Raw genomic sequence first — 72089 nt, forward strand, 5'->3', positions numbered from 1 at the left:
AAGGCATAGCTTTGGGAATGCATAAAGGCTCCGGGGTTGTCTCCAAGTATAACATCTGACAGGGTAGAACTGCTTGGCTTAGTTTGATTTGTCACACAATTAACTATTGTTTAAAATGAAGCACAGTCAGGTAAACTGAGTGCCTAAACTGTGGTGTGCTGTCACAGTCTCATGTTCAGTAGGCTATTATACTTCTGGTCAGCCTGTACGTGTGTGGAAATACCATTAGTAATTATTAAAAAACAAACGATCCCCTACCATTGTAAGTTACTGAAGTCATTAAAGCATGTTGGATGAATGATTAAATAATAAATAATATAGATAGTATAACAAAAATGTATTTGTAAGAATGACTTACAACAAAAATGAACCTATGGAAAATATTTTAACCCGTGGATAAAGGTCACTTAAACAGGCTGCTGAATCAACCAATCAGCAGTGCCTGTAATAGGAATCCCTCACATTCTGTACCTTACCAGAGTGGTTCCCAACTCCAGTCCTCATGTACCCCCAACAGCACACATTTTTGTTGTAGCCCTGGACAAAAAACACCTGATTCAACTCATTGGAGGGACTGGTGATTAGTTGACGAGTTGAATCAGGTGTGCTTGTCCGGGGCTACAATAAAAATGTGAACTGTTGGGGGTACTCAAGGACTGGAGTTTGGAACCAATGCCTTACCAATGCAGAGAGGAGATTCAGGAATATTTAGAGGACAAATGGAATTTAAAAAAAAGTTTATTTATTGCAAAGAGTAGAACCACTGCCTTACCATGCCAAGCCTAACCCCCAGTAAAGCACAGTGCAGGGCTGACTGGAGCACTTTCCCCGTGTAGGCAGGCAGCTATGTAGGCAGGCTGTCAGCAGGCAGCCGTGCAGGCAGGCTGTCAACAGGCAGCTGTCTCTGTCTCTTCACACTGGCCACAGGCAGAGGCGAGACTACTGGGATTAGATGCAAGTCGCCAGCCTGACACATAAAAACACACAGAGGCTCTTTCAGACCCCTTACCCTCACTGCTGTTTAAAGAATGCATTGCAGAGGGGAAGGGCGAGAGAGTAGATAGATATTATGAATCTGATATGTAGTGAGTATCAGGGTGTTTGTATGAGTGAGATAGGAGACTCAGAGTGTGAGTAAGTGTGAGAGAGAGAGAGAGAGAGAGAGAGAGAGAGAGAGAGAGAGAGAGAGAGAGAGAGAGAGAGAGAGAGAGAGAGAGAGAGAGAGAGAGACAGAGACAGAGACAGAGACAGAGAGACAGATTCCCTGGAGCTGAATGGAAGGCCAAGTAAGCTGCGTGGGAGTAGGGGGTGTCACAGAGTGCTATTTAATTGCCCTCTCCAATTAAGACACCTCTATTAAAAGCAATAATGTGACCTGAAAAAGGAGAGCAGAGTGGTGACTCACAGCTGACTTTAGCTGTCTGTGCCAAGGCCAGAGCCAGTGTGACAGACAGACAGACAGACAGACAGACAGACAGACAGACAGACAGACAGACAGACAGACAGGACGGTGAAACAGCCAATCAAGCTGAAATCCTCTCTGTGTTTACACAACCGTTTTTAGGTTTCATCAGAGTCTACTCAAATATTCCCCACATCAGAGGTTTATTCCACAGCCACCCTGACAGTATTTGTGCATTGTCTTTTGGTCAGCGAGTGAATGTGACTCAATGACAAGGCTACTCTAACCTCACACTAAGATATTCAGAGGTAATCGATTAGGGCTGTGTTCAAGAGCGCAATGATGATATCTTGCTTGCATAAGTAGTTTTGCAGAGTACCCACTGGGCACAGACGTCAGCTCAAAGTTTAGTTTTGATTTACATTTGGTTGAGTTGTCAACTAAAGTGAATTCAACGTGAAATCAACAAAACGTGTCACCATGTCATTGGATTTAGGTTAAAAGTTGTGTGAAAAAAGCCAAAATTCCCTTATTTTTATTACTTTTTTCAAATCAGTTTTCCATGTAGATTTTTTGCAGAGTGGGTAGATGTTGTTCCTGAATGAACTCCAGTATGACCGCTAGAAAACTCAAGTGAATGATCTTGTTGCTTCATGTCATGATCTTTATTTCAAGCATCTGCCATATAGACATCATAGAGATACATCCAAGCAACTGGAGTGAGCAGCTTGCCAATGATCTTGAATAATATTACAAACAGTTCAAAGTAAACTTCCTGTATGTTATGATATCAAATTGAGGTTAAATGTCAATGCAAGCTGGTTATGAGGACTCGTGCATTGCTCATCTCAGAGCTGGTTCTGTGTAAATATAGTGCTGTATCTTGCTGTGGGAACTGGGTGTGTGCTTAGAATGCAGGCCTGGACCGCTTCTTCCCACCAAATACCACTGGAGTTACATAATCACCAGGAACTCACACCATAAACTGTAACAATAATTCATCTCACATCGATTGCTCGTCATCTGGCTCTCCAAGTTTTAACTGCCAAATGAATTATTGGGAACTGTTTATGCAAATACAGCTAAATGTTCTCACAGAATACCAATTAGACCCATAACCATAGAATTGTATTTTAACATAACGAACATGAAAAATTGAAGAGACTCCTTTTTTTTACTGAACCATGTGTAACAACAAACTCTGTGTCTCCCCTGGGGATTGTCTTTCTCTCTCTGTGTGTGTGTGTGTGTGTGTGTGTGTGTGTGTGTGTGTGTGTGTGTGTGTGTGTGTGTGTGTGTGTGTGTGTGTGTGTGTGTGTGTGTGTGTGTGTGTGTGTGTACATGTTTGTGTGTAGTAGGGCTTAAACATTTCATTCCTGGATCCAGGTAAATCCATGCACAGAATGACTGATGATCAATGGAGGTAAAACATAGAGCGCTATTCCCCAATCCCCCTGCCTGGCCCAGAGGGAGACAGGTGGGTCTGCTGGTTCGGATGCAGCTGGGTGCTCCAACTGGTTGTGATGTGGAACAATGGCTGATTGAGAGTTAGCTAGTCTTAACTTGATTAATTTATGGAACACATACCTAAACAAAAGTGAGGCGGCTTTGAATCAAAATAACTACTCAGGTGAATCGATATTGGACGAAGCTGCAAAGAAAAACATGAATCCCGGTAACAAGGATAAATTGTGGAGACCTGAAAAACACTTTCCCTATGCCATTTTACAGATAAGGACAACCAAAGGCGGCAAAATGGCTGCACTGTGAAAGCTATAAACCTCTAGACCTTATCAAACAACAGAGCGGGCCAGTGGACTTGTGTAAATGGCGTGAAATGGCTAGCTAGTTAGCAACGAGTGCTAATAGTGGTTGAATCAGTGATGTCACTCACTCTGAGACGTTTAAGTAGTTGTTTTCCTTGCTCTGCAAGGGCTGAGGCTTTTGCGGAGCAATAGGTAATGGTGCTAAATGGGAGGCAGTTGTTGATTTGTTCAGAGGGTCCCTGGTCGAACCCAGGTTGGTGTAAGGAGAGGGCCAGAAGCAACACTGTTACATTGATGCTATTGACCCAGATCACTCAGTTGGGCTCTGCCCAGCTGCTGGGGTTGCTGCGTAGAAGGAGGAGGTCAAAGGGGGGTGAGTGTAACCGGTGTGAATTGGTGACATCACTCGCTCTGAGAGCTTGAAGTAGTTGTTTCTCTTGCTTTGCAAGGGCTGTGGCTTTTGTGGAGCAATAGGTAATGATGCTTCATGGGAGGCAGTTGTTGATGTGTTCAGAGGGTCCCTGGTTCGATCCCAGGTTTGGGCAAGGAGAGGGACGGAAGCAATACTGTTACACTTGTTCAACCCAGCCAGTGAATAGAATCGATGCCTCCCTTGCTTAAAGCAAAAGCATAAAGCCAAAACATTGTTACTGGACAATAGGAGACTACTTGTAAACCCCTCCGAGACAGGAATCATAAACCATACCACTCCATGCTGTACAGCCAAGACCCACTCATTTCTGTTGGTGGGTGATCTGCTACTGCAGTGAGTCAGTCAGTGGCAGACTTACCATTAGGGAACTAAGGGATGGATCGAAATTTACATAAAGGGTACCTGTAGGAAAATGCGAAGATGAGAAGGAGGACTGGAGGTCAACTTTGATTGCTTGCTACTACTATATTTGATTTGATGAAAAACAATATGTTTCTTGACAATTATGTATTTATCAGCGTTATTGACCTCACAATAAGCCAGATTCGAGTAACTTACATTGTGGTGCTGAAACTTGAAGCAGCAGCTGCAGAGCAATCAATCTGAAATGGACAGCTCATGGTGCTGAAAGTAGGCAAATTCGAGAAGGCATAATGAATTTTAACCGTCTTCATTTGAATTAGATTTGACTAACAACAAGAAAGCTTTGTGTTGGAGCCTATTTCTTCCTATTTAAGAAATAAGAGGTAGGCCTACCTGTTTGACAGATGACATTAGGCTATAGGCAGCTTTTAGGTAAAACACTTGTGACCTTCTGTCATTGTGTTAAGCCACGAAAGAAGAGTAGTCAGCAGTTAAAGCTTACAAGTTTCTGTAGGCCTACTCTGTCTGGCGTGGAAAGGTAGGCCTACTCTGTCTGGGGTGGAAAGGTAGCCCTACTCTGTCTGGGGTGGAAAGGTAGGCCTACTCTGTCTGAGGTGGAAAGGTAGGCCTACTCTGTCTGGGGTGGAAAGGTAGGCCTACTCTGTCTGGGGTGGAAAGGTAGGCCTAACTTTTGAAAGTACCATGCTCAGATTCCTTAATTATTTGCAAGCAGGGACAAACAAGACAAACTATTTTGGCATTGGAGAAATATGATAAAATGAACACATGAACTCTCTGTCCATTCTTAGCCCATAATTTCTGTAATATGTGTGGTATTAAAAAATATGTAAAATTATGTAGAAATGCATGAAATCTTTATAAAAGGCCATTTTTTCTCGGGCCTGCAAATACAATGATAGATTCATGCAATGATTTTACTATAAAGGACATCTTTCCACCCCTACTCTTCTCCATGGTGGTCTGCAAACCCACAACCTTCTGGCCTGCAGCCCTGTGCACCATTCCTGCGTTGCCATGTAATGTTTACAGGATGAAGAACAGTTTCTAAAACTGCATATCTAAGGCTCTGGTCTGTCCAAGAAGTGAGGATAAATGTCGGGCATGTTGTCTGCTATCCACTTTATGTTTTAATTACTGTTATGGATATAGGTGTAACGATCTGAGTGTCGGGAGGTGCGAAGTCAGACGCAGGAACAGCAGAGCTTCAATAGGTTGAGTCTTTAATACCCAACTAACAAATGAAATGTCCAACACGGACGTACTGGGTGTCATACACAACGGTCCAATGACACGCGAAACAAACCCAGTCTACAATAATCATAACCACTCCCGAAATCCCAAAAGCTACAATGAAACAATCCCGCACAAAGAAGCGTACGGGCTGGCTGACTAATAAAGCCACACTAATTAACAATTAACTAAACACAGGTGATACAAATAAACACATAAGGAGGGGGAGGAAAAAGAGTCAGTGGCAGCTAGTAGGCCGGTGACGACGACCGCCGAGCGCCACCCGAACGAGAAGGAGAGCCTGCCTCGGTTGAAGTCGTGACAGTACCCCCCCTCTGACGCGCGGCTCCCGCAGCGCGCCGACACCGGCCTCGAGGTCGACCCGGAGGACGAGGCGCGGGGCGATCCGGATGGAGGCGATGGAAATCCCTTAACATAGATGGATCCAAAATGTCCTCCACCGGTACCCAGCACCTCTCCTCCGAACCGTACCCCTCCCAGTCCACGAGGTACTGCAGGCCCCTCACCCGGCGTCTCGAGTCCAGAATGGCCCGTATCGTGTACGCCGGGGACCCCTCGATGTCCAGGGGGGGGGGGAGGGACCTCCAGCACCTCAACGTCCTGCAGGGGACCAGCTACCACCGGCCTGAGGAGAGACACATGAAACGAGGGGTTAATACGATAATAGGAAGGGAGTTTTAATCGATAACACACCTCGTTTATTCTCCTCAGGACTTTGAAGGGCCCTACACACTGCGGCCTCAGCTTCCGGCAGGGCAAGCGGAGGGGTAGGTTTCGGGTCGAGAGCCAGACCCTTTCCCCCGGTACAAACACGGGAGCCTCACTGCGGTGGCGGTCAGCGCTCCTCTTCTGCCTCCTAGTGGCTTGTTGAAGGGACTCCTGGACAGCCCTCCAGGTCTCTTTGGAGCGCTGTACCCACTCCTCCACCGCAGGAGCCTCGGTCTGGCTCGGATGCCATGGTGCCAGGACCGGCTGGTACCCCAACACACACTGAAAGGGGGACACATTAGTAGAGGAGTGGCGTAGTGAGTTCTGGGCCATCTCGGCCCAGGGAATGTATCTCGCCCACTCCCCTGGCCGGTCCTGGCAATAGGACCGCAGAAACCTACCCACCTCCTGGTTCACTCTCTCCACCTGCCCATTACTCTCGGGGTGAAAACCGGAAGTCAAGCTGACCGTGACCCCCAGACGCTCCATGAACGCCCTCCATACTCGGGACGTGAACTGGGGGCCCCGATCAGAAACGATGTCCTCCGGCACCCCGTAGTGCCGGAAGACGTGAGTGAATAAGGCCTCCGCAGTCTCTAGGGCAGTAGGGATACCGGGCAACGGGAGGAGACGGCAGGACTTAGAAAACCGATCCACAATTACCAGAACCGTAGTGTTTCCCTGAGAAGGGGGAAGATCGGTCAGGAAGTCCACGGACAGATGAGACCATGGCCGTTGTGGAACGGGGAGGGGTTGCAACTTCCCTCTAGGAAGGTGCCTAGGAGCCTTACTCTGAGCGCATACCGAACAGGAGGAGACATAAACCCTAACGTCACGAGCTAAGGTGGGCCACCAATACCTTCCCCGAAGGCTCCCCACTGTCCTCGTCACCCCAGGGTGACCCGAGGAGGGTAGGACATGAGCCCACCGAATCAGTCGGTCCCGAACACCAAGCGGTACGTACTTACGGCCCGCCGGGCACTGAGGAGGCGCGGGTTCCGCCCGTAACGCCCGCTCGATGTCCGAGTCCACCTCCCATACCACTGGCGCTATCAACCTCGAGGCGGGGATGATGGGAGTGGGCTCGGTGGTCCTATCCTCCGTGTCGTAAAGGCGAGACAGTGCGTCAGCCTTTACGTTTTGGGAACCGGGTCTGTAGGACAACGTGAACCTAAAAAAACATGGCCCACCTTGCCTGACGCGGGTTCAATCTCCGAGCTGCCCGAATATACTCCAGATTCTGGTGGTCGGTCCAGATGAGAAAAGGGTGCTTAGCCCCCTCAAGCCAGTGTCTCCACACCTTCAGAGCCCTGACAACCGCTAACAACTCCCGATCCCCCACATCATAGTTACGCTCCGCTGCACTGAGCTTACTAGAGAAGAAAGCGCAGGGGCGGAGTTTTGGTGGCGTACCCGAGCGCTGTGATAGCACGGCACCCACCCCAGCCTCGGACGCGTCCACCTCCACTATGAATGCTAAAGAGGGATCCGGATGCGCCAACACGGGAGCATCCGTGAACAGAGCCTTCAACCTGTTGAAAGCTCCGTCCCCCACCGCTGACCACCGCAACCGCACCGGGCCCCCCTTTAGCAGTGAGGTAATGGGAGCCGCTACCTGACCAAAACCCCGGATAAATCTCCGGTAGTAGTTGGCAAAACCCAAAAACCGCTGCACCTCTTTCACCGTGGTTGGAGTCGGCCAATTACGCACGGCCTTTATGCGGTCACTCTCCACCACCACCCCCGAGGTGGAAATGCGATAACCCAGGAAGGAGACGGCTTGTTTGGAGAACACACACTTCTCAGCCTTGACGTATAGGTCATGCTCCAGCATTCTGCCAAGCACTTTGCGCACCAGAGATACATGCGCGGCTTGAGTAGTTGAGTAGATCAGAATGTCATCGATATACACAACTACCCCCTGCACGTGCAGGTCCCTGAGAATGTCGTCTACAAAGGATTGGAAAACAGCTGGAGCATTCTTTAACCCATACGGCATGACGCAGTACTCATAGTGGCCCGATGTGGTACTAAATGCGGTTTTCCACTCGTCTCCTTTCCGAATACGCACCAGACTGTACGCGCTCCTGAGGTCCAGTTTTGTAAAGAACTGCGCTCCGTGAAATGATTCCACCGCCGAAGCGATGAGAGGTAGTGGGTAACTAAACCCAACTGTGATGGCATTTAGACCTCTATAATCAATACACGGACGCAAACCTCCCTCCTTCTTCTTTACAAAAAAGAAACTCGAGGAGACGGGTGAGATGGAGGGCCGAATGTACCCCTGTCCCAGAGACTCCGCGACATATGTCTCCATAGCCAACGTCTCCTCTTGGGACAAAGGGTACACGTGACTCTTGGGAAGCGCAGCGTTAACCTGGAGATCTATCGCACAATCCCTACCCGGTCGATGTGGTGGTAATTTCGTCGCTTTCTTTTTACAGAAAGCGATTGCCAAATCGGCATACTCGGGGGGAATGCGCACCGTGGAACCCTGGTCTGGACTCTCCACCGACGTGGCACCAATGGAAACTCCCAGACACCTTCCAGAACACTCCTCTGACCACCCCTGGAGAACCCCCTGTCTCCACGAAATATTGGGATTGTGCCGGGCCAGCCAGGGAATACCCAGCACCACTGGAAACGCAGGCGAATCAATAATAAAGAGACTGATACGTTCCCTATGATTCCCCTGCGTCACCATGTCCAGGGGAACTGTGGCCTCCCTGACCACCCCTGACCCTAATGGCCGGCTATCTAGGGAGTGCACGGGAAAGGGAGAATCTATCGGCACAAGCGGAACGCCCAACTCTCGGGCGAGTCCGCGATCCATAAAGTTCCCAGCTGCACCTGAATCGACTAGTGCCCTATGCTGGGAAGAGGGGAAAAAAATCAAGGAAAAAAATTGAGACAAACATGTGACCGACAGGGGGTTCTGAGTGAGTTTGGTGCTGACTCACCTGGGGTGACCGAGAAGCGTTCCGCCTGACATCTCGACTCCCAGACAGACCCCCCCAGCACCGATCGGCCGTGTGTCCTCTCCGACCACAGCTGGTGCAGGGGAGGCCTCCTCCGATACCCCTAGGCGCGGCCCCTCCCAACTCCATCGGGATGGGAGCCGGGGCGCTGGGTGGTGGAACGCACAGGACCCTCTCCGAACGCCCGCGGGCAGCCAGCAGATTGTCCAGTCGGATGGAAATGTCGATAAGCTCATCCAAAGACAGAGCGATGTCCCGACACGCTAGCTCCCTGCGGACGTCCTCCCGGAGACTACACCGGTAGTGGTCAATAAGGGCCCTGTCGTTCCACCCTGATCCCGCGGCCAAGGTCCGGAACTCCAGCGCGAAATCCTGTGCGCTCCTCCTCTCCTGCCTGAGATGGAATAGTCTCTCACCCGCCGCTCGGCCTTCTGGGGGGTGGTCAAACATGGCACGAAAACGACGGGTAAACTCCGGGTAGTGCTCCCTCGCTGAGTCCGGGCAATTCCAGACTGCGTTGGCCCACTCCAGAGCACGACCCGTTAGGCAGGAGACGAGGACACTCACCCTCTCCGCTCCCGAGGGAGTGGGGCGAACAGTGGCCAGGTATAGCTCCAGTTGGAGCAAGAACCCCTGACAACCTGCCGCTGTTCCATCATAATCCCTCGGGAGCGTAAGACGGAGCGCGCTGGAGCCGGGGGATGGAGAGTCCTGAGGGGGGGGAGCCGAAGGTGGAGAGAGGAGCCCACTCCTCTCCCATCGCTCCATTCTCTCCATCATCTGGTCCATGGCTGATCCGATCCGATGGAGGACGGTGGTGTGGTGGAGAACCCGTTCCTCCATCGATGGGAGAGGGTTGGCTGCTGCTCCTGCTGACTCCATTTAGAGGTGCGGGATTCTGTAACGATCTGAGTGTCGGGAGGTGCGAAGTCAGACGCAGGAACAGCAGAGCTTCAATAGGTTGAGTCTTTAATACCCAACTAACAAATGAAATGTCCAACACGGACGTACTGGGTGTCATACACAACGGTCCAATGACACGCGAAACAAACCCAGTCCACAATAATCATAACCACTCCCGAAATCCCAAAAGCTACAATGAAACAATCCCGCACAAAGAAGCGTACGGGCTGGCTGACTAATAAAGCCACACTAATTAACAATTAACTAAACACAGGTGATACAAATAAACACATAAGGAGGGGGAGGAAAAAGAGTCAGTGGCAGCTAGTAGGCCGGTGACGACGACCGCCGAGCGCCACCCGAACGAGAGCCTGCCTCGGTTGAAGTCGTGACAATAGGGGAGGGTCACTTTTTCAATAGTTCAGGGAGGGTTTAGATAAAACATATTTTGCTGAAGAGGGGGCCATACATTTTCATTTCAGAGAGTTCCAGTTATCTTCACATGACCCTTATTATAAATAACATTCACCCCCTAAGGCAATTGCCTGGGGCCTCACATCATCAGAGGGCCTCTTGAAACTTGGCATAATATCCTGTAATAATATATTTGTTCTGTTATTTTGCCTTCCTCCTCCGCTTGAGGCCCTCCTCCGTTTGTGATGCTATAAGCTATTAGCTATTGGTTGGCTATTACCCATGCCTAAAAGCTATTACTCTCAGGGACACATGCGTGCCTCTCTACGATGCTCCCAGGCAGTGCAGGACACGTTAGAAGGGACTGTGACAAAACCTCAAATAAAAACAATGCAGATCTTTTTTTCTACACGCAATTATAACCTTATTATCTTCCCTGATGTTTTCCGGAACTTTCCAATACCTTTCTGATGCATTTCACTAACCTTGTGATGCAAATTTTTAAAAATACACCTTTCCCATATTCAAGTCATCTGACATATTTTCTTATTAGCCTTATTGTAACGGGGTGAGTGACTGGTTGCCGGGAAGTCAGGCGCAGGAGAGCAGAGATGGGTGATAACAGGAGAACTTTAATATACACCCTGGCCCAAAGGCACAGGCGAGGCAGCACAAAGCACAACCACGGTAACATGAACCGGATTAAACTTAACAAACAAGCCTAGGTTTGAAACAAACCTAGCGCAAGCCAGCCTGTAGCGTAACACCCTACACAAAGAACAATTCCACACACAGACATGGGGGAAACAGAGGGTAATATACATTTAGTCTGATGAGGGAATGTGAACCAGGTGTGCGGGAAAACAAGACAAAACAAATGGAAAATGAAAGGTGGAGCGGCGATGGCTAGAAGACCGGTGACGTCGACCGCCGAACGCCGCCCGAACAAGGAGAGGGACCGACTTCGGTGGAAGTCGTGACACTTATGAACATAGAAACTTGCTGTTTGTAACTATGCTAGAATGGTTAAAAACATATACAGTGCATTTGGACTCCTTCTATTCAGACTCCTTCACTTTTTCCACATTCTGTTATGTTAAAGCCTTATTCTTATTCTAAAAAGCGAAAACAGGTTTTTAGACATTTTTGCTTAAAAATGTAAAAGGAAAATACCTTATTTACATAAGTATTCTGACCCTTTGCTATGAGACTCGAAATTGAGCTCAGGTGCATCTTTTTTCCATTGACCATTCTTGAGATGATTTTACAACTTCATTAGATTCCACCTGTGGTAAATTCAATTGATTGGACATGATTTGGAAAGGCACACATCTGTCTATGTAAGGTTCCCAGTTGACAGTACGTCAGAGTAAAAGCCATGAGGTCGAAGCTATTGTCCGTAGAGCTCTGAGACAGGATTGTGTCTTTAAAAAAATAAAAAATACAAGGCAAGTCAGTTAAGAAATAATTATTATTTACAATGACAGCCTACCGGGGAACAGTGAGTTAACTGCCTTGTTCAGGGGCAGAACGTCCAACGTTGTAATCACTAGGCTACCTGCCGCCCCGAAAGAGGCATAGTGTAGAGTCAAAGGTTTGGAGAAGGGTACCAAAACATTTCTTCAGCAGTGAAGGTCCCTAAAGGACTCTCGGACCATGAGAAACAAGATTATCTGGTCTGATGAAACCAAGGTTGAACTCTTTGGCCTGAATGCTAAGCGTCACGTCTGCAGGAAACCAGGAACCACTTATCACGTGGCCAATACCATCCCTATGGTGAAGCATGGTGGTGGCAGTATCATGCTGTTTTTGCCACATGTTTTTCAGTGGCAGGGACTGGGATACTAGTCAGGATCGAGGGAAAGATGAACAGAACAAAGTACAGAGAGATCCTTGAGGAAAACCTGCTCCAGAGAGCTCAGGAACTCAGACTGGGGGTGAAGATTCCCCTTCCAAAAGGACAACGACTCTAAGGACACAGCCAAGAAAACGCAGGAGTGGATTCAGGACAATGGGAGAAACTCCCCAAATACAGGTGTGCCAAGCTTGTGGCGTCATACCCAAGAAGACTCAAGGCTGTAATCGCTGCCAATGGTGCTTCAAGAAAGTAATGAATAAATGGTACGAATACTTATGTAAATGAAATATTTCAGTTTTTTTATACATTTGCAAAAATGTCTAAAACCCTGTTTTTGCTTTGTTATTAAAGGGTATTGCATGTAGATTGATGAAGGGGAAAAAACGATTTAATCAATTTTAGAATAAGGCTGTAACGTAACAAAATGTGGAAAAAGTGAAGGGGTCTGAATACTTTCCGAATGCACTGTATATATCGGTATTGGTCGATGTTGCTGTAAGGGCTGTCGTTCTCCTCATCCTCGGACGAGGAGAGGAGAGAAGGATCAGTAGACCAAAATGCAGCATTAGGGAAATAAGCCATCTCTTTATTCGTAACGACGGCACACGAAAACAAACACTTTTACAAAATTACAAAACAAGAAAACGACGTAGACGAAAACTGAACATGAACTTATATAACTAAACATAAACTTACGTACAGGAAACAGACGACATCGAAACGAAAACGAAACAAACAAACGCTACAGTCCAGTGTGGTACGAACAAACATACTGACACAGGAGACAATCACCCAAAAACAAACAGTGAGAATGCCCTACCTAAATATGACTCTTAATTAGAGGCGAACGCAAACCACCTGCCTCTAATCAAGAGCCATACCAGGCAAACCAAAACCAACATAGAAACAGATAACATAGAATGCCCACCCAACCTCACGTCCTGACCAACTAACACACAAAAACTAACATAAATAGGTCAGGAACGTGACACTCACAGACAGGAACAGACTACATCAAAACGAACGAACAACCAAACAGTCCCGTATGGTGCAAAACATAACACAGATACGGAAGACAATCACCCACAAACAAACAGTGAGAACACCCTACCTAAATATGACTCTTAATTAGAGGAAAACGCAAAACACCTGCCTCTAATTAAGAGCCATACCAGGCAACCAAAACCAACATAGAAACAGATAACATAGACTGCCCACCCAAAACACACGCCCTGACCATAAACACATACAAAAACAACATAAAACAGGTCAGGACCGTTACAGTTGCAAAGAAAATATTAGATGTAGGTATTGGCCCATAATTTACACATCACGATTCCATAACTTGAAAGTGTAAAAACAGATACATATATTTTTTTAAATGTGTAGAAATTATAATGGATGAGACTTTGATCAACCTTCATTCACCCACTCAAAACAAGAGCCAGAAGTTTTTTGAATACAGTACCTGTCACGAATCCCGCTTCCTGAGTATGTTTTTTCCTGTGTTCTGTCCTGGAGTGTTTTTTTCCGGTGTCCTGGAACGCACCCTGTCTGGTTGCCGAGCGACGTAGCTAGTTGGAAGATCTCTGAGTACCTGCACCTGTATCCCATCAGCTATCTGCACACCTGGTCCTGATCATCACCCCTCCACTTCATAAGCACTGACCTGACATCCATTCCCTGCCGGATCGTTAGCCATGAACAGTATGTTGTGCCAGTGTATCAGCCTCCAGTTTGATAGAGTTTGTTTTGTTGTTTTGTACGTCTTGCTTGCCTTGAACTCACCTCCGTTTTTTCTGTCTACAGTCATTCACCCAGAACACTCATCTCATCCCTACCTGGATGTCGGTGACTTCAGTAACTTCATTGGATCTGCCTATTCAATCCCATCAACTCACCTCCGCTGCCCGCTCCGTCACTTGGATTTTTCTATAACTACATTCAAACTTGTAAATAAATACTCACCTTCGTCTTACTCTCCTTGTCCTGGTCTGCTTCTGGGTTCAACTTTAGAAAACCGTGACAGTACCAGTCAAAAGTTTGAACACATCTGCTCATTCAAGGGTTTTTCTTTATTTTTACTATTTTCTACATTGTAGAATAATAGTGAAGACATCAAAACGATTAAATAACACCTATGGAATCATGTAGTAACCAAAAAAGTGTTAAATATATCATAATATATTTTATATTTGAGATTCTTCAAATAGCCACCCTTTGCCTTAACGACAGCTTTGCACAGTCTGGCATTCTCTCAACCAGCTTCACCTGGAATGTTTTTCCAATAGTCTTGAAGGAGTTCCCATATATGTGGAGCACTGTTGGCTGCTTTTCCTTCACTCTGCAGTCTGACTCATCTGAAACCATCTCAATTTGGTTGAGGTCGGGGGATTGTGGAGGCCAGGTCATCTGACGCAGCACTCCATCCCTCTCCTCCTTGGTAAAATAGCCCTTACATAGCCTGGAGGTGTGTTGGGTCATTCCCCTGTTGAAAAACAAACGATAGTCCCACTAAGCACAAACCTGATGGGATGGCTTATCTGCAGTATGCTGTGGTAGCCATGCTGGTTAAGTGTGCCATGAAACGAAATAAATCACAGACAGTGTCACCAGCAAAGCACACTCACACCTCCTCCTCCATGCTTCATGGTGGGAACCACACATGCAGAGATAATCCGTTTACCTACCCGGCGTCTGTGGTGGCTTATTTCTGCTTTACCAAATGAGGAGAGTTACAAACTTCACACACCAGTCAGAGTTATACTTAAACTAAATCTTTAATAATAATAAACTTTGCAACAGCATTCGACTTTCAATGATGCGCTATCTCTAATGAACCATTGAAAGTGACTACAGAAAAGTACAAAGATCTTTTATCCTCTCAACTTACATGACAAACCACAGATCTTAGGAACAGTTCACACAGAAAGACTTTTACTTGAGAGAGAGGAGTATCCCATAGCCAGATAGCATTCGCTATAAATTATCGTTCAGTTTGGTCCCTAAGATGAGGTTCTAATCTCGTTCCTGGTACTTCATAGCACAGAACCATTACATCATCCAATGGCATAACTCAATTGTCAACTCTAGATACTACCATCCCAGGTAAACCCCCTCTTGACCCCTCTCCTGGAAAAACTCACTGAGGGGTGTGACTTGCGCACAGACATTGTGGAGACAAGTAATTGGTTCCCCCTTAATCACGCCATCCCTTCACATGGTTTAACAGATACATTCACATATGAAGACAATGTTCCATCCTGTCCTCTTCCCTTTCTGATATTCTGCATAGCACCAGGGATATGTAAAAGACAAGCCTGACCTCTCCCCTCTCTGGGCACCAAGTGACTGAGCCCCAGCTGAGGGAAGAAATGCAACTGCCAGTTTAAACACACATTTACTTCATGAGTAAAAGGCATATTCACAGTTAAAAGAGCAGTAGTTTCAATGTACAGGATACAGCACCCAACCTCACAGCCCAGGTTTTATGTCTCCAACCTTGGAACTGTATTCACACAACTGATTCAGTTTGAGTTTAAATACATTCTAATTAAAAGTATATCACATAAGAATATTATGCAGATATGACATCTTAATTACTTATGTTACCCAACTAATTATGATTCATCCACCACACATCTCACAAAGACACGTGGTTGGATCCAAAATATCTCAAATTTGAACTCATCAGACTAAACGGACAGATTTCCAACAGTCTAATGTCCATTGCTCGTGTTTCTTGGCACAAGCAAGTCTCTTCTTGTTATTGGTGTCCTTTAGTAGTGGTTTCTTTGCATAAATTCGACCATGAAGGCCTGATTCACACAGTCTCCTCTGAACAGTTGATGTTGAGATGTGTCTGTTACTTGAACTCTGTGAAGCATTTATTTGGGCTGCAATTTCTGAGGTTGGTAATTCTAATGAACTTATCCTCTGCAGCAGAGGTAACTCTGGGTCTTCCATTCCTGTGGCGGTCCTCATGGGAGCCAGTTTCATCATAGCGCTTGATGGTTTTTGCGACTGCACTTGAAGAAACTTCCAAAGTTCTTGACATTTTCCGTATTGACTGACCTTCATGTCTTAAAGTAATGATGGACTGTCGTTTCTCTTTGCTTATTTGAGCTTTTCTCAAATGCATTAAGAAGGAAAGAAATTCCACAAATTAACTTTTAAGAAGGCACATCTATTAATTGAAATGCATTCCAGGTGACTACCTCATGAAGCTGGTTGAGAGAATGCCAAGAGTGTGTAAAGGAATCATCGAGGCAAAGGGTGGCTATTTGAAGAATCTCAAATCCAAAATATATTTGAATTTAACACTTTTTTTCTAAATTATTCCATATGTGTTATTTCATAGTTTTGATGTCTTCACTTTTATTCTACAATGTAGAAAATAGTAAACAAAAAAAGTCAAAAATAAAATTTGACCGGTAGTGTATATATATATATTTGTATTAATACTTTTTTAATTGTGATTTTTCAGCTGAATTGCAGCACTCTCAGAACCCCTACTTCCTACAGCTATGTTGGTTAGAGCAAAGCTGTCTTCCCACATAATAAGGCTAAATGTGTTGCTATAACACATTTCCTATACAACTTGCAGTCCCATTTATTTTGGATGACATTAGCTGCTTTCATGAAAACACCTGGGTAGCTTTGATGTGTAGTCTACACTCTGCTGTGCCAACAGAAGTGGTATTGGTTTGTTTAATCTAACAATCAGCTGAGGTGACAATAACTTGATAATGCTGCCTATACGTGCGACTATAAAGCATGTTTTAGCTCTGAGTGGTGATTTGAGATAGTGCCGACGGCATTCCTATTGGTTTAATGGAAACGTGATGACATGTAAGATTTACTCACGTAGTATAAAGCCTCCCCTCTATAACGGATCCAAGGCATCGTGGACAGGACTTCGTACCAGTGACAACTGTACATCAACTGTATATCAAATACTGGAATCATCCTAGCTGCCACACTACAACACTTAGGAATCATGAGTGAGGTAGGTGTACCTTCTTTATTTCAATTATCGCTATCATAATAGCGGAGGCTAATAAACGAATCTATGGATAGTCTGGTGCTGCTAATTTCAGTATTCAAACGGAGCGCAAACAAATCGTGTCAAAGTAGCCAATTAGGATACAGCGTGAAATAAAATAAATTGTTTGTAGTTTCTGCTATGGCAACGATAGTAAACGTTTCGCTGGAATATAAGCAAGTGTCAGTGAAGTCCAGCCGATCTAAAATTATTTATTATCCAACTCCCGGTAAACCAACCCAAAACGGTCCTCTCTGAACAACCACTCGTAATTTTTGTCCTTACGTGGAATTTTTTGTTTAGTTTATTTATACAATGATGCATGCTTTGGAAATATAGCTTTGGAAATGTAGCCTGCGTGCTTATCTTTGTAGGGTAGACACCTTAAAGTAAACACAATTCCAGACCTGGTCTCATAGACTAGACGTAACATAGGAAACGTAAATCCAGGATGCTCAAAATAGTATAATACAGTATATCACATTTGTTACGGTTACCTAAAACAGAAGGTTACTTTTACCTCTTAAGGAGCTGCCCCTTTAAAAAAAAATGTTGCCTAAAATGACATACCCAAATCGAACTGCATGTAGCTCATGACCTGAAGCAAGGATATCCATATTCTTGGTAACATTTGAAAGGAAAGACTTTGAAGTTTGTGGAAATGTGAAAGGAATGTAGGAGAATATAACACAATGCATCTGGTAAAAGATAATACAAAGAAAACACCAACTGTTCTTTTGTATTTTTTTGTACCATCTTTGAATTGCAAGAGAAAGGCCATAATGTATTATTTTGAGACCAGGTGCAATTTAAATTTTGGCCACTAGATGGCAGCAGTGTATGTGCAAAGTTTGACTGATCCAATGAACCATTGTATTTCTGTTCAAAATGTTGTATCAAAACTCCCCAAATGTGCCTAATTTGTTTTATTAATAACTTTTCATTAAAAAAATTGTGTACTCTCCTGAAACAATAGCATGTTATTCTTTCACTGTAATAGCTACTGTAAATTGGACAGTGCAGTTAGATAAGCAAGAATTTAAGCTTTCTGCCAATATCAGATATGTTTATGTCCTGGGAAATGTTGTTGTTGCTTACAACCTCATGCTAATCGCATTAGCCTACATTAGCTCAATCGTCTTGTGGAAGGGACACCGATCCTGAGTAATTTTTTAAGGCAAAAATGAAAGGAGTGTAGTTGGTCAAGGTGGACAGGTAGGCATATAACACAAAAAAATGTTTATATCACGTTGAAATCACATTAGTTGACAACTCAACCAAATGTAAATCAAATTATACGTTGAACTGACGTCTGAGCCCAGTGGGATATCATACAAATTGTAATTCGTAACAAATAATACGAAATGGATGAAAGATATCCACAAATGAATACATACCATACAAAACCTAACATAGCATACTAAATGGAGGGAAACAGATTTACTTTTACTATGTTACGTCTACCCTCTAGTCCAGGTTGCAGCCCAGCAGCAGCAGCAGCTCCACATTTGTTTTCTGGTGCATTATGATTTTAATGTATTGTTAGAAGACAAAACCATAAATCATCTGACTAACTCTATACTTAAAAGTGAGGACATACTAGGATTATAAACTGTGTCAATTAACCCAATGACAAGAGGAAACATGAATTTATGTGGTTACATAATAACTGAAGACTTTTGTTGAATGGGTACAGTTTCATATGGCCTCTAATCTAGCAGAAATCACCGAAGAACAAACCAGCATTCCGCTCCAGGTGTTCCGCGCGCAAAATACAAATATTCCGGGAAATTGAAAGCGGGTTGTCTAATGGCCGCTGTTGCTGTAAGAGCCATACATAGTCAAAATGTTTTATGCAGTCTTTATTTAACGGTTGTTGTCATACTGTGAAGGCCTACTCAATCATGTCGTCTTCTCATTTAATATTTTGCATTTGAAGTAGGCAGACCTACTTAGAGAGAGAGAGGCCTACATAAGGGAATATTCTACCTGTGTGAGAATCCTTTGATAAACAAGATTGTTGAGCTATGACATGTAAATGAATGCTTAATCCAGCATGAATAGTATATGTGTTAGTTGAAGCGGGAGTGATATTGACCTAGACACAAAGTCTGCCAATCAACCGAATGCATCAGTCAGTTCAGTTAAGCCATAAAACCATGTCTATAACCATCATGTCTCAGCTGAAGGCAAGTGATCTCTGTGCTTATTACACTGCTAGAGAAAACAGAACAAGCCATCCCAGAATCCAGTATATGCAAACACTGCACTGAGCGCTTGAAAAGAGCACATCCTACAGTCACTGAATAATTCAAGGCATACCGCTGACCCATTGCAATAACACATTCTGTTCTGTCACTGCATGCGCAGAGCAGGGGGAAATGGAAATAAGTGAGGCTCCCAATCTGGGACCTTATCACTGTCTCGTTCCCTCAGAACAATGGGCCAATCTTAGAAACAATTGAGCTGCATCTTTTGGGGTCGCTTGCCCGGTGTATAGGCTAGTACAGTTGTCCTCGCACAACACAATTGCTTTCTGTCAATGGAACCCAGCAGCAGTTGGCCGAGAGAGACAGAGAAGAAGAGACAGACAGACAGAGAGAGCCAGACAGGGAGAGAGACAGACAGAGAGAGAGACAGAGAGAGACAGACAGACAGATAGACAGACAGACTGGCTGGCCGCGGTAGTGGCAGATGAGGCTAGTCTTCTTAGCTCTACAGCAGCCCCCCCCCCCCCCCCTCAACAGCTGCCCCCTCCTCTCTCTACAGCTGCCCCCCCTCTCTCCTGGTACACATTCTGCCTGGATAGGTGGTCCAATGGAGAGGCTCGGTCAGTGGCTGCCTCAGTGTGTGTGTGAGGGAAGCCTTCCCAGGCAACCCTACCCAGTGGGATCCCGAGTGGCGCAGCGGTCTAAGACACTGTATCTCAGTGCTCGAGGCATCACTACACTACCTTGGTTCCGTCCCGGGCTGTATCACAACTAGCCTTGATTCGATGTCCCATAGGACGGTGCACAATTGGCCCAGCGTCGTCCGGGTTAGGGGAGGGTTTGGCCGGGGTAGGCCGTCATCGTAAAATAATAATTAGTTCTTAACTGACTTGCCTAGTTAAATAAAATAAAATACAAATAAAACACATTGAGTAGAAAACACATAACACACCTGGGTTTTGGATTGGCTTTCTAGTTGTGTTAGCTACCGGTCTTTAGTGCAACATTAAGTCGACATCAACCAAAATATACTTGTGATGACAATTATGAAAGACATGAATTGTACTTTTGAATTCCGTATAGTCAGTGTGGAAGAGGTGAAAAAAATTATTGTTGTCTATCAACAATGACAAGCCACTGGGGTCTGACAATCTGGATGGAAAATTACTGAGGATAATAGCAGACGATATTGCCACTCCTTTTTGCCACATCTTAATTTTAAGCCTACTAGAGAGCGTGTGCTCTCAGGCCTGGATGGAAGCCAAAGTCATTCCGCTACCCAAGAATAGTAAAGCCCCCTTTAATGGCTCAAATAGCCAACCAATCAGCCTGTTACCAACCCTTAGTAAACTTCTGGAAAAAATGGTGTTTGACCAGATACAATGCTATTTCACAGTAAACTAATTGACAACAGAAGTTCAGTGTGCTTATAGGGAAGGACACTCAACAAGCACAGCACTTATACAAATGACTGATGATTGGCTGAGAGAAATTGATGATAAAGTGATTGTGGGGACTGTCTTGTTAGACTTCAGTGCAACTTTTGACATTATCGATCATAGTCTGCTGCTGGAAAAACTTATGTGTTATGGCTTTACACCCCCTGCTATAATGTGGATAAAGAGTTACTTGTCTAACAGAACACAGAGGGTGTTCTTTAATGGAAGCCTCTCAAATATAATCCAGTTAGAATCAGCAATTCCCCAGGGTAGCTGTTTAGGCCCCTTGCTTTTTTAAATTTTTACTAGCGACATGTCACTGACTTTGAGTAAAGCCAGAGTGTCTTTGTATGTGGATGACTCAACACTATACACGTCAGCTACTACAGCGACTAAAATGACTGCAACACTCAACAAAGAGCTGCAGTTAGTTTCAGAGTGGGTAGCAAGGAAAAGTTAGCCCTAAATATTTCTAAAACTAAAAGCATTGTATTTGGAACAAAACACTCACTAAATTCTAAACCTCAACTAAATCTTGTAAAAAATAATGTGGAAATTGAGCAGGTTGAGATGACTAAACTGCTTGAAGTAACCCTAGATTGTAAACTGTCATGGTCAAAACATATTGATGCAGTAGTAGCTAAGATGGGGAGAAGTCTGTCTATAAGAAGGCAGAGCATCGCTTTATTAACAACACTATCAACAAGACAGGTCCTACATACAGGCCCTAGATTTGTAGCACCTTGACTACTGTTCAGTCGTGTAGTCAAGTGCCACAAATAAGGACTTAGGAAAATTGCAATTGGCTCAGAACAGGGCAGCACGGCTGGCCCTTGGATGTACACAGAGAACTAATATTAATAATATGCATGTCAATCTCTCCTGACTGAAAGTGGAGGATAAATTGACTTCATCATTACTTTTATTTATGAGATGTGTTGACATGTTGAATGCACCGAGCTGTCTGTCTAAACTACTGGCACACAGCTTGGACACCCATGCATACCCCACAAGACATGCCACTAGAGGTCTCTTCACAGTCCCCAAGTCCAGAACAGGCTATGGGAGGCACACAGTACTACATAGAGCCACGACTACATGGAACTCTATTCCACATCAAGTAACTGACGCAAGAAGTAAAATTAGATTTGTAAAACAGATTTTAAAAATTGCTTTATGCAACAGCGAGGACTGTGAAGCAACACAAATATTGGCACAGATATATGCATACACACACACGCACGCACACACACACACACACACACACACACACACACACACACACACACACACACACACACACACACACACACACACACACACACACACACACACACACACACACACACACACGCACACACACAAATCTGTGATTGTATTGTAATTCTTTAAAAAATGTATAAACTTCCTTGACTATGTTGGAACCCAGGAAGAGTAGCTAATGGGGATCCATAATAAATACAAATACAAAATACACTGAGGTATGAGATCATACTGTACGTCGCAGAGCACCCATCTGACAATGATTCCCCCTGCTCATGGTTTATATAGGTTTCTATGGTACTGCATGAACACAGGATCTTATAAATAAGATCACTCTACCCCTACTTATATGTACATATCTACCTCAATTATCTTGTACCCCTGCACATTGACTCAGTACTGGTACGCCGTGTATATAGCTAAGTTATTGTTACTCATTGTGTATTTGTTCCGTGTGTTATTATTGAAAAAATATATCTTTACACTGTTGGGAAGGGCCCGTAAGTAAGCATTTCAATGTTAGTCTACACCTGTTGTTTACGAAGCAAGTGACAAATAAAATGTGATTTAATAAGACATTACAAAGTGAGATCTTGCAGCACACAAGACATTCACTAGCTTCCCATCTCCATGATGGATTTATATGCCCATAAAGAATCAAGGCCAAGGCTTTAGAGGGGCTCTGTGAATACATAATTAAATGGAAATCAATGCCAATAGTCCCCACTAGCTCACCTCCCACCCCACCACCCATTTACTTTCACACAAAGTTTCTACCTATGGGGCTATAAATAGGCCCAAATATACAAATATACTCACCAGTTTGTGCCCAGTATGAAGACACTGGTATGGAATGACGATGTGTTCCAAACAATGTGCAGGTAACCAGTCAAGATGGGGCCCAGTATTGGGTTACTACAGGGTTATATAATCAGACTATGCATGTGTGGAGTAGAAAAGTGGTGGTGCGCACGGTGTATGTGGGAGGGTGGGAGATAATCAGAGAAAGAATCACATGCAATCATAAACCAGTCACACACCCTGCTCCCAGTCTCAGCCAGAGCCTGAAGAATTGCTTGGTCTCAGTGTCTTTTAAACACATCGCAACCGTCCACGCTGCAGCCTCCTGGCTGGGGGCTTTAGGAGCCATCTGTGATCTTGAATAGCAGGTGGGTAATTTCTTAAGTATACGCCTGTGTATTATTTGTAACTGCATCTGTACATGCATTAAGGCCTTGTGTCAGGCCTCTGGCGATAGCATTAGAACCCGGGCCCTAAATCCACATTATCTCCACATTTAGAGACAAGCGACCGTCCTTCTGTCAACAGGCTAGATTGTAATGCTCTCCACAAATACTCAGATATTAAGCAGATTTGTTCAATATCTTTTTGTTGCATGCAGGATTATGTAAATCCGCTCGGGTGGAGATTTGGTTCCGTCTGTGGTGCGGTGTATCTATCCCGTCCTGTCACATTCAGATTTAGACAGGTCAGGCTCATTCAACAGCCATGATATCTGTCGTGTTGATGAGACACTCACTTGTTTCATTTTACAGCCTCTTCGCAATGGCAACAAATCACAACACTGTTTGTTCTATTGCCTTAAAATTTATTTTGGGGTAAAAACAAGCATTTTAGTACGTTGAGCGTGATGTCATTATGAAATTATGAAACACGATGTGATAAAACGCTGCCTCCACAGTGAAGGTGCAGTGTGATTAAGAAGATGGGTAGATGATCCAGAATGTTCTATCCCTGTAGAGACTTGGGGGACCCAACCAACAGACGCTTAACGTGCTGTAAATAAACCTTACCAATGTCTCTGAGTTAGTCGTCGATTGTGATCGGGCAGGCAGATAGATAAAGTAGATGAAGAGAGATGGGAAGGGATGCAGATAGATTGGTAGATATATAGACAGAAAGGCGCAGCACAGCCAGTGTCGCCTCCAGGCTTAAAAACAGGGTGCAGTCAGCCTTGTTTGATTAGCTTTGAGAGCATGGTCCAGTGGTTTGGTGTTTTCCATGTGAGTTGTCAGTGTAGGTTAAGATGACAAGTACTGAAGTATGCCATTCATATGGATTTGTGTACAGTAGATGCAGAATAATAAGGAAATGGTTCATTGATTCAAAAACCATCAATCATGCATGCTATGATCAACTAACAGAGGTATATAACTTGATTTTGCCATATTTTATTACATTGCTATGATATAGAAACTTAAACAATTTCATAACATACTCTATTTGAAAATAGTATTATTTAAATCTTAACCTACTGATGCTCTGTCTAAGTAATGGCAATGCATCAGACAAAGAGTCCAATATGGAACTGCATCCAACAATTTAACATCAAGGAACTGCATGGTGGCCTTGGTGCCTACTTAGCAAAGCCCTCTGTTTCATCATCAGAGGTGGACCACCAGGCCCTCTCTTCACTCTCGCCTTTCTACATCAATGGAAAAGGAGAATGAGAGAAGGTTGCTACCAATTAGTGTAAAAAGGTCAGTGTAGCAGAGGCGAAGGAGGTAGGGATGAATAGTGTCTCTTTGTGTCCTTTTTACCCTCGTTTCTACTGATGAAAGTCAGAAAGAGTGAATTAAATTCAGCTCAGAAGTGCCTGTTCGACAGATTTAGGCACCAATTCAGTCAATGGAAGTCTGAGGAAATTAGCCAAAGTAAATTTTTTGTTGTTTTTGACCTGAACAATATTTTTTAGTTAATCTGTTAGTGGAAATGTCATATTAATTTGTATAATCTCTTCTGAATGACTAACTGGTATCTGACAGAGTGCATAGATATATATTTTTTTAAATCATATGTTTCTCTCAAATTGAAATTGGTCACAGTCCTCAGATCAGTCCATTATGTTGTCCTTATGTAATACTTCACGGTGTACGAAACATGCAACATTACGCTGGTGATACATGGTCCTGGTTCAGAATTATTCAGTGCTCATTGTGAATCACGATGCCACACTCTGACCCTAATCGTCCCTCACAATGAGCAGAGATTATGCTAAAATGATCTGTAATCCAGCTAAATTGTCTGATGTAGGGTCTGATCCCTGTCTGCTGTGCACTCCCCATAACCTGGTCCACAACATAGGGCTAACATCAGAGGTGTGGGATGGGGACAGACACCAGGAGAAGGAGAGGAGGCACATTGAATTTCTAGCAATTATTAAAGGTTACTTCAAGTTTCACTTCGTTGATCTATGTGCATGCATGCAGGTGGGTGGAGTGGGATTTTTGGAGTAGAGGACACCTTTTGGTAACATTATATCGTCGCCGGTCCAACACCCATTGTCAAGGTGGCAATAGCACACAGCCATTCAATCTCCATCGACAAACATTGGCAGTAGAATGGCCTCACTGAAGAGTTCAGTGACTTTCAACATGGCACCGTCATAGGGTGACACCTTTCCAACAAGTCAGTTCGTCAAATGTCTGCCCTGCTAGAGCTGCCCCAGTCAACTGTAAGTGCTATTATTGTGAAGTGGAAACGTCTAGGAGCAACAACGGCTCAGCCGCGAAGTGGCTACCGAGTTCCAAATTGCCTCTGGAAGCAACGCCAGCATAAGAACTGTTCGTCGGGAGCTTCATGAAATGGGTTTCCATGGCCGAGCAGCTGCACACAAGCCTAAGATCACCATGCGCAATGTCTAGCATTGACTGGAGTTGTGTAAAGCTCGCCACCATTGGACTCTGGAGCAGCGGAAACGACGGACGAAATTGGTTTGGCGGATGTCAGGAGAATGCTACCTGCCTGAATGCATAGTGCCAACTGTAAAGTTTGGTGGAGGAGGAATTATGGTCTGGGGCTGTTTTTCATGGTTCGGGCTAGGCCCCTTACTTCCAGTGAAGGGAAATCTTAAGGCTACAGCATACAATGACTTTCAAGACAATTCTGTGCTTCCAACTTTATGGCAACAGTTTGGGGAATGCCCTTTCCTGTTTCAGCATGACAATTCCCCCGTGCATAAAGCGAGGTCCATACAGAAATGGTTTGTCGAGATCGGTGTGGAAGAATTTGACTGGCCTGCACAGAGCCCTGACCTCAACCCCATCGAACACCTTTGGGATGAATTGGAACACCGATTGCGAGCCAGGCCTAATCGCCCACCATCAGTGCCCGACCTCACTAATGCTCTTGTGGCTGAATGGAAGTAGCAATGTTCCAACATCTAGTGGAAAGCCTTCCCAGAAGAGTTGAGGCTTTTATAGCAGCAAAGGGGGGACCAACTCCATATTAATGCCTGTGATTTTGTATTGAGATGTTCGCTAAGCAGGTGTCCACATACTTTTAGTAATTTAGTGTATGCCCTGGTAAATATACTTATACTTGCTAGTGTAACCTAAAATATTATCCCAGTTTGATATGCTGCTTGTGTACAGTCGTGGCCAAAAGTTTTGAGAATGACACAAATATTAATTTTCACAAAGTTTGCTGCTTCAGTGTCTTTAGATATTTTTGTTAGATGTTACTATGGAATACTGAAGTATAACTACAAGCATTTCATAAGTGTCAAAGGCTTTTATTGACAATTACATGAAGTTGATGCAAAGAGTCAATATTTGCAGTGTTGACCCTTCTTTTTCAAGACCTCTGCAATCTGCCCTGGCATGCTGTCAATTAACTTCTGGGCCACATCCTGACTGATGGCATCCCATTCTTGCATAATAAATGCTTGGAGTTTTTCAGAATTTGTGGGTTTTTGTTTGTCCACCCGCCTCTTGAGGATTGACCACAAGTTCTCAATGGGATTAACTTCTTTGGGGTAGGGGGCAGTATTTTCACGTCCGGATGAAATGCATGCCCAGAGTAAACGGCCTGCTACAAAGCCATAAAAGCTAGAATATGCATATTATTAGTAGATTTTGATAGAAAACACTCTGAAGTTTCTAAAACTGTTTGAATGATGTCTGTGAGTATAACAGAACTCATATGGAAGGCAAAAACCTGAGAAGAAATCCAACCAGGAAGTGGAAATCTGAGGTTGGTCGATTTTCAACTCAGCTCCTATTGAAGATACAGTGGGATATTGGTAATGTTGCACTTCCTAAGGCTTCCACTAAATGTCAACAGTGTTTAGAACCTTATCTAATGCTTCTACTGTGAAGTGGGGGCGAATGAGAGTGGAATGAGTCAGAGGTCTGCCAGCAGCCACGAGCTGACCCTGCGCGTTCACATGAGAGTTTGCTCCCGTTACATTTGCTTTTCTGAAGACAAAGGAATTCTCCGGTTGGAACATTATTGAAGAATTTTGTTAAAAACATCCTAAGAATTGATTCAATACATCGTTTGACATGTTTCTACTGACTGTTACGGAACTTTTTGACATTTTGTCTGCTTTTAGTGAACGCGCTTCATGACTTTGGATTTGTTTACCAAACGCGCTAACAAAAGTAACTATTTGGACATAAATGATGGACATTACCGAATAAAACGAACATTTCTTGTGGAAGTGGGAGTCCTGGGAGTGCATTCCGACGAAGATCAGCAAAGGTAAGTGAAGATTTATAATGCTATTTATGATTTTTGTTGACTGCATAATATGGCGGATATATTTGTGTCTTGATTGGCCTCTGAGCGCCGACTCAGATTATTGCATGGTTTGCTTTTTCCGTAAAGCTTTTTTGAAATCTGACACAGCGGTTGCATTAACTTCTCTGCACTATGGATCCCTTTTACGGGATCATTTTCCTAAACAACCGCTGAATATTTCGTTAAATATTACTTATATAACAAAAATACGCCATTTGGTTTGCGCGTTATGTTCAGAAAACCAAAGCCTTGTTCCGTTCTAAAATTCCAAAAAGTATCCGTAATGGACGTAGAAACATGTCAAATGTTTTTTATAATCAATCCTCAGGTTGTTTTTAACAAACATAATCGATAATATTTCAACCGGACCGTAACCTACTCAAGAGAGAAAAAGAAAATGGAGCGCTACCCTCTCGCGCGCAGGAACTAATCTGAGGACACCTAACTAGTTTTGAAAGATCTCGCTAATTTTTCAAAATAAAAGCCTGAAACTTTGTCTAAAGCCTGGTCACAGCCTGAGGAAGCCATTGGAAAAGGAATCTGGTTGATACCCCTTTAAATGGAAGAAAGACGGGCCAGGAAACACAGATTAAAAAATATATATATATCACTTCCGGGTTAGATTTTCTCAGGTTTTCGCCTGCAGAATCAGTTTTGTTATACTCACAGACAATATCACAGACAATACTAATCTGTCAATTATATGCATATTCTACGACCTGGACCTGAGAAATAGTCGTTTACCGTGGGAACGTTATTTAAAAAATAAATAATAATCTGACCCCTAGCGTCAAGAGTTAAGGAGAAGTGCATCTAAAATTCCATGCATAACAGTTGTATCTTTTAGCAATGTTTATTATGAGTATTCCTGTAAATTGATGTGGCTCTCTGCAAAATCAAAGGATGTTTTGGAACTTCTGAACGTAAGGCGCCAATGTAAACTCAGATTTTTGGATATAAATATGAACCTTACAGAACAAAACATATATGTATTGTGTAACATGGAGTCCTATGAGTGTCAGCTGATGAAGATCATCAAAGGTTAGTGATTCATTTTATCTGTATTTCAGCTTTTTGTGAATCCTTTCTTTGGCTGGAAAAATGGCTGTGTTATTCTGTGAATAGGCACTCACCTAACATAATCATTTGGTTTGCTTTCGTCGTAAAGCCTTTTTGAAATCGGACACTGTGGCTGGATTTACAACAAGTGTATCTTTAAAATGGTGTAAAATACATGTATGTTCGAGGAATTTTAATTTGGGGCTTCTGTTGTTTTGAATTTGGCGCCCTGCAGTTTCACTGGCTGTTGAAGAGGTGGGACGCTACCGTCTCACATACCCTAGAGAGGTTAAGGTCTGGGGAGTTTCCTGGCCATGGACCCAAAATATCGTTATTTTGTTTCCCGAGCCACTTATTTATCACTTTTGCCTTATGGCAAGGTGCTCCATCATGCTGGAAAAGGCATTGTTCGTCACCAAACTGTTCCTGGATGGTTGGGAGAAGTTGCTCTCGGAGGATGTGTTGGTACCATTCTTTATTCATGGCTGTGTTCTTAGGCAAAATTGTGAGTGAGCCCACTCCCTTGGCTGAGAAGCAACCCCAAACATGAATGGTCTCAGGATGCTTTACTGTTGGCATGACACAGGACTGATGGTAGCGCTCACCTTGTCTTCTCCGGACAAGCTTTTTTCCGGATGCCCCAAACAATCGGAAAGGGGATTCATCAGAGAAAATGACTTTACCCCAGCACTCAGCAGTCCAATCCCTGTACCTTTTGTAGAATATCAGTCTGTCCCTGATGTTTTTCCTGGAGAGAAGTGGCTTCTTTGCTGCCCTTCTTGACACCAGGCCATCCTCCAAAAGTCTTCGCCGCACTGTGCGTGCAGATGCACTCACACCTGCCTGCTGCCATTCCTGAGCAAGCTCTGTACTGGTGGTGCCCCGATCCCGCAGCTGAATCAACTTCAGGAGACTTTCCTAGCGCTTGCTGGACTTTCTTGGGTGCCCTGAAGCCTTCTTCACAACAATTGAACCGCTCTCCTTGAAGTTCTTGATGATCCGACAAATGGTTGATTTGGGTGCAATCTTACTGGCAGCAGTATCCTTGCCTGTGAAGCCCTTTTTGTGCAAAGCAATGATGACGGCACGTGTTTCCTTGCAGGTAACCATGGTTGACAGAGGAAGAACAATGATTCCAAGCACCACCCACCTTTTGAAGCTTCCAGTCTGTTATTCAAACTCAATCAGCATGACAGAGTGATCTCCAGCCTTGTCCTCGTCAACACTCACACCTGTGTTAACGAGAGAATCACTGACATGATGTTAGCTGGTCCTTTTGTGGCAGGGCTGAAATGCAGTGGAAATGTTTTTGTGGGATTCAGTTCATTTGCATGGCAAAGAGGGACTTTGTAATTGATTGCAATTCATCTGATAACTCTTCATAACATTCTGGAGTATATGCAAATTGCCGTCATACAAACTGAGGCAGCAGACTTTGTGAAAATTATTATTTGTGTCATTCTAAAATCTTTTGGCCATGACTGTATTTATTCCCATATCAGATAAAAATAGAACATCATCATGTTTTGATCCTGGAGAAAAAGCACATGGCTTACTAGCTGGCTACAGCAGGTTCTCCCATTTCACAATAGCCTGTAATCACTATTTATTACCTCTAAACAAAATACCTTTTTGGGTGGATTCTGGATGTTTTGGTTTACAGTTTGAACAGTCGCTGAGATTATATTTGGTTATCAATGCAAAATACGCTACTTTGATGAATAGCCTATATAGCCTTTAGATCAGATAAATCAATCAAGCGACAACACTGCCCCCACAGCTGCGGAAGGAATGATACGGCATGTCTCAATTTTCAGGTAGTAAAAATGTGTTTTGAATGCTGGAGTATTTACAAGAAGATGCCCCTTTTGGTATTAAAAACAACATTGCAACACCCCGAATCTTGCATCTGCGTAGAGCTTGTAGTAAGCTTTACACTGCAAACACATTTAAGCATTGTATTTAAGATCTTTCAAATACTTTGATTGTTAGACTTAGCCTGCCAGGTATGTCAGATGGGACTAAAGTATGCACTTTTGGAACTATTCCATTTGTTCCATTGCGCCAGACCCATATATTTGGCAAACTCAATCAAGCACAGCTAAAGTATTGAAAGAAAACCAGTTATTTGAACCCAGTTTTGCATGTCTCAGAGAGAATCATAAAGAGAGGTTAGCATCTGAGCTCCAGTTTCTCATAACAGTCAGTCTCAGGACATTTGTTTTAGTCTCATTCAGCATTAATCTCAATAAAGTAACATAACAACGCCTAAACATCTAATATCCCATTGTTTTTATGATGCTTTCGTAACACATTCCACGTGATGCCAAAGGATTACACTTACTGTATATGTCCTCGAGCTAGGACTGAGGGACAGGATTGACTGTATGGATCAACTTCTCATTATGATTACTCATCCTAATAGAAATACAGTGTAGACAACAGCCGTCATGTCTTCTGGGCCTGTATTCATTAAACATCTCAGAGTAGGAGTGCTGATCCAGGATCAGGTCCATTCATTAGAATCTAAAAGGCAAAACTGATACTACTGTAAATCAGCGCTCCTACTCTGAGACGCTTGTATATACAGATGTGCTGCTGAAAGATGTTCTGCACGTTGTTGGATGTGTGCTGAGAGAGAGAGCCCTGGAGTCTGTCTAATGCGTGTTAAGGTTTTATGAGGAAACCATGCTGTTGTATCATTAGTTTTGCTCCGGTTTTTCCAGCAGGGAGAAAACTGCTACTTCCTGTCTGTCTGATAATGAGTACTGTAGTTAGTACAACACATAGAGGTCAGTGAGGGAAGGAAGGTTCTGTTAACACATCATGGAGTGGCAGCTAGGGCAGATTGGATGTCAATGGAAGTACCTGAGTTGGAATGAGTGGCCCACTAGAAGCACAGCACTCACATGTCACTAGGTCCCTCTTATATAATTAGAGATTCATGTCTTGCTGGATTGTCTGTCTCTACAAGATTTTCCGTCCTGCAATGTTTACCATGGCAACGCATGGAATGATAATTACCTTTTATACAAAGACAGTAATACAGAATCTGAACATTCCAGAAAGTATGGACGGAAAGACAAACATAAAGAACTTACATTATACTCAGACAGTATCTGGAATTATGATGTTCATACCTAAGTCTGAAGCCTTGTTATTGTCATTGCAAAATTCCACTCTCCTTTGTTATATGAGTCAGTGTGCAGACTGAATGAACATAGGCAACATTCCCAGGTCTAAAGTGAAGTGAAGAGCAGAGGCAGAATCTACTCAATTGACTTCTATGCTGATATTAACAAACAGCTAAATGCAATGCCGGAGAGAATGAACTAAAGTTCAACAACTGTCACTTAACACTGTCACGAAGAGGAGGCCATCTCAAAATAGTCTCTCCCACGGTCACTCCTACCACCAAGGTCGTCCCCTAACTTTCCTTCTCTCAGGGGCACCGCTGACCTTGTCTGTATCTAATAATGACGATGTCAGCTTCAGATTCTGGATAGATGGATGAGTCAAGCCTGTGTGGCTCACTTGGTAGAGCATGGCACTTGCAGCGCCAGTTCGGTTCCCAAGGGTGACCAGTGTGAAAATGTATGCACTCCCTTCTATAAGTTGTTCTAGATAAGAATGTGTGCTGAATGACTTAAATGTAAAGTTGAATGCCTTAACTGTGCCCTCCAACACCAGAGCATTAACGCATGAGAGGAAGACAATTACCATTATGCCATCCCATTCCAACATGGACATCCTCTATCCTCTAAACTTGGCTTCTGTGCGTCTGCTTAACGAGTAGGCATTCTAGCACTACCCTTCAAGGTAGATGGACACTTGACAGGATTCCAGCGATTATTTCAAATCAAATCAAATTTTATTTGTCACATACACATGGTTAGCAGATGTTAATGCGAGTGTAGCGAAATGCTTGTGCTTCTAGTCCGACAATGCAGTAATAACCAACGAGTAATCTAACCTAACAATTCCACAACTACTACCTTATACACACAAGTGTAAAGGGATAAAGAATATGTACATAAAGATATATGAATGAGTGATGGTAAAGAACGGCATAGGCAAGATGCAGTAGATGGTATTGAGTACAGTATATACATATGAGATGAGTAATGTAGGGTATGTAAACATAAAAGTGTATAGTTTAAAGTGGCTAGTGATACATGTATTACATAAAGATGGAAAGATGCAGTAGATGATATAGAGTACAGTATCTACATATACATTATATTAAGTGGCATTGTTTAAAGTGGCTAGTGATACATTTTTGATCAATTTCCATCAATTTCCATTATTAAAGTGAGCTGGAGTTGAGTCAGTATGTTGGCAGCAGCCACTCGATGTTAGTGGTGGCTGTTTAACAGTCTGATGGCCTTGAGATTGAAGCTGTTTTTCAGTCTCTCGGTCCCTGCTTTGATGCACCTGTACTGACCTCGCCTTCTTGATGATAGCGGGGTGAACAGGCATTGGCTCGGGTGGTTGTTGTCCTTGATGATCTTTATGGCCTTCCTGTGACATCGGGTGGTGTAGGTGTCCTGGAGGGCAGGTAGTTTGCCCCCAGTGATGCGTTGTGCATACCTCACTACCCTCTGGAGAGCCTTACGGTTGTGGGCGGAGCAGTTGCCGTACCAGGCGGTGATACAGCCCGACAGGATGCTCTCAATTGTGCATCTGTAGAAGTTTGTGAGTGCTTTTGGTGACAAGCCGAATTTCTTCAGCCTCCTGAGGTTAAAGAGGCGCTGCTGCGCCTTCTTCACAACGCTGTCTGTGTGGGTGGACCAATTCAGTTTGTCCGTGATGTGTACGCCGAGGAACTTAAAACTTACTACCCTCTCCACTACTGTCCCGTCGATGTGGATAGGGGGGTGCTCCCTCTGCTGTTTCCTGAAGTCCACAATCATCTCCTTTGTTTTGTTGACGTTGAGTGTGACGTTATTTTCCTGACACCACACTCCGAGGGCCGTCACCTCCTCCCTGTAGGCCGTCTCGTTGCTGTTGGTAATCATGCCTACCACTGTAGTGTCGTCCGCAAACTTGATGATTGAGTTGGAGGCGTGCATGACCACGCAGTCGTGGGTGAACATGGAGTACAGTAGAGGGCTGAGAACGCACCCTTGTGGGGCCCCAGTGTTGAGGATCAGCGGGGTGGAGATGTTGTTACCTACCCTCACCACCTGGGGGCGGCCCGTCAGGAAGTCCAGTACCCAGTTGCACAGGGCGGGGTCGAGACCCAGGGTCTCGAGCTTGATGATGAGTTTGGAGGGTACTATGGTGTTAAATGCTGAGCTGTAGTCGATGAACAGCATTCTCACATAGGTATTCCTCTTGTCCAGATGGGTTAGGGCAGTGTGCAGTGTGGTCGCGATTGCGTCGTCTGTGGACCTATTGGAGCGGTAAGCAAATTGGAGTGGGTCTAGGGTGTCAGGTAGGGTGGAGGTGATATGGTCCTTGACTAGTCTCTCAAAGCACTTCATGATGACGGAAGTGAGTGCTACGGGGCGGTAGTCGTTTAGCTCAGTTACCTTAGCTTTCTTGGGAACAGGAACAATGGTGGCCCTCTTGAAGCATGTGGGAATAGCAGACTGGGATAAGGATTGATTGAATATGTCCGTAAACACACCAGCCAGCTGGTCTGCGCATGCTCTGAGGACGCGTCTGGGGATGCCGTCTGGGCCTGCAGCCTTGCGAGGGTTAACACGTTTAAATGTTTTACTCACGTCACAGTAGGGCCTGTACATAGATAAGCTTAGGAGAGCGCCCAATGCTTAGGTGGATACAATTTCAGTGTCCATGTATAGTACCAAATCACAATGGGTGCTTTGCAGCAGAAAATCCACTAAGCTTGAGTGCACATTTTTGGTAACAGTTCTGGTGGCTATGAACCATAGATGTCATAGTCCAGTGTCTGAGTCTGAATCACCCTGTCTCAGTAGCCGGTTCCATCCTACCTGAAATCTGCTTCCCTTCAGCTCCCACCTCCCTACTATCCCTCTGAGCCGTGGTAGCCAGTCTTCCACACTGTCATTCCGGCTCCCGAGTCCCATCCCCTGCACACCCCACAACGATAGGGCTGCTGAGAACTGTTGGTTGGGGCTGAGTCGTCAACATTGTCATCTGTGGCCTAGTTTGCCTAGCGTCTCCTCTCCTCCTTGTTGAATAGTTAATAGACACTGACTGCAGTGTGGAGAACCTCTGGAGAGACCAAACTGCCAGAAACACCCAAAATAGCCCCAGAAACGTCAGCGAGGAGACATTTATTTATTTTACTAATTCAACCCCCTAACTACCACACCACCCTTTCATCACATCATTGTGAGATGTGAGGGCGTGCTTTATTAAATAAATTATATCAATGGTTAAACATACATGTTTAACATCAAAGAGGAAGTGATGTTCCGATCTAGGTTTAAACTACAGCAGAAATTTGACTCCGTTTATTCATGAGAGTTGAGATGAATACATTAACTAACAGCAGGAAGGGAATGTCTCTATCTGCCTACTGATGATATTTCATTTCACAACAACACATCGTTGTTAAGGTTACATACTAGCTATGCCATAAAGGCAGCTCTATATCATATATCCAGACCATCAATGTGAGCTTGAGGCAATGCGGTTTGGCTCATATACAGTAACCCAGCTCCCATCTACCTCTAGTAATGGGTTAAGGTGTACAGTGAGAGGAAGCAGTTTGGCATGACTTTGGGTGGCTTTGCCAGGTAGACAGATAGGTTGAAGAGTCAAGCTGAAGGGCTTTGGAGTGCTGAGTGCAGACCTCTGGGTGGCACCAGGTTTAACGCACTGCGCTGTGGTGCGTGCCAAGCTCTGCATGCGAGTATAGGACCAGGCTGGGCTGGGCATGCCCTGGGGATTCACCGATTCACCCGTCAGCAATTTACCTCCTGTGGAAGGGACCGATGATGGCAGGGTCTTATGCTTGCTTACGTCTTTGGGGTGTGTGTGTGTGTGAGAGCGTAAGAAGGAATCACAGCTCTGTGTTATCTACCAACACCTCCCTAAGCTCAGAGCTGTGTGCTCACTATAACTTATGGCTCAACTATGTTAAGAAAAACCAGCCTTATGTGCTGGAAACATAATCATCATTATCACTATCATCATCATCATCACCCTCATCCCATTAGTTAAGCTTGCTCTCCGGCTTTGACATACGGGACTGGGAGCGTGACGTGACAAGCAGCTCCTCAGTGCCTCAGTCCAAACTGTGCCCATGATGCCTGTCTCAACTGGGAACTGACTGAACTGAACTGAATGAACACCATGGACTTGTTATCTCTGCAGTTCCTGCAGTAACTGTGCCCACTCACAGTTTAACTGGCCGTATTACGGCCTGAGTCTCTGTGAAACACTATGTAATAGACTGAGTGGACAATGGCTGCTGTTGTTGTTCCTCTTTCTCCAATCTCCTACTCCTAATCAGTGGCATCTCTGGAAATGGTTGTGCTGTGCTGCTTGGTGGCCCAACATGAGAATCTGTTTTCGTTTTTGCTTGTGTTTATGTTTGTGTATTTTATGCCTTTGCCTGCGTGCAGTGTTTAATGATGAACGTCAAGTTGGCGTGTTCAGTGAGAGTCTGACATAATGTTGCGACAGATGTCTCAATGTATCACCATGATGCTCCTGAATGACTGTCAGCACGACATGGTCGGCAGAGTGACCAGCAACCACAGGCGTTCACCACAGACAGATCCAGCCACTGAGGTCAGAGGCCAACGCAATCTCTTAATCTCTGATCCAGACCCAGATATATGTGTGAAAAATTGGTAAAGATAGCATTTTGGATATAAGCTCTTAAAATAAATGTTGAAAGAAAGATAAATAGGTAGAGTTTTACATGTTTTACTGTATCTACATGTAAAGTTTTTGTGAACTTTTAGCCTCTAAAAAGTGGTGCCTGTTGCATAAGCATGAGCTTGGTATATGTGGTTCTAAAAGTGTGTATATAAACTCAGCAAAAAAAGAAACGTCCTCTCACTGTCAACTGCGTTTATTTTCAGCAAACTTAACATGTGTAAATAGTTGTATGAACATGAAGATTCAACAACTGAGACATAAACTGAACAAGTTCCACAGACATTTGACTAACAGAAATAGAATAATGTGTCCCTGAACAAATGGGGGTCAAAATTAAAAGTAACAGTCAGTATCTGGTGTGGCCACCAGCTGCAGATTTGCCAGTTCTTTCTGTGAGATGTTACCCCACTCTTCTACCAAGGCACCTGCAAGTTCCCGAACATTTCTGGGGGGAATGGCCCTAGCCCTCACCCTCCGATCCAACAGGTCCCAAATGTGCTCAATGGGATTGAGATCCGGGCTCTTCGCTGGCCATGGCAGAACACTGACATTCCTGTCTTGCAGAAAATCACGCACACAACGAGCAGTATGGCTGGTGGCATTGTCATGCTGGAAGGTCAAGTCAGGATGAGCCTGCAGGAAGGGTGCCACATGAGGGAGGAGGATGTCGTCCCTGTAACGCACAGCGTTGAGATTGCCTGCAATGACAACAAGCTCAGTCCGATGATGCTGTTACACACTGCCCCCAGACCATGACGAACCCTCAACCTCCAAATCGATCCCCCTCCAGAGGAGTACAGGCCTCGGTGTAATTCACATTCCTTCGACGATAAATCAAATCCGACCATCACCCCTATTGAGACAAAACCGCGACTCGTCAGAGAAGGGCACTTTTTGCCAGTCTTGTCTGGTCCAGCAGCGGTGGTTTTATGACCATAGGCGACGTTGTTGCCGGTGATGTCTGGTGAGGACCTGCCTTACAACAGGCCTACAAGCCCTCAGTCCAGCCTCTATCAGCCTATTGCATACAGTCTGAGCAGTGATGGAGGGATTGTGCGTTCCTGGTGTAACTTGTGCAGCTGTTGTCGCCATCCTGTACCTGTGCCTCAGGTGTGCTGTTCGGATGTACCGATCCTGTGCAGGTGTTGTTACCCGTGGTCTGCCACTGTGAGGACGATCAGCTGTCCGTCCTGTCTCTCTGTAGCGCTGTCTTAGGCGTCTCACAGTACGGACATTGAAATGTATTGCCCTGGCCACATCTGCAGTCCTCATGCCTCCTTGCAGCATGCCTAAGGCATATTCACACAGATGAGCAGGGACCCTGGGCATCTTTCTTTTGGTGTTTTTCAGAGTCAGTAGAAAGGCCTCTTTTGTGTACGAAGTTTTCAAAACTGTGACCTTAATTGCCTACCGTCTGTAAGCTGTTAGTGTCTTAACGACTGTTCCACAGGTGCATGTTCATTAATTGTTTATGGTTCATTGAACAAGCATGGGAAACAGTGTTTAAACCCTTTACAATGAAGATCTGTGAATTTATTTGGGTTATCTTTGAAAGACAGGGTCCTGAAAAAGGTGTGTGTGTGTGTGTGTGTGTGTGTGTGTGTGTGTGTGTGTGTGTGTGTGTGTGTGTGTGTGTGTGTGTGTGTGTGTGTGTGTGTGTGTGTGTGTGTGTGTGTGTGTGTGTGTGTGTTAAATTTTACTGTTGTCATATTTTGAATTCGTAGCTTTTAGATGTGTATGAAAATGTTTTGTTTTTTTGCTAAGCGCTATAGCAGGGGGTGGCAGGTAGCCTAGCGGTTAGAGCGTTGGTCCAGTAACCGAAAGGTTGCTCGTTTGAATACCCAAGGTGGAAGAAAATCTGTTGATGTGCTTTTGAGCAAGGCACTTAACCCTAATTTCCTCCAGAGGTGCTGTACTACTATGGCTGACCCTGTAAAATAACACATTTCACTGCACCTATCCAGTGTGTGACAATAAAACATGTTTTTTTCTGTGTGTGCAAAGAAAACATGATTAATTGTCTCTCTAAAATGAAACCAAGTTTTTAAATAAATACATGTCTGTCGTTGAACAACCCCAGGCCATGATTAGTGATTTCTGAAAAAATGATATATAGCATTTTGGAATGAAATTTGAGTGTGCAAAAGTTAGGTTGTGTAAAAGCTTTGTTAATCTGTCTCTCATTTCTGTGTTCCTATGTTTTTCACCACAGCACCATTCATTCATTACTCTGATGGAAGATCATCCGGTCATGACTCTTTGTGTGTCCTAGGCTCTCTTGTGTCAGGAACATATCTATCAGTAAAGATGGATTGAGGTGGAGACAAGGTCATCCTTCATGATAGGTCTGTGGGTTAATGAAATTAAGCCCAGTAGAGGAGAGGAGGAGAGCGAAGGAGAGGAGAGCAGATAGGAGGGGAGGAAAGGAGTGGAGGAGAGGCTCAGATGTATTGGGACGAGGTGTGATGGAACCGAGGCATGCCAGCGTGCAACAGACACACACTGGCGCACACACATACCCGCGCACACGTTCACACGCAACTAAATATAAAGATTTGTACATACCCTCACACATCTGAGTTTCAGGTTTTATTTAGGTCTGGCATGAGTTGGACTCACGAGCACACAAACTCACACACCCACACATGCGCACACATACACCCGCTTTCTTGCTCACTTGCGGGCCGCACCAAACAAGTATTCCAACATTGGGAGCCATCTGTTTTGGCATCGCTCAATGGCCAACTGAATGTAGTGTTTTCCATGGCTGCTGTGAAAGCTGCGCTGTCCATGGGCACAACCAGGCTGACCTATGCTGAGCTGAAGCAGGACACACTGTAGTGCAGACCTCCTGGACTGAAGCCTGCCAGGGGACAGTACACATTACCCCCATCTCTAGTTTGGGATATTAGTCACACAATCAGAAATTAAGTGGAGGGTACACTCATAAACACACTTTTTCCTTAGCTCTAAATCTGTGGTTACAATCTACCTCTCATCTGCAGACTCTCTCCTATCAGTAACATACACTGCATTCTACACTGAGTATACCAAACATTAGGAACATCCCCCCTTTTTTCCCTCAGAACAGCCTCAATTCGTTGGGGCACGGACTCTATAGGTTGTCGAAAGCGTTCCACAGGGATGCTGGCCCATGTTGACTCCAATGCTTTCCACAGTTGTGTCAAGATGGCTGGATGTCCTTTGGGTGGTGGACCATTCTTGATACACACGGGAAACTGTTGAGCGTGAAAAACCCATTCGTGTTTGTAATGCCCGGGGTGTAGTGGAGGAAGAAGTCAGACGCAGGAGACAGAGAGTTCAGAGTAGCGCTACTTCTTTATTCACCACACAGGTGAAAATGACGCCACTCAAAACAAATGCCCCAAAATACAGGGGAACTAAACAGTCCCGAAAATAACTCACGTAAACGAACAACCATGACTTACAGGCGTGTACACGAGTACACATAAAACAATCCCGCACACCCAGCAGGCGGGCCGGCTGGATAATAAAGCCCAACTAATTAACCTAACTAAAAACAGGTGTTTACTAATAAACAGACAAGGAGGGGGAGGAAAAGATCAGTGGCAGCTAGTAGGCCGGTGACGACGACCACCGAGCGCCACCCGAACAGGAAGGGGAGCCACCTTCGGTAGGAGTCGTGACAGTGTTGCAGTTCTTTACACAAACCAGTGCACCTGGCACCTACTACCATAACCCATCCAAAGGCACTTAAAACCTTTGTCTTGCCCATTCACCCTCTGAATGGCACACATACACAATCCATTTCTCAATTGTATCAAGGGTTAAAAATCCTTATTAAACCTGTCTCCTCACCTTTATCTACACTTTCCCGGTCAAAAGCAAGCCGGCATCTACCACTCAGATTTATTTTTAAACATGGCTTAAAATGTTTTAACCTAATTAAAACAGTTCTGTAGGAATGAGGTTTGTGGAGTATGCCTAATACATTATCACAGCATATGCCTGACCTGCCAATATTGTTCTTCTCAGACCATATTATATTTCAAAACTTGAGCTTTGATAACAAACTAAATCAGTTGGTGTAGCACTTGCGAGGCACGGCTGAGCATAAATTGAAATACAACAGTTTTCAGCTGTGCTTACATAATTGCAAAAGGGTTTTCTAATGATCAATTAGCCTTTTAAATGATGATCTTGGATTAGCTAACACAACGTGCCATTGGAACACAGGAGTGATGGTTGCTGATAATTGTCCTCTGTACGCATATGTACTGTAGATATTCAATAAAAAATCAGACGTTTCCAGCTACAAAAGTAATTTACAACATTAACAATGTATACACTATTTCTGATCAATTTGATGTTATTTTAATGGACAAAAAAATGTTTTTCTTTCAAAAACATGGACATTTCTAAGTGACCATAAACTTTTGAACGGTAGTGTATATAATCAGAAATAAAGCAGTCAGTTCTGAAGACAGTCCCTGCTCACACTCCACTGCAAAGATAGGAGATTTTCAGGAAGTGGAAGAGAGAGTTAGAGAGCATTTGTGTGAGTGTGTATGTGCGTGCGTGTGTGTGTAGATGCTGAGGTCTTCCAGAGACAGGTTTGCAGGTGCGTGACAAATCTGCTGGTCTCTCCTCAGTGCCAAATTGGCAGTGCACATTGTGTCCCTCATTCATTCATTCATTCATTCAGACATACATATTAATTCAAGCCTTCTTTCATTAGACAAAATGCTAATAACTCTGTTTGTGCAGATCATGTCAATGTCTCCATGTATTGTGGTGGGACTCTTGCCAGTCACAAATTCTTTCGTGTGGGTTTTTTATCTTGGCTACAAAATGCAAAAACTGTTATTTTGCATTAGTTTCACCCAAAAAGACAAGTAAGGCAGTTCACATCTCCCCAAACCCTGAAGCATTGACATCATTCACCAAATATTCATGATCCACTGCTTTATCTCCTCTTTTATGGAAGATGCTTTCTGCTTACACGGCAAGTTCAGTCTGTGTCCACATGCTACTCTATTGGTGGACTAATGATGCCAACCCACAGAGTTACAACAAAGAAACAACAGCAAAAGAGCCTAACGGACCACGTTGTCATGCTAATCAAGATCCTTTACCCTCAAATGTTGCTCCTCTGCATGCTTGAGAGAGAGAGATAGGCAGAGGGCGTGTGAGGATGTTATTGTTGTGCCCGCTCAATCCTCTAAAGTATTCTAGTAAAGTGGCTCAGATAGGGACTGTGCTCCATGTGTAACCCTATTAATTAACAGACTGATACAGCTTCATCACATCACACTCAGCACAGACAACGGCCCACACTTTGTTGCGCCTAATGAACTGTTCAGTGTGGAAAGCCGCCACACCACACTGAGCATGTGACCCATAATTATGTATAATATAGAATACATGATAATGTTTTGAATGGTTTGTTGATGATGTTGCTGGCAGGACTTTGGCAATAGCTGCTAAACTGGCATGAGCGAGCGCGGGAACGATAAGCATCAAGGAGCCAAGCAGAAGTGAGAGGGAACGTGAGAATCAGGCGGCCGTGACAAACGTCTCATTTGGAATTCACTCATGGTTTCTAAAGCCTCATGCAAATGTATAATTTTTGGGAGGCACATTTTATTAGGCGCTGTAAAACAAAGATAGAGCTGAAAGAGGGCGAGATAAAAGACTCATTGGAGAGAAAAAAAGAGCAAAGAGAGAGCAAAGATATGGAAAATGTGCCAGTTTGTTCAGAGTAATCTTCCTGAACGTTATGACCAGCCTGGTTATGTAAGCTCTAACCATATCCAGGCAGAGAGAAGGATCACAGAGAGAGGGAGAGGGAGGAGGAGGAAGAGAAGTGAGAGAGGGAGGAGTGTGTAGAGAGACTGCGGGTGCGTTCACAGAGCTGATGTGACCCTAAATCAGGGATTTTCCTCAAACTGATGAAGACTAGGAGAAACCATCCTTCATGTTGATGCTTTTCATCACAGCTGTTCCCTTTCACATCTGTTGGCCGATGCTTGCGTGTCATTAAAGAGAAAACAACCATTAAACAATTACAGGGTCACCAATGACAACGATCAACAACACAAAGATTAGAGCAGATTAGATAGCGATGACTGTTTCTTCATTAACCTCTGTAACCACTCTATATGTGCTGAGCTTCTCTACTGTATCACAGCAGCACCAGTGGAAAAGCAATAAAGGTATCCTCTCCTTTCCAGTTGGGAAATACCAACTCATAATGTCAACTTTTGAGTTTGTCTGTGTGTGTGTGTGTTGTTGTTTCACTGTAGTTGCCTGTATTACAGTATCTTGCGTGGCAGTCTTTGGAGGTGTTGTCCTATAAATCAAATACATTTTTATAGGATCTCTTGTCCGTTGTGTTGTTTGTATACCTGTTCAGTCGATCCCTATGTTCCTACCTAGTGTTGCCTACGGTACTCCTTGACAGTGTTTCCCTACATAGAGGATAGACTGCAATGTGTAGTGTCTTATGTGTGGCACTGCACTGGAGTGCTGGTCTGGGCTGTAGAAGTTCATTTCATGGCTCTAATGTGGCCTGATATGGAGGAGTGTTATATTCCTTTGAACTTGGATTAGCTTACCATCCCTCCTCTGCTTCTCTTTCTCTCTCTCTCTCTCTCTCTCTCTCTCTCTCTCTCTCTCTCTCTCTCTCTCTCTCTCTCTCTCTCTCTCTCTCTCTCTCGCTCGCTCGCTCTCGCTCTCGCTCTCTTTCTCTCTTCCTTTCTCTCTCTGGGTCCGGAGCCATGGCCCCTGTCTGCTCAGGCGTTGTTTGTTGAGAGCTGCAGGGTGCAGGGAGAGAGGAAGAGAGAAGAAGAAGGTGTGGGAGAGGAAAAGAAAGGTAGAGATGGAGTGAGGGGGAGAGAAAATGAGATAGGGAGGGTGTTAGTAACCTCTGGTGAACCCCAGTATCAACCTCACCCCATGTGACAAAGTATAACACAGACAGATGAGACCTAACAAGGAATGCCATCCCATCACCTCAGTGAATCCTTGGGATTTCTTCCACACTAGTGTTAACAGTGAGACAGATGGCAAAGCTTTGACATTAGTTCCCCTTCCTTCCACTTCTATAGGAGAACTGAGGACACTGCCATTTTTTTGTTGTGATTTCCCTCCTCAGCCGCCTACCTGGCATCAAAGCTCATCTGCTGTGTTTAAATTAATTGAAAGCACTGTATTAATAACTCAGGTAGTGATGTGCAGGATGGGGAGTGTGGGCTTCCTCCACGGAGCAGAAGTCTCAGCAGAAGCTCACACATGTACGCATGTATGTACACAAATGGCCCGAGACCTTCTGGCTACTGGTCTACCTCTTAAGTTTTGCCCCATATGTAAAGTATTGAATATTGGAATATTGATCCCTCTCTATCTCTTCCTTTGCAGAGACAAGGATCCGGAGCCATGAGTGGAAACAGCAAACCTGCTGGACAAGGTGTGTACATGATTTATACAGGAAGAATATGACTAAATACACAACATACATCACGTAGGCCTGCTGTAACTAACTAATATCCTGCTTTTAAAATTCATCTTGTGAAATTCTGAAAACGCCATCCATGTTGGTTCATGTGACCACATTGCTCTGCTCATGGAGTGCAGAATGTCCAAAAACAGAGAATCAGAGATTTCTCATAACTCAACAGATCTTTTGTCTTGACTAACTCTCTTTTGTGTTTTTTTTATGAAAGAAAATATGCCATTATAGAAATAAAGACAGTCTACCTTGGGTACATTCATGCCTGAAATTCACAGAAAGACCTACTTTCCAAGCTGGAGCATGGTATTGTTGTCATGATAATGACATTCAAATCCTCAGAGTTAGAGACGTCAAACTTAGGCTTGCAATACTTTGGAGGATCCTTTGATATCTATAAATGACATTACGTGTAGAATTCAGTCATTCAGGTAAAGTGAATGTGACTACAGGATAAATGTAATTTAAAGTCCTACTTCAAATAGATTCTGGATCAAATAATTGATGATTCTCCAAGATTTTTCCCTGACTTTGGTATTTGATAGTCATATTGTACACTAGAAGGTGAAACCTCCTACTTCCTGTAGTCTGTATGTATCGACAGAGCCAACAATTGATCCTATTAAGTTTTTAAACAATACACAATATAATCAATTGATGTAACATATACTATGTCCTTCCCCCCATCCCTGGAATCTCATCCTAAAACACAATGAAGCCGGCAGGTTAATGATAGCCAATCACTTTTAAAAGGGTTCATTTGGCCATTCAGCACATGAAATCGATCCTTCCTTCAGCCTAACAGGGTGGCCGTGAGCCTCCTCTCCACCCTTCTGGAGCCACTGATGACAGTATAAAGAGTGAGCCCTGGTGTTCATATGGATTTTAGTCTCAACTGGTTGGACGATGAGTTGCATTGTCATTCAGTTTAATCCAAAGGTGAAAGCCACACAAATACCATACTCCTGTCAATTGAATTTGATTGAATGACGTTTATTTGACATTTGCCAATTTCCATTTGATTGTTTTCACCTTTTTATTTTTGTTAGTAACCTAATCAACTTGTATTAGTCCAGTTTGGTCATATTTTATTGCCTAAGTTTAAGTTGATAGAATACATGTACCATAGGGACCTATAATAATGTAAAGACTGACAGGCATCCCATGCCTGTCAGGCATCCCATGCCTGCTCTAGGAACATGACTGAATGATCTATTACCACAATCTCACATTCAGTCCTATAGTTATTTTAAGGCTGACTATTTTCAGTATTATATTGACTATGTTTTATTCTAGACAAATTTGGTGAACTATATACTTGGTAGTGGGGATTTCATGTAGTTTGGATTCCAGCTATTGTAATACCCCTCCATAGGCTACTGAGTGCTCTCACCAAGATGTTCTGAGACTATACCTTCATCAATCACTGTCCCAGTGTCCCTGAGTAGCATACATCAGACAGTCACCAGCTCCAACATGACCTTTTACCATCTCCCCCAGAAATGAAGACATCATCAATTTGGGAGAATTTAGATATTCACACATGCACCTCCTCAAGTCTCAATTCGTGGTTTAGGAGGACTGTGACCTTGTTGTGAAGTGTGCAATATGTATCAGAGGAGGGGGGGGGGCACTCAGTCTGTTTATGAAGAACATAAGATATGTACATGAGAAACATCCCTTTCCTCCAAAAACTATATTAAAAAACAACGCACCCACACTGGCAATAGCCACTGACTTCAATCAATTTAGATGGGTTAGGCCCACAGTGAAATGGGATGTCCCCACACTGTTCCATTACACAAGGAAAGATAGCTTGGAGAGTAATTGTATGGGCTCTGCAATCATGAAATGTACATTCCTCTCCATTGAAAACATTTTGTCTTCAAAGGATGCCAAGGTCGTGAAGAAAATTCATCTAAACCTAAACGTATGTTGTTCATTTTGCTGCATGTGTGCACATTTTATATGTTAGTACACTCTTAGAAGAAAGGGTTCCGAAAGGGTTCTTCGGTTGTCCCCATAGGGGAACCCTTTTTGGTTCCAGGTTGACCACTTTTGGTTTCCATGTAAAATCCTCTGTGGAAAGGGTTCCACATGGAACCCAAAAAGGTTCTACCTAGAACCAAAAGTGTTCTACCTGGAACCAAAAAGGGTACTTCAAAGGGTTATCCAATGGGGACAGCCGAACCCTTTTAGGTTCTAGATAGCTCCTTTTTTTCTAAGAGTGTACATTCACAACTATGTATAATTTAAAATGCATATGGCATGTGTGACATCTTGTAAAGGAATGGATCTTTCAGTATTCAATACACATAGTAGATGCATGTGAATGGAGACTGGCGTATACTATCGCATCCCAATGCTGTTGGAATGAGACCTAGGAATTGAACCTGCATCACAGAAATTGGACCCAGTATTGCTTTTTGGTCATTCACAGTCACTTCACGCATACAATTCTGTATGTTCACTCCTCATATTTAAGCAATCAACCAAAGCTTAATATTCACAGAATGTTCCCTCTTTGGTATCTAGCATTGGCACTGATCTGAACTAATTTAGTCTTTGCTGGCATTTTGGCTGTGATTATCTATGTATTAGGAAACATTTAACCTTACATTTGTAAGTAAATAAAAAAAGAAATATATTCTGATGTATAACTGTACATGTCTTTTGTCTTCTAGATTATTGGGGAAAATGTATGAGTAATGAAAGGGGAGTTAGAAAATGAAATCCTCCTGGATGGAGAGGACATGACAGCATGTAAATGTATGGGAGATTAGAAAGGCTTGCCTTGCTTCATATTTCACATTTTATCTCCTGATTTAAAGTCTTTGAAGATGCAAAGCCCCCTACCCTCTGTATACGCTCGAAAAAGGCTGCTTCTTTAAACATAATCTATTGAATTGAATTCAAATTAAACACATTTCTATGAACTTTGAATCGTTCTATAGCTATTAACAAAGGTTTTTCAGTCAATTCATGAATTGAAAACTGTCCCATTTTTAGGTGACCTTTTCCATTCATGATGGAGGGATGAAATAGAGTGACCCCAACTGTGGTAGAGTCACATACAGTAAGACTCCCCAGTTTTTCTATACTGTCCCACTCTCTCTTCCAGTCTCTCACCGTCTTTATTGCCTCACTACAGATGACTCTAAGAAGGCTGCTCCTGAGGAGGACTTTGCGGACATCGACATGAAGGCTCCGGAGACGGAGAAGGCTGCTGTGGCCATCCAATCACAGTTCCGGAAGTTCCAGAGCAAGAAGAAGCAGGAAGTAAAGTCCTAGAGTGGGCAGGACAGAGCCGGGCAGCTCTGTCTCCCATAGGCCGGGACTGCACCAGTTGGGGGTTTGGTCTTGCATGTCAATCAAACCACACCGTTATGGACTCAACTGAGGGGGAGTTAAGGGGAAGAGGGAAGGCTGGAGGGAAGGGTCAGGGTTCAAGGATCAAGGGGTCACTGATATCTTTGAAATTATTATGTGTAACTTATTAATTGATTGCTGTGTCCATAAATGATGGTTAAGTTCTGGATATATCTTGATCTTTCCTATGATTTTGCTATTTTCATTTTTTATTGATAGTGTAATACTACTACACTCTATATTTTCCAGTTGCTGTAGCAGTACAAACCCTTAGTTGTCCTCTCATGTCTCTCTCATGTCTCTCTCATGTCTCTCTCATGTCGTGTATGCTGCAATATACCCATTTGAACAATAAAAAGCTGCTTGATAAGTAGGTTTCCTCGTAAAGCAATTAAGAAACTGAAACCAGGGTTCTATCACCCTCAGGCGGAACATGTAGCCAAATGTATTGTGAAGATTGATCGTCAGATTCTGCATTCTTTTCAACTGTGGCATCATAAATCTAAAGATTTTTTTTCCTAGTAGGTCTGTTATTAAGGGTGTTTCCCTCTCGTTGTGGAGAGTGTTTCCAGACATTCCAGTTTGTCTTGTTTGATCCCTCCCAGTTAGCGCAGCGCCCAGTGGCTGATGCATTTAGAATTTAATCAATGGCTACAATTTGCTTTCCAATGTCTCCGGTGTCTCAACTTGCCAACTAAATCTAGGGCTTGTTCCATTATTTACATGAGAGTTGTGGATTTCCTTCCTTCCCTTCTTCCCTTTATCATCAACGTCAATGGAAAGTGTTTTATTTTGTTTGTATGACTTTGTTTCGACATTAATTGTTTTTTAATGGGTGTTTCGATTGAATCCCCATTGTTTCCTTTTGTTGTTCAAACCCAAATGAGTGGAATATACTGTACAATATCATCATCCTTCAGTAGAGACACGTTCAAAGAATACTTAATAAATATCCAAGAGGTAAAATTGAGTCAGAAGTTATTTTGTTAACATTGTGTTTGTTTATGGTCCCCACTAGCCCATGTGCCTGTCATCGATGTCTATTTTCTTTCTTTATTTAATAAATCATTTTGACAGTAACCGTCGAAAAGACATTCATAAACTTTTTTATTAATTTACTTGGAAGCTAAGTGTTTGTTTCTGGTGCAATGAGTGGAGGGTTACTCCGGTGTTCAAAAGCACATATCAGACCGAGAGCCTAATGCTTCTTAGGTAGTTCTTTATGAGTTTTAGTTTAGAAAATGAGCTCTCCGCAGAAGCGAGAGTTAAAAACAGCTTGATTGCCGTAGCAACATCAGGGAAACTGGGCAGAAAGGAGTGGTGCTTCAAATACAGCAGTTCTGCAACATCTTTAATTGAGCCTCTCATTCTCCTTCATTTCCGGCCTCAACACGTTATGGAAAGAGATGAACTGTATAGGAAGCTCTGGGGACAGGTCGACTGGATACTGAACAGCCAATAAATTGACAGATGCAAACAGACCATCTTTTACGGACAAAAGGGCTTGGAGAAAAAAGCGGCTAGCGATTTCATTCATATTGGTGAACCAGCGTTTCAGTTGTGTTCTTTTTTTATTTTATTGCAAAAACACAGGTCCACACAGAAAACATGAAATACACAGGCATGAAACACCAGTGCCGAACATGGCAAGCCCAGCTGAACTCTGAAAACAACATGCCAGCATGATTCAAACTAGTCATGAAGCAGCAGCGATCCCCACCAACAAAATACACATCCAGGTCTGAGCAGATTGTGCCAACCATGCCGTCAAAGTCCGTGTTCGCCCTGCAAATGGCCCTGCCCGCTTCCACCTGGAAAAAAATCACATTTCCTCCATGACTATTCCTTCACAATATTACTGCCACGCAACACACCCAGGAGCTGGATTCAATCCGTATCGCAGAAGCATCGGGGGAATTCCACATTACAGCTAGAAATCCAAAGACAATGTTCCATGACACGGATTGAATCCAGCCCCCACCCTGTACACAGCCCCATTAAACCATTCCACTCCACTCTACACCAAACACCAAATCAACACAAGGCCCAAAATTATTTTCTTAGGGCTAGATTCTGTCAGATCTGCTCTAGCCAACAACCGCATTAGAGCTGTCAAATCCACAAGTGGCTCCCGGCATTCTACCTAAAGCGAACATTGCCATTGGCTGCATGGAGACGCATTAAGAGAAATCCCTTGCGGCCTTGTTTACAAGCTTGAACACTTGAATGTGAGATGTAATCTATACCTCAATTAGGCTGATAGAAATTATCATTATTTTGTTGAATGATTTTCAATTTGAGGGTCATTATTTCTATATAGCCTACACTCTCTTTCTGAACTTCTATCGTGAGTGAGGTGGGTGTGGCTTCATGACAACAATCACAGAAGCAGCTGTTCACCGATTTGAAAGCTCCAACACAGTAACACCTCTGACACCGCCAACTCAGACCCGCTGGTTAACGCTTAATCCGATTGAACCTAGGCCTTACTTTGACAATACTAAATCCATTTTATTTGTAAAACGTCATAACTCATATTTATCAATTTCATCACTATGGAGGTTGAACTGGCTCTGAAAGCTAATACTGCTGATATCTTGGAGCTACAATATAATAACCTCCGGAATGTGTCTTAAACACACTTGAAACTATCTTTACTGATTTCCCGTGTACACCGGGAAGTTATCTTTTTTGTCTATGGCAATCCTTTAAAATGCGGTGTTGAAAGATTATAATCAGCACTTGTTTAAAGATTATGGATTGTCTTAGGAGTAATGTCATGAATAAGCCATAACAGGCAACATTGTAGTTCATGCTTGAGTAGTAGTACATTTCTAGTGAGTAGTAGGACAAATGACCTGAGATCATTGGTTTATCAGAGGACCTGATGCAAAGCTATGTGGGGACACTGTGCTTTGTAGCTAGCTGTTTGGACATCTTTCTTTTGCTTTTTGTCATGAGTTTACATAAACTGGATTGAGACCTGAAATAAGTGTCAAAGTGGATAATTGTATTCTAACTGTAGGACGTCCAAATAGGGTTTTCAAAATAAACAGGCATGATATTTTTTTTAAATTAAAAAGCTTATCCATGCTCTAATATTAGATAGCAACACAGAACAGCTAAATTAGATAAACATGTTCAAAATGCAAAAGAAATACATGTTCTTCTCTTGCCTATTGCTTTGAGTTGTGTGTTTGCAATATCAACAGTCCCAGTAACATCTTATAATTTTAATTAATTTAAATATGTACTGCCTTAAAATCCTCATCACATGTCCGCCTACGCCTTGCTTTGGCTTCATTTACAAACCGTTAGCTAGCTCAAGCAGAACGTACGACCAAAGACACTGGTAACCTTTCATCTGTGGTGGGACTGTTAGCTAGCAAGCTACTTACCAGCATGCCCACAAAAACACACTGTGTTGTGAATGGAGGCCATAGCGTAAATTATACTTTGCACTATTTGCAGAAGAATGAAGACATCCGACAGTGGCTGCTGCTTTTCATTTTGGGTGGATAGGCTGCACCGAAAATTACTATTATGTCACACGTGTGCAATGTACATTTTGAGCGAAGTCGCTTTATCAATTGGGGAGAACATTCGATGGGTCTTTCCAGGAAGCTAATCATGAAGACAAATGCTGTACCATTATTGACAGTGGTCAGTGGATCTTGCAAGCACTGACCTAAATGTAAGTATCATGAGTCTGACACGGGAGACAACATGATAGTTCGTTGGTGATGTGGACACCAAGGAACTTGAAACTTTCGACCCGCTCCACTACAGCCCTGTCTATGTTACTGGGGGTCTGTTCGGCCCGCCTTTTCCTGTAGTCCACGATCAGCTCCTTTGTCTTGCTCACATTGAGGGAGAGGTTGTTGTCCTGGCACCACATTGTCAGGGCTCTGACCTCCTCCCTAAAGGGGTCCCAGTGTTGAGGATCAGCGTGTCAGACGTGATGTTTCCTAACCTTACCACCTGGGGGCAGCCCGTCTGGAAGTCCAGGATCCAGTTGCAGAGGGAGGTGTTTAGTTCCAGGGTCCTTAGCTTAGTGATGAGCTTCGTGGACACTATGGTGTTGAACGCTGAGCTGTAGTCAATGAACAGCATTCTCACATAGGTGTTCCTTTTGTCCAGGTGGGAAAGGGCAGTGTGGAGTGCGATTGAGATCGCGTCATCTGTGGCTCTGTTGGGGCAATATGCGAATTGGAGTAGGTCTAGGGTTTCTGGGAGGATGCTGTTGATATGAGCCATGACCAGCCTTTCAAAGCACTTCATGGCTACCAACGTGAGTGCTACGGGTGGTAATCATTTAGGCAGGTTACCTTCGCTTCCTTGGGCACAGGGACTCTGGTGGTTTGCTTGAAACATGTAGGTATTACTGACTCGGTCAGGGAGAGGTTGAAAATGTCAGTGAAGACACTTGCCAGTTGGCCCACGCATGCTTTGAGTACATGTTCTGGTAATCCACCTACCCCCGCGGCTTGAATGTTGTGAATGTTGACCTGTTTAAAGGTCTTGCTCACATCGGCTACCGAGAGCGTTATCACGGAATCATCCAGAACAGCTGGTGCTCTTGTGCATGCTTCAGTGTTATTTGCCTCGAAGCGAGCATAAAAAGCCTTTAGCTCGTCTGGTAGGCTCGCGTCACTGGGTAGCTCGTATCTGGGTTTCCCTTTGTAGTCCATAATAGTTTTCAAGCCCTGCCACATCCGACGAGCGTCAGAGCCTGTGTAGTAGGATTCAATCTTAATCCTGTATTGACGCTTTGCTTGTTTGATGGTTTAAATCATAGTTATTCATTACAAATCTGCATCGATTGAGCATTTCAGGCACACAAAAATTCTAAATGCAAACATTGAAAAGTTTCACAAAAAAGTGCACAACCAAATATTGCATCACTTGCGATACGTTTTTGGAAACATAACGGACGTATTTTTCATATCAGCGACAAATAATAATAAAAATAAATAAAGGTTGAGTGCCTAGAATGAGCAACTTCAAAAATTTGACATTTGGAGAACGTGGATGAACGTTCTGAGCTTGTTGGAAAGATAAGGGGAATATCAGCATCTTTCGGAAAACCATTTGAAAGCGATGATTATTGACGTTTCTAAACATTAAAGCCTCAGAATTATTGTTCAGAAGGAATAAATGTGGACAAATGTAACTGCTGAAACCCCTACATATGGAGAAGAAGGGTTTTCGAGAGCTAGGTGGCCAGGTGCCTATATTGGGTAAGGTGTGTGCATTAACAATGAACCTTTTGAAGCTAAGCATCATTACACTGCTCTAATTATTATTTTTAATGTCAAATGACGTCTCACCATTATTTCTCACCTTTACTTTTCAAGAGTGTTTATGTTGATCAATACTTTGGCTATGCTGGCCTATTGTAAATGATCAAATAAATGTCTGATCAATACATACAATTCTAAACATATAGTTTTTTTTATGCTAATACAGAGGCACCAATAAATTGTCCAGTACACTTATTGTATGCTGTTTGTCACGTTCCTGACCTTGTTTTCCTTTTGTATAGTTGTGTTTAGTGGGTCAGGACGTGAGCTGGGTGGGCAGTCTGTGTTGTTTGTTCTATGTTTAGTGTCAGTGTTAATTGACCTTGTATGGCTCTCAATCAGAGGCAGGTGGTTTACGTTTTCCTCTGATTGAGAACCATATATAGGTAGGTTGTCTTCCGTGTCTGTATGTCTACCACACGGGACTGTTTCGTTTGTCGTTTCGTATATGTAGTCTGTTCCTGTTCGTGCGTTCTTCGTAGTTTGTAAGTTCTCAAGTCAGGTCTGTCTACATCGTTTATTTGTTTTATAGTCTGTTAAAGTGTTTCGTGTTTCGTCTTACGTTAATAAACTTCAGTATGTCATATAACAACGCTGCGCTTTGGTCCAATCCCTACTCCTCCTCTTCGGACGAAGGGGAGGAGAACAACCGTTACACTGTTTTTATGTACATTCCCTTATGTTGAAGCTTAAAAGGTGACTCAGGCCTTACTAATTCTTGTGAAGAAGTGTATCAGTGAACTGTATTCTGTAAATTAGTTACAAAACAATAGAAATACAATTGTGTGTTCCTTCAGTTTGTCTGATATTCAACAGTCCATGATCAGCTCAGAATGACATGCGGCCCATTGTTTACCTTGTTACCTGGCAAAGACCACAAGGGTGTTTCAAAGAGCTCAGTCAAGACGAGCTCAACAATATAAGCTCGCCGCCCACTGAACCTGTTATCGGTGGTGTAAAATACTTAAGCAAAAATACTTTAAAGTACTACTTAAGTCGTTTTATGGGGTATCTGTACTTTACTATTTATATTTTTGACTACTTTTTACGCCATACATTTTCCCTGACACCCAAAAGTCCTAGTTACAATTTGAATGCTAGCAGTACAGGAAAAAGTTTCAATTCACACACTTATCAAGAGAGCGTCCCTGGTCATCCCTACTGCCTCTGATCTGGTGGACTTACTAAACATAAATGCTTCATTTGTAAATGACGTCTGAGTGTTGGAGTGTGCCCCTGGCTGTCAAAAAAAGTAATAAAAAAGGAAATTGCGCAATCTGGTTTACTAAATAAAAGGAATTTGATGTATAGAATTTACTTTTACTTTGTACTTTTACTCAAGTATGACAATTGAGTACTTTTCCACCACTGTACTTAAGTACATTTAAATCTGATACTTTTAGACTTTTACTCAAGTAGTATTCTATTGGGTTACTTTTACTTGAGTCATTTTATATTAAGGTATCTTTACTTTTATTCAAGTACGACAATTGAGTACTTTTCCACCTCTGCCTGTTATTTCATGCTTCCTAATAGTTAGAGATGGGAGAAAGGGTACAATATATTCAATTCTGAGCATTTTAAGAGCAGAAAAATATTATGCATGATGTTTTGGTCATTCAAAGGCAATTTTTACTTGCAAAATAGGATGACTGTGTAGGACCTTTAAAGTACGTACAGTTGAAGTTGGAAGTTTACATACACTTAGGTTGGAGTCATTAAAACTTGTTTTTCAACCACTCCACAAATTTCTTGTTAACAAACTATAGTTTTGGCAAATAGATTAGGACATCTACTTTGTGCATGACAAAAGTATTTTTCCAACAATTGTTAACAGATTATTTCACTTATAACTCACTGTATCAGATTTCCAGTGGGTCAGAATTTTACATACACTAAGTTGACTGTGCCGTTAAACAGCTTGGAAAGTTCCAGAAAATCATGTCATGGCTTTAGAAGCTTCTGATAGGCTAATTGACATCATTTGAGTCATTTGGAGGTGTACCTGTGGATGTATTTCAAGGCCTACCTTCAAACCAAGTGCCTCTTTGCTTGACATCATGGGAAAATCAAAAGCAATAAGCCAAGACCTCAGAAAAGAATTGTAGACCTCCACAAGTCTGGTTCATCCTTGGGAGCAATTTCCAAATGCCTGAAGGTACCACGTTCGTCTGTACAAACAATAGTATGCAAGTATAAACACAATGGGACCACGCGGCCATGGTACCGCTCAGGAAGAAGACACGTTCTGTCTCCTAGAGATGAGTACAATCAGGTACAACGGTATCTATATCCACAGTAAAACGAGTCCTATATCGACATAACCTGAAAGGCCGCTCAGCAAGGAAGAAGCCACTGCTCCAAAACCGCCATAAAAAAGCCAGACTACGTTTTGCAACTGCACATGGGGACAAAGATCGTACTTTTTGGAGAAATGTCCTCTGGTCTGATGAAACAAAAATAGAACTGTTTGGCCATAATGACCATCATTATGTTATGAGGAAAATGGGGGAGACTTGCAAGCCAAAGAACACCATCACAACCGTGAAGCACAGGGGTGGCAGCATCATGTTGTGAGGGTGCTTTGCTGCAGGAGGGACTGCTGCACTTCACAAAATAGAAGGAATCATGAGGGAGGAAAATTATGTGGATATATTGAAGCAACATCTCAAGACATCAGTCAGGAAGTTAAAGCTTGGTCGCAAATGGTTCTTCCAAATGGACAATGACCCCAAGCATACTTCCAAAGTTGTGGCAAAATGGCTTAATGACAACAAAGACAAGGTATTGGAGTGGCCATCACAAAGCCCTGACCTCAATCCTATAGAAAATTTGTGGGCAGAACTGAAAAAGCATGTGTGAGCAAGGAAGCCTACAAACTTGACTCAGTTACACCAGCTCTGTCAGGAGGAATGGGCCAAAATTCAGCCAACTTATTGTGGGAAACTTGTGGAAGGCTACCCGAAACGTTTGACCCAAGTTAAACAATTTAAAGGCAATGCTCCCAAATACTAATTGAGTATATGTAAACGTCTGACCCACTGGGAATGTGATGAAATAAATAAAAGCTGAAATAAATCATTCTCTCTGCTATTATTCTGACATTTCACATTCTTAAAATAAAGTGGTGATCCTAACTGACCTAAGACAGGGAATTTTTACTAGGATTAAATGTCAGGAATTGTGAAAAACTGAGTTTAAATGTATTTGGCTAAGGTGTATGTAAACTTCTGACTTCAACTGTAGGACCTCACATTATTAATTCAAATAACTTTTAAAGGTATCATAAAAGCAAAGGTATGTCATATAGGATTTGAGGTAGGCAGAACGTGTTAAGTCAGCTTGATAGGTAACGTGTTTGCTTGAACCATGAACATTTTGAAGCTAAGCATCATTACACTGTTTGACAGGCTTCTAGGCTCAACAGCTTCATCCTGAGCTTGCACTGTAATCTGAACTTGACTGCATTGATCGATCTAGGTGATTTACTATATGGCTTTAAAGCCAATAATGTTGCAGCAGTCAATTGAGACAATTGTTTAAAATCTTTTTGCACTGAAACCCTGCTGATCAAGTGCCTTTAAACATCCAATGGATACATAATGGGATTCTCAAACTTTCCCATACACCTCAATATCCCTTACATATACAGTATGTTCTATATGCCAAACTTACACCAATAACATGTTAGCAATTACAGTGGATGATTAGAATAGGAATGAGCCCAGCTAGCACATTTGCTTTCCTGGATGTTGTGGGAACGTCCGTTTTTGGTTTCCAATTTGTTCTGGGAACAAAGCTGTACGTTTTATGATTGGTAAAACAGAATGTTTTTTAAACGTTCTTAGAACGGAGGTGAACATTGTCTGTTCTGGGAACTTTATTTGTAGGTTGCAAGGAGGTTTTGAGAACATGTTACTCTGCTTCCTTGAACATTTTCCTGGGAGGGTTTATTAAATTAAATGTTTTATTTTATTTCACCTTTATTTAACGATGTAGGCTAGTTGAGAACAAGTTCTCATTTACAACTGCAACCTGGCCAAGATAAAGCAAAGCAGTTCGACATATACAACAACAAAGAGTTACACATGGAATAAACAAACATAAAGTCAATAATACAGTAGAAAAAGTCTATATACAGTGTTTGTAAATGAGGTAAGATAAGGGAGGTAAAGCAATAAATAGGCCAAGGTGGCAAAGTAATTACAATATAGCAATTTAACACTGGAGTGGTAGATGTGCAGAAGATGAATGTGCAAGTAGAGATAGTGGGGTGCAAAGGAGCAATGTAAATAAATAAATACAGTATGGGGATGAGGTAGTTGGATGGGCTATTTACAGATGGGATATGTACAGGTGCAGTGATCTGTGAGCTGCTCTGACCGCTGGTGCTTAAAGCTAGTGAGGGAGATATGTGTCTCCAGCTTCAGTGATTTTTGCAGTTTGTTCCAGTCATTGGCAGCAGAGAACTGGAAGGAAAGGCAGCCAAATGAGGAATTGGCTTTTGGGGTGACCAGTGAGATATACCTGCTGGAGCGCGTGCTACGGGTGGGTGCTGCTATGGTGACCAGTGAGCTGAGATAAGGCGGGGCTTTACCTAGCAAAGACTTGTAGATGACCTGGAGCCAGAGGGTTTGGCGACGAGTTAAAGACATCCTTCATCGTTTGTCTTAACTTTAATGTTGAAATGCAATATCCCAAGTGTAAATACAGTACACGCACTAAATGGTAAAAAATATTTTTTAGGGCATTCAAGGAGTTGGTCTGCTGGGAATATGTGATTTCATTGGCCTCCCCCTTGCTTAAGGAACAACAGAGCCCCACGGTGGAGGTGTCATAATACCCATTCACCAATAATGTTTCCCATAGGGTATTTTAGAATCACTTAAAACAAGGGCTGTGTTTTGTGTATGCTTACCCTGGCGTGAGATTTTGATAACTATGTAAATCTCTCTCGAACAAGGAAATCTGGAAATCTGTCCTTTAGTCTGATGAGTCCAAATTTTAGATTTTTGGTTCCAACCGCTTTGTCTTTGTGAGACGCAGAGTAGGTAAATGGATGTTCTCCGCATGTGTGGTTCCAACCGTGAAGCGTGGAGGAGGAGGAGTGATGGTGTGGGGGTGCTTTGCTGGTGACACGGTCAGGCACTCTTAACCAGCATGGCTACCACAGCATTCTGCAGTGATACACCATCCCATCTGGTTTTCGCTTAGTGGGACTATCATTTGTTTTTCAACAGAACAATGACTCCAGGCTGTGTAAGAACTATTTGAGGAAACTGATGGAATGCTGCATCAGATGACCTGACTTTTTTGCTAAAAATATTGCTTTGTCTTTATGGGGTATTGTGTGGACATAGTTTTAGAATAAGGCTGTAATGTAACAAAATGTGGAAAAAGGGTAGGGGTCTGAATACTTTCCGAATGCACTGTATACTTGTCTCTGCGAATGACAGCCACCCCACCACCACAGCCATACGGACTGGATTTCTTTAGATAAGAAAAGGCTGGAGAGATAGTGTCATTTAGAGACCTACAATCCTCAGGTTTAAGCCAGGTTTCAGTAAGCATGAAAATATCAATGTCATTGGAAATAATTAAATCATTGTATATCAGTTTATTGCATTCTTACATTCAATATTAAGACACCACCCGACTCATTGGCACCTTGGTTGTAGGAGGCACTCGAGACTGAGATACGGTTTTCCTGGGTTGTCGCCAGGTTGGTTAAACACGTCCTGCTTTTGCTGCAGCTGCACTAGCAACTGGAGAATCTCTTCCCGAAGCTGCTTGATGGTGATGCATGTAGGGCAGACAAACTCCTGTCCATTGATCAATTCCACTTTTTCTCCCTCTTGTGTGGAAATCATCTTGCACCTATCGCATTTTTTGCCCAGCCATGGATAAAAGCACCAGGTGGCTAGCACTACTAACCTGCTCTATTAGCTTGACGGCTAGCAGCTAACCACTAAGCTATTAAGCGGGATCCTGGGACACAAACTTGCGGTCCCAGCAGCTAAAAATACTTTCACTGAGGTTGGGCAAGCCTTAAGTTTTATTCTAATACTACATACAGGAATCTATAACCTGGCTATATATGCGGTAAAGAGGACAATGAAACGCAGACCGTGGGGGACTTAAGAAGGATGCCGGATTGGTGCACATTTAACAAATATGAACTAACAGTGAATATTTGTCTAATTCGTCATGATTGATGTATTGTAACAGGCCCGCGGTGTGGTTACTAAAGTCCAATTTGGATATATTTGGCTATCGCTGCATAACATTAGAAGTTTTCAGGTTTAGAAGAAGTACCTGCTAAATGCTATCTCACGCTGATATAAACTTGTAGCAGAGCTAGCATACCGGTGGTGGTACTGTAGTCAAAGTCGTTTTTAACTGTAATGCAGTTGATTGGTGAAGATGACATTAACATGTATTGGGGTTGACATCTACATGTGTTGTATGGATAGACTATTGATTTGCCACACCATAAGGTTTACTATGGTGGAACTATACAATCCTCTTCAGTCTATGTAGAATGTTTTTAGGGCTGACCCTATCCCAGGAATGTCCTATTCATGCTTTCTACTGACAGCTGCTGAAGCACTTGTGTTTTCAGGCACCAAGAGATCCAGCCTTATGACTCAGTGCTGGTGGTCAATGGAGGGTCTCTGTCAGAGGTGACAGACTCTCAACGCTCTACTATAAATACATTGCCCACGATCAATGGCACTGTCTCTGTCATCGAATTTACACTTTCTCAAAATCTTGCTGTTATGTACTGTATGTAGTTTTTACAAAGGGCATTTGTACATTTTAAGTTACTAACACAGCTAACTAACACCGCTGTTAAGTGGTTTAACCTACAGTAGCGATTTGCCAAGGGGTTAGTGCACCCCAGAATCCATGCAGATGGAACTTCATATTTGCGACGTTGGCGTCAGTGGGATGTGCTGCCTGGCTATTTGAGGTATTCTTTGGACTGAGGCATAAGGAAACATTATGTAGATATGTGAAGTGGTTTCTCTTCCTGAAAGATGCTGCAGCATTGTTTGATGTCAAAGCTGGCAGGAAGCCAGCATACAAACCAGGGATCGGAGTAGGAGTTGAGATAAACCAGTAAACTGAGTAGGATGGTGGTACATTGGATAAATATACTGACTTCAGAGTAAATTGGAGGTCCAAAACTCTGAGCAATTACACCCATGCCATGGATTCCTGAACCCCAGAAGGATGTACGGTACAGCAACTGAACTGTAACACACACCCAGTTCAATAATGCTTAAATCACCTCCATTGAGTCATATGGTCGTAGTTTTAATGAACATCTGAAATGAGGACAGTGAAATTATTAATCTTCCTACTTCCCTGTCATCATGTACCCATATCCCAATATCTTATAAAAAAAACATTATGTTCCATATGTCACACCAGATGCCACACCAACTCCATACCCCCCTCTCCACACACAACACACACCCTTGGCCAACCATGTGATTGCATTTAACACGTTCTAATTAAAGCAAATCAAGCAGCACTCCACATCCATCTATAGATGCAATCAACATACCAGCCCGGCCCAGTGACAGACAGCTCCATATTTCTCCTTCATATCAGAAGGAATTCAGTCCGGCCCGCGCCTTTTATTTATGACAGCAGTTAATAACGGCCAAGTGTGGCGGGCTGAGTAAATCTCTGTCACTACATTTAATTTGTTGTGTACTTCAGAAGAGGATAGCGAATAAAGTTGTCATGCTGAGTAATACTCCTCCTTCCCATTAGCCCCCCAGTCTGTGATATAGGACAGTGGAAGCACTTTTCAGGCCGAGGCGTCGGTTGGGGAGCTCAGGCTGAGTCTCCAGAGTGACAGTCTGGAAGGCTCCCAATCAATAGACCAATTTAGTAAGCGCCTCTTACTCAAAGTCACAGCTACTAGCCTAACACCACACCCACTCACTGGGGGATTGAAATGGAGCTGGTTTCAGAACCTAATGGGTTAAAATGCCAAGTTGTGCTAGCTAGTGGCATATTAGAGAGTTTGTGTTTGAAGGGACTTAATTGTTAGGCCCTGAAATGTGGCCTTTGCATTCCAGCAGCAACTGAGTGTGTTTTTGTTTAGGTTTGTCTATTCACAGAACACACCCGAAGCAGTGCCATGAGAGTTGAATGTAGGCTATTTCTCACTGTTTTTGTACACACACTTCTTTGCAGCAAGAACATAAGGATTGATTGGTTTGATCCATCCTGGCTATTGATCCTGCCAGGTCACATTTTCCCCCCATAACTAAACCTTCTCCTAATAGTCTTGAAGAACACCACACATTGGATCAGTCGATAGGAATATACCGTCTCACATTCTTCACAATACATTGAAGCGTGCAGGATGGCAACCATTACCAAATTTACTAAAAGTTAGCGTTATAAACAGAAATGTGAGATGGTAAGTGTGAAATTTATCTGATATGTTTTGAGGCTACCTAGAGATGATACATTAGATGAAGTGTTATTCAATGAAAATAAGCAGCTTAACTTTGCAACATTGCCACCTGCAGGCAAAGAGTTGTGCACAAGTTATTAATGAGCGCTGGTTAATATCTTTAGCACTGAAAAAACATGCAAGGTCATTGGTAATAACAATATTTTCATTTGGATAATTTTAGTATTGTGAGACTCATGAGTGCTGTAATGAATGTGATGATCATCAATGACTGTTGTTTAAATTCATTTAAAGAGTGGCTGAACTCACCGATTCGCACTAATTTGTCTGCAGCTCATTAAGATAAATTAGATAAACTATTGGAACCAAGACTTAAAAATAAATTATGTTGTCACAAGATGGAGGGAATGTTGGAGCATAACTAATGAAATTACACTTACTTACAATTACACCCAAAAATGTACGCTTAATCCAGTATAAACTAATGTTTACAATTTATTATACAAGAGACAAAATTCACAAATTCCACAGCACAATGGCAGAGTCATGTCTTAAGTGTAAAATGAACAATGACTCAATCATTCATGCTTTCTGGGAATGCTATAAAGTCCAAAAATTATGGGCGGAGCAAGAAAGTTGTCTGTCAGAAGTATTAGAATGTAAACTAACTTTTAATCCATCTGTCTGCATATTTCAAGACATGTCATATGGGGGTGCAGTGAGAGGTACCCAATGGGCTGGATGATTCTCTTCCATCACTCATCTTTAAAAAACATATACTTAAAAACTTGGAAACCAATTAATCTGCCATTATCAACACCATGGAAAAATCGAATGATTAATTATTGGAATAGCATGGGCGACTAAGAAAAACAAATTGGTACAATTTAAGGACATGTGGCAAACAATAATGCAAGTACTAGGGATGGGAGGGTGAGCATGCGGGCCTGGGCAGATGAGATAGTTGTTGTTTGTGTGCATCTGTCATTTGTTGTGTAAGTTTGTATCTGGTGTGGAGAAAAAAAAAGAAAAAAAGAAATATATTTAAAAAAAGATGAATGAGATTTGAGTCTTGGGGGTGTGGTTAGATGTGGGTGTGTTATGTTTGATTTATCGTACCCTGGCAGTTACTGTTATTTGTCCCTCTTAAGGCACAATAGCAACAACAGAGATAAATCAAGAAATCTGTAATTTTCACATTTTTGCCGAGGTCTTAGTCGCACAATTTTACATTTAGCTAAGGTGTTTAGTGCAGTATTTCTCAAGTTATAACATGTGCATGAAAAACGACTTTATTACCAGAGAGTGTGTCTGTCTGGCAGCGTTTCATAGCGAATCATCTTACAAAACAGGTTGCAGCGGGACACAAGATGCTCTAGAAAGGGTTTGGAATTTTGGAATATTGACAAGAGGCAGTTGGGATGAAAGTGCACATTGTCTCAATTCTCATTTTGACCAAAACAGTGGCAGACTTGAGTGATCACTATCAAACACATCAGCAAGTTGTTCACTCCATAAAGGGCTTAGGGGCCAAATGTTCTTTCAACATAACATTGGCGACAAGTTGTTTTATGTAAATAAGTCAGAGTCTGGGGAGTTGCTTAATAGGCAGGTCTGTGTCGCTGTCTGGAGGTTCGCTGCTATGATTAGATAGAGCGCAATCACCGCATTAATTTCTCAGTGCATAACAATTCTCCCTTGGCGATACAATCCCATTTAATGGGCATGATTGTAATCCAACCCCAACCCTCAAGTAAGTCGCGAAGACCTCAGTTACACAAATCTCACAAAACTCTGCTTTGGAATATACTGACTTTATGACCAAAGTTATTCTACTTAAACTTTTTTGTCAATTTTGGCACTGGAATAAATGTTTCTGACGTTTTCAACCAGAGAAGTTGCTTTTTACGTTCAGTTGCCCTTTAAGACGAGTTATCCAAAATCCACCACTACCACCCCACTCACTCAACTCACTCACTCCCCCAGTGACCCACACAGGGAAACCTTCGGAGGCATCCTCCTCTATCAGTGCCTCTAAAAAGACCCATCTCCAGTCATTCATGTCCAAATTTGCAGGATCATTTTGTGAACAGCCTTTTTATTAATCAAATTTGAACGGTGTGTTAATTTCTCTTTATTTCAGTGCCACCATGGTGAACACCATGTTAAAAATAAAAAGCAACATCTTGTTAAAAGGAATATGAAGACAATTAATTAAAACTAATAATAAAAACTGGCATTAATAACCTCACAGCATTCTTATCAAACTCTCCCTCCAGGACTTAAAGAAAGAAGAAATGGGCCAGGGTAGACAACAACAGGACCGTTTTGTTATATCCACACTTTAGATAGATATTTCCCATAGACTTTAGGTTTGGTTTGAAGGGGGTATTCTGTTGGATTGTCTCATTGTTTTTTCCCTGTAGAGGAGCATCACTGCAATGCAGCAACAGTAAATCTACTGAAGAGGAGAGTGAGAGTCTTGAAGACTCTACATAGTGCACTGAGAATAGGGGCTCTGTCTGGACACACTTTTTGGGTGTCATGAAGTGCAAACCGTTCAATCTCTAACCCTCCCTGTTCTAGCTAACTTCATCTACCACCCTGGCAAATTAGCAGTGGTAAACTACACCTGATACATAGCTGGGGTTTGTCCCGCCCTGTAAGTATACTCACAACATAGTCATTATTTTCATTATAGTACAGTATAGAGCAAATAGTATCCATATAATTTTCATAATCTTTTTTCATATTGCACCATCAGAGAATGGAATACAGAGAAAGATCAATAGTGACTCCATTTCCTAATCAAAACGAGATATGTGCAAACATGACTAAGGACTTTATTAACCAAATCAATTCTTCCCTGTAATATCCACAAATAAAAGTGATCTCTTTTTATATATATATTTTATAGTAATAAGAATAATAAATCTTTACATTGGATCATTTCATAGTGTGACAAAATGCTCAACTGGGCTGTCCAGTCGTGATCATAATCCTTATAATAGTCTTTAATTGGTCAGTCCCCATGCATCCATAGGAAATAGATTTATTTTTTCTTCAAAAAGTAACAATTTGAGAGCAGCTGACAAGTTTGGACTGCTGTCGATTGCTTTCATTCCCAGATTTCAGATTTCCCAAGTTTCATTCAGTGTTTAAAAGGAATTTTCCATAGAAAAAAATTATGGGCTCCAAATTATCATCTCACATTCCGGAAAAAAGTTGTCCAGGTTCTTATTAAAACAGTGTAGTAATGGTAATAATTGATCATTTGTAAAAAATAATTAATAATCATTAAAAGTTGACAACTAACAACAAATAATCCATGATTAATAATTATTGATTAAAAATAATAATCAATAATAAATTATGTTCCCTCATAATGTAATTATTTTGGCAAGCTCCGCGTGGAGTCATTTCAGATGAGTGAAATTTCTCACAAGTTTAAAAAACAAAGAAAGCTCCAAAATAAATAAAAGGAGATTAGTAAAAGTTATCGCTCGTTTAAGAAGAAAGGGGACGTTATATACAGGACTGTGTGGTGAGAGTCAGTTTACTGCGCTTGTAAGTGTAATAAGTCCAGTGTTAGTGTGAGTTTTAGTCCAGCCCCATGCCTCTGGTGTTATACCAGCGTATAGGACTTTGCGTAGGGGTTGTTGGTCTGTTTGAGGTGTCCTCGTGAGTCCAGTAGGGACTCCTGGGAGGTGCTGAGCTTGGCGGCCTGGGTCAGCTCTGAGCCCTCTCTGTGGGGCAGGGTGGCGGCTGAGCCGGGCTGCCATTGGGGCACTGGGTCCCTGCTGCTGGCCCTGCTGGTGGCCTGGGGGGCCTCTGTGGGTGTAGGGGGCGCCATACGCGATGGCCGCTTCAGGGAGCGACTCTTCTGGGGTTCCAGACAGGCCTGACCCATGGCCCCCTCCCCCCCGGCACCACCCCTCCCTCCAGTGCCCGTGCATGACATGCCACGGTTCAGCAGGAAGTCCATGCGCAGGTAAGGAGGCAGGTGCACAAGCTCGCCCCCTACAGGACAAAGTAGAGAGAGAGAGGGGAGTTAGTTTTTGGAAAACAACACTATTGAATTAAACATAACATGGCCAAATTATGGAAAAATCTCAGTTCAAAATACTTCATTAGAGAAATTACTGCCCCTGGGGGAAGGATTGGTTGGAAATAGAAATGTCTTTACCCTCTCAGATACAAGCTCATCACATCTGCCACGCAACCAACAAAACTAGCTTATACAGTATGTGAAAGTAATTTACATAAATCTTCTTCAGGCTAGGGTCTACTTTTCTCAATTTCCACCTGACTGACGTGCCAAAAGTAAACTGCCTGTTGCTCAGGCCCTGAAGCCAGGATATGCATATAATTTGTACCATTGGAAAGAAAACACTCTGAAGTTTGTGGAAATGTTAAAATAATGTAGAAGCCTATAACACAATAGATATGGTAGGAGAAAATCCAATGCTCTTCCAATGGAACATATAGGTAAATAATTAATTCTAGCTCCCAGTATGCAATTCCTATGGCTTCCATTGGGTGTCAGTAGGCTTTGTTCAAGGTTTCAGGCTTGTTTCTTCTAAAACGAGGAAGAATAATGAGTTTTAGTACAGGGACACAGACTTGGAAATTCGTGTATGCGTGCGCGACGAAGAGGACCCGCACCCGCTAATACCGTTTTCCTATTGAACATACTTCCTTCCGTATTAAATATTATAGTTTAATTACATTTTATGGTATCTGAGGATTAAATAGAAATGTATTTTGACTTGTTTTAACAAAGTTTAGCGGTAGCTTTTTGGATTCCTTTCTCTGCATGTTGAACGAGTGGATTACTCAAATCGATAGCGCCAACTAAACAGACTTTTTGGGATATAAAGAAGGATTTCATCTAACAGAATTACACTACATGTTGTAGCTGGGACCCTTTGGATGACATATCAAAGGAAGATTTTCAAAAGTAAGTGAATATTTAATCGCTATTTGTGAATTTAACAATATAACCTGTGCCGGTGGAAAAATATTTTGATTTGTGGCACCGTTCTCAAACAATCGCATGGCATGCTTTCGCTGTAAAGCTCACTGTAAATCGGACAGTGCAGTTAGATTAACAATAATTTAAGCTTTTAACCGATATAAGACACCTGTATGTACATGCATGTTTAATTAATATCCATAATGTTTATGATTATTTATTTGAATTGCGCTCCCTCCAGTTTCACTGGAAGTCACCGCTAGCGGGACGCCTAGCCTTAAGAAGATTTATGTATGCAAACTTTGCCTGGTTATTGAGGTTATATGCCAACGAATACTTCAGTGATGAATTATTCTCATACCACCATGCTGCAATCTGTCCTCATGGCTTTGATCAACATTAAATGAATGACAACATTTACAATGTCGTTTAAAGCCCCCCCCCCATATCTCATTATACACATTGGGGTAATGGATGAAGAAGGAGACTGGCTTTTCTACAACCTAAATAAGTAATGTTATAGATTTAAGACACTAGTGCAGTTTATTACACGTTTATCTAAGTAGTCTACAAAGTCGGAGTTTAATAAAATATACTCTACAATGAGCAAAAAATAGAATGAATAGAGATGATGACTTTAATAAAAAAGACTGAATTTATAAGATGAAGTGACCTAATAACAGATCACACACATGAGTGATTCAATGTTAAAGATTGGTCTTCCTGCAATGGAATTTTGTCGCACTAACGTCAATAGAATAAGCTTAATTAATTAATACATTAACCTTAAAACATATGTAATTTATGCAAAGAACTGTCTGCAAAACTCCACATTTGTTGCATCAAGTAGTAGTGGCATTACTACATCATCAAGTGGCATTACTACATCATTATCTTCAGCATATTCAACAGTTGAGTGAATACATCAGCAGTAAATATTTACAAACCCATAGCATTACAGGCCTGATGAAGGTTAGCGAAGGTTAGCAACAGGTTAGCAACAGAGCTCAGGACTCAAGTGTTAGCTATAGCAGAGTTAGCTATGTGTCTACGCAGCCTCACCCGGTCTGTGAGCCTTGGGCACGGCCATGTTCATGACTCGGCTGACGTCCTGAGGCTTGGGCGGGGAGGCGGTGAACCTGCAGATGCCTGACTCGGAGGGCGTGCTGGATGTCAGGCTGTCTGTGTAGTCGTTGGTGCCTGCCGTCATCTGCTCCGATGACGTGTCCGAGATGAAGCATTCTGTGATGGTGAACTTGGCGTGGCGCAGCTGCTCCTCCATTTTGGCGTGCTCGTAGGCCCGCGCCAGCTCCTCATAGGTGGATGACGCGCTCTCTGTAGACACCATGCTGCTCCGCGCTCGGTCTACACCAGGGGTTAGGGTTAGAGGTTGTGCTAGTAAAGCAGTTAGGGGCTAATGCTAGCATTATATTTGTTATTAAGTGTTGGCATTGTTACAAGTTTTATTGTAGGCCTATATATTGTTAATGCAGAGGTGAAAGGTTGTTATAGACATGGTTAAGGGTGATGTTGCAGACATTCTTATATGGGGACGGTTACAGCTGTTGTTACAGACTTGTCTCGTCTTCAGGTGCGTTGTTACCTGTGTCCTGAGATGGGCTGACACTGTAGCTGTCACTCTCCTTATCCACAGATCCGGCCACCCGTGGAGTGGGCAGCCTCCAGTCAGTGCTTAGGGTGTGGGCCGAGACTGGCGGGTGTGGTCGGTTCAGGGTCCACTGGCTAGCGTAGCGGTTGCGTGCGGCAGGGCCTGCTTTGGCTGTGCGGCGGGCTGTGGGGTCTGAGGAGGAAGGACACAGGATGTTACATCACAGTCACACACCAGGGTGTTATGTCACTTAGCAAGGGCTCATCTCGAGTAATGCAATGCTTTGTTTTTTAAGCTGACTGTGTTTTTAAAGGAGTTTTAAAGTTTGTAGCTGGGTATAGCAATGAGGCTGGATACTCTATCCTGACATAAACAAACAAAGAGAAAACCCCCACAATCACAATATCTCTGCACATGGAGTTCATCTCGGGACTTCTTGTTTTCACACAAATACATAGAGCTTACAATAGCAGTGAGAAAATCATCATGGTCAAAGAGAATGTTTGATTGGGTTGACTGCAGTCCTTTGCAAATAGGCTCATTTTTTGTTTGGATACCATACACATACAGTGCCTTCAGAAAGTATTCACAACCCTTGACTTTTTCCTAATTTTGTTGTGTTACAGCCTGAGATGTTTTGTCACTGGGCCACACACAATACCCCATAATGTCAAAGTGGAATTATGTTTTTAGAAATGTTTACAAATTGATTAAAAATGAAAAGCTGAAATGTCTTGAGTCAATTAAGTATTCAACCCCTTTGTTATGACAAGCCTAAATAAGTTCAGGAGTAAAAATGTGCTTAACCAGTCACATAATTTCCCCCCGAGTGGAGCAGCGGTCTAAGGCACTGCATCTCAGTGCGAGAGGCGTCACTAGAGTCCCTGGTTCGAATCCAGAATGTATCACATCTGGCTGTGATTGGGAGTCCCATAGGGTGGCGCAAAATCGTCCCAGCGTCGTCTGGGTTTGGCCGAGCGTAGGCCGCCATTGTAAATAAGAATTAACTGACATCCCTCGTCAAATAAAGGTTAAAAACTAAAATAATTATATTAATAAGTTGCACTGACTCACTCTGTTTGCGATAATAGTGTTTAACATGTTTTTTTAATTACAACCTCATCTCTGTACCCCGCACATACAATTATCTGTAAGGTCCCTCAGCCGAGCAGTGAATTTCAAACACAGATTCAATCACAAAGACCAGGGAGGTTTTCCAACGCCTGGCAAAGAAAGGCACCTATTGGTAGATGTGTAAAAAAAAAAAGTAGACATTGAATATACCTTTGAGCTTGGTGAAGTTATTAATTACACTTTGGATGGTGTATCAATACACCCAGTTACTACAAAGATACATGCATCCTTCCTAACTCAGTTGCCGAAGAGGAAGGAAACCACTCAGGGATTTCACCATGACGCCAATAGTGATTTTAAAAACAGTTACAGAGTTTAATGGCTGTGATAGGAGAAAACTGAGGATGGATCAACACAATACTAACCAAATTGACAGAGTGAAAATAAGGAAGCCTGTATAGAATAAAAATATTCCAAAACATGCATCCTGTTTGCAACAAGGAACTAAAGTAATACTGCAAAAAAATGTGGGGGAAAAAAACTTTATGTCCTACATACAAAGTGTTCTGTTTGGAGAAAATCCATTACAACACATTACTGAGTTTCACTCTCAATATTTTCAAGCATAGTGGTGGCTGCATCATGTTATGGGTATGCTTGTAATCATTAAGGACTGGGGAGTTAAGCACCGGCAAATCATGAAGCACAGGCAAAATCCTAGAGGAAAACCTGGTTCAGTCTGCTTTCCCCCAGACACTGGGAGATTAATTCTCCTACAGCAGGACAATAACCTAAAACACAAGGCCAAAATCTACACTGGAGTTGCTTACCAGGAAGACAGTGAATGTTCCTGAGTGGCCGAGTTACAGTTTTGACTTAAATATACTTGAAAATCTATGGCAAGACGTGAAAATGGTTATCTTAGCAATTATCAACAACCAATTTGACAGAGCTTAAAGAATTTTGAAAAGAATAATGGGCAAATGTTGTACAATCCAGGTGTGGAAAGCTCTCTAAGTCTCTAACTTACCCAGAAAGACTCACAGCTGAAATCACTTATATAAATTAGATATTTCTGCAATTCATTTTCAATACATTTGCTACAGTTTCTAAAAACATGTTTTCACTTTGTCATTGTGAGGTACTGTGAGTAAATGGGTGAGAAACAATATACTGTATATTTAATAAATTTTGAAATCAGGCTGTAACACAACAAAATATGGAATAATTCAAGGGGTATGCATACTTTCTGAAGGCCCTGTACATAATCATTCATGTTCAGATTATGTAAATAATATAACAACAATAGCCATTGTGCTGAAAGGAATTGTTAATCTGTGTGAATAACATCAGTGGAGATGGTAGTGGCACTGATCATAATGCTACTGATGACTCTGAGTACTGGAGCTGAATAAAGTCCATCTGGTTGTCTAGAATACACTCTAGCTGTATCAGTGTCAGCCGTATTAATGCAATCCTGATACCACTTATTCATTTTAGTTTTACCTCTAGTAATGTAAAGAGGATGTTCGTACTGGACTTACTGGTTCCTGGCCTAGCGTCAGATACATCCACTAGAGGTCCGGTGGCCTGTGACAGGGACTGGTAGTGGACAGTGTGGGTAACCGTAGACGACTTCTGTTTCTGGGTCTCCCCAAAGTCATTGTCAGTCAGTAGCACTGTGGACCTGTCATCTGAAAGAGAAAGAGAGCTTTCACAAACATGGTCCCTACAGTACGATGACAATAGCCACAGTAGGCACTACTAACACTTGGAAGGCCACAAATATGTAATATTCACATTTTGTTATCCAATGTTACACAAATGTCCCACTCGTATTTCCTAATTGGAAGCTCATTATGAGTTATGGGGTGTCTGGGAGCTTTCTGTAAGTTTAAGTCACAAGTTGCCGATAATTCAGAGAACACATGAAAGCAGCATAATGTACCAGTGTCCACTCACCGACTGTCTCCATGGTGTCTCTCTCCTCTATGAGCAGCTGGGCTCGGGGGATGTCGATGTGCATTCTCATGGTCTGCTGCTGCTTGTTGATGGTGTCTGCAGGTCGTGTGTTTTTACTGCACGGGGAACACAGGAAGCCATACACAGGTCAATGCAGATCTCATTACACACTACATAAGATATTCAGATAATAGTGATTCTGATATGATTCCATAGAAACAGTATTTAATGTGTTCTTCTTCCAGTAATGCACTAAACAATATTAACTATCTATTAAGTTATGTATCAAACTGCTCATGCTTACCTCATCAGCATCTCGGCTAAACTTTTAGCATCTACAGAGCAAACAAGAACAAAAATCACATTACATGCAGATGATTCTCTTAGTATACTTGAAAATATTTTGACAATAGTTACAGAAATCTTTTACTGAAATCTAACCAATCATGTTGCTGCTGTGACCTCTCACCTCGAAGCCTCTTCAGTCTCTGTTCCCGCCTCCGCCTCCTGAGCACAAGTAGCAGGACGAAGACCAGCACGATGCCCACCAGAACACACGAGATGATGGTCACCATTTTCAGACCCTCGTTACTGGACGTACTGCCCGCACTCACCGTCGGGGCCTTCACCAGGGGAGCGATGGTACCTGGGGACAGGTCATAGAAATGTAATTAGCTGACAAACTGTTATGATATTTGTTATGACAAGACCATGTATGTTTCTTGTACTTAACCACAGGATTGTCAAGTGTGTAAACCAGACCTGGTAGAGAAGACAATGACTGCAAAACACCAGCCAAATACAAATATACACACAGTGAACAAAACATTTCCAAGACTCCAGTCAGCCAAGTCATAAACTGTTCTCTCTGCTACCGCATGACAACTCGATATTAGGAAGGTGTTCCTATCATTTCGTACACTCACTGTCAATTAAGTCTATACAGGGTCTGTCGATGAATACTAAATGACCTTTGTGTTAATGTTTAAAACATGCAGCAAGCGCCTAGCAAAAGGCAAAAGGCAATCCCACTCAATCTACTCCAACAAGCTGTTGTAGCACTGTGTTGCCTGCAATCAGTACCTGACCTTCTGCCGAATTTCCAATAATGCCCAGTTAACTGAAGCACTACTTAAAAGAGGTGAACTCTTCCTTCTTCGCTGAATAGTCAGCTCTTTTATGGCTGGGGCATGTGTGTGTGTGTGTGTGTGTGTGTGTGTGTGTGTGTGTGTGTGTGTGTGTGTGTGTGTGTGTGTGTGTGTGTGTGTGTGTGTGTGTGTGTGTGTGTGTGTGTGTGTGTGTGTGTGTGTGTGTGTGTGTGTGTGTGTGTGTGTGTGTGTGTGTGTGTGTGTAAGGTTTAGGGTTGGGTAAGGTCATTGAATCGC

General features: G+C 42.9%; 2 protein-coding genes across 8 annotated transcripts in view; one reads left to right on the forward strand and one right to left on the reverse strand.

Moving 5' to 3' along the window:
- Nucleotides 1-16970: 16970 nt before the first annotated feature.
- Nucleotides 16971-48307, forward strand: LOC129817355 (calmodulin regulator protein PCP4-like). 2 transcript variants are annotated; one of them, XM_055872501.1, is made up of 4 exons: nt 16972-17105; nt 43882-43930; nt 45864-45902; nt 47124-48307. In XM_055872501.1, exons 1-4 carry the CDS (start codon nt 17097-17099, stop codon nt 47261-47263), a joined length of 237 nt encoding a protein of 78 aa, XP_055728476.1. In that variant the 5' UTR covers nt 16972-17096; the 3' UTR covers nt 47264-48307. The 2 variants fall into 2 exon arrangements, with proteins under 2 accessions (XP_055728486.1, XP_055728476.1); XM_055872511.1 differs by lacking the exon at nt 45864-45902 and having other exon boundaries at nt 16971-17105.
- Nucleotides 48308-61561: 13254 nt separating this feature from the next.
- The window catches only part of LOC129817366 (cell adhesion molecule DSCAM-like), a 140790-nt gene continuing 130262 nt past the window's right edge, over nt 61562-72089 (reverse strand). For 3 of the 6 annotated variants that reach the window (XM_055872563.1, XM_055872524.1, XM_055872536.1), the window contains 7 exons: nt 71174-71350; nt 71009-71039; nt 70705-70820; nt 70278-70436; nt 67663-67860; nt 67122-67424; nt 61562-65104 (listed from right to left, as the gene is read on the reverse strand). In XM_055872563.1, coding sequence (XP_055728538.1) covers nt 64710-65104; nt 67122-67424; nt 67663-67860; nt 70278-70436; nt 70705-70820; nt 71009-71039; nt 71174-71350 — 1379 coding nt within the window. In that variant the 3' untranslated portion in view covers nt 61562-64709. The remainder of the gene's footprint in view (nt 65105-67121; nt 67425-67662; nt 67861-70277; nt 70437-70704; nt 70821-71008; nt 71040-71173; nt 71351-72089) is intronic. The other 3 variants (XM_055872544.1, XM_055872528.1, XM_055872553.1) reach the window with 2 other exon arrangements.

Source organism: Salvelinus fontinalis, chromosome 2 (assembly GCF_029448725.1).
Source record: "Salvelinus fontinalis isolate EN_2023a chromosome 2, ASM2944872v1, whole genome shotgun sequence".
Classification (NCBI taxonomy): Eukaryota; Metazoa; Chordata; class Actinopteri; order Salmoniformes; family Salmonidae; genus Salvelinus; species Salvelinus fontinalis.

Excerpts from the sequence above, each read along its gene's own strand:
- LOC129817355 (XM_055872501.1), top strand. Across the intron at positions 43,931-45,863 it reads CAGCAAACCTGCTGGACAAG|GATGCCAAGGTCGTGAAGAA; the intron begins GTGTGTACATGA and ends TTGTCTTCAAAG. Across the intron at positions 45,903-47,123 it reads AAATTCATCTAAACCTAAAC|ATGACTCTAAGAAGGCTGCT; the intron begins GTATGTTGTTCA and ends GCCTCACTACAG.